The sequence below is a fragment of the Mixophyes fleayi genome, chromosome 1 (genome assembly GCF_038048845.1).
Source record: "Mixophyes fleayi isolate aMixFle1 chromosome 1, aMixFle1.hap1, whole genome shotgun sequence".
NCBI lineage: Eukaryota > Metazoa > Chordata > Amphibia > Anura > Limnodynastidae > Mixophyes > Mixophyes fleayi.
Genome location: NC_134402.1, coordinates 269316314 through 269388402, shown reverse-complemented (window position 1 = coordinate 269388402; position 72089 = coordinate 269316314). Strand labels below are relative to the sequence as shown.

The window sequence follows — 72089 nt, the reverse complement described above, 5'->3', positions numbered from 1 at the left end:
GTAACATTTTCCCTATAAAATGGCGAGATGTTTAAAAACAGATAAACAGAGAACGTAGTGATGAAAATGTTGTCCCCAGCCCTGTAGTTATAATTTACTTTCTACAGGGAGAATATCATTGTAGCCAATGGGAAATGACTGATGTTGCAGTTAACGGAGCAATTGTCAATGAAGGAATGCGAATAATTAAATTCACAGGATTCTTAATTCTTATTTTAATTCCCTATTTACAATGACTTTGTAGGTAATTCACAGCAGCAATTTTTCTATGTATCCAATTTTTTTTTTATTAAGGCCAATAGTCCCTCCTCATCTTTGCTTTCCAACTGACTTTGCTTAATGCATGCCTTTGAAAACTAACTTTAAACCTTAAAAGTTTGCTTACTCAAATCTTAATTTTAATCAATTACCCAGAAAATTATTTATATGATTTTTAAACAGTGGAAGGTTGTTCTAGTTGCTGTAAACATCAAATACAATCAAAGGCAGAAACTTTACCACATCAATAATTTTTTTAATGGTTTCATATGCTGTACATAGAATCTTTACACAAATGTTAAAGAATATTAAAAATATATTTTATATCGTGCAAGATTTTAGTAACCTCTCAGCTCACTAGGAAATACTTTATTTAACATTGGTAATAATTTACTTTTACATGTAACATTTATTTATATGAGTGGATGAGTCGAACTTTTTTTGTTCCACTTTACTACCTTAATTACAATAGAGTACGCCAACATGTAAAAATAGGAAAAATAAAAAAACCCTGAAAGAAATGATTAGCCTATATATTATCACTAACCCCTAATCACAATTTTAATTTATTTACAAGGATTTTGGAGGACCCCAAACACAGCTCATTCATATACTAACATCTTGTTGTAATTATTAAAATAATATTTTTCCTATGTATGCCACTTTCTAATTACAAATATGGCTACTAACAATATCTTTTTTACTTGGAACAGCACTAAATAAGTGTAGGATACACTGTGTACCATAATTTAAAATGGTGCTAAATTATGACAAAACTAGAGTGAAAAATACAAGTGTTAAGTGCGTATTGTCGCTAACCAATAACGATTGTCGAATCTCGATTTGTGTTTCCAACGCACAAAGATTTATTCTCAAAAGGTAGCAGAATATATTCAAGCAAAGTAATAATAAGTACAGCGTTACTTATCGCAGGTGCTCTGGATCCAGTGTACAGTCATTCAATCCTGAAGTCTGTGGACAAGATGTCTGAACACTAGATGAGGAGCTGCTGCTTATATGCACACAGAGATACAGTAAAACAATGCAGATGGTATAGCTTGCTTCTATTGGTCCAGGTTTCAGGAAGGTCCAAGGGGTTGTCAATCATTGGCTAGTTTAAGCTCAGGAATCCAAAGGAGGGGGTCATCTCTCCAGGGGATAAGCTCTGATCTTCCCGCCAAGATTACTCAGTCATAATAGTCCATAATTCCTTAACATTAATAACTTGCGTATGCACTCTGTGATTCCTTCGCAGAGTGAACTGGACAGTCGCAAATGTGAAGAGGATTAGTATGATACCACACATGACTAGATTCCTTCAACGTGTACCATATGTTTTGCTGATATGCATATAACTTATAATATTACATATAAATACTACTATATTTCGACATAAATGACTATGTGTTGCAACTACCTTTAATGTGTACTATTTTACAAAAGTGAGTGTTTGTGCGAATGTATGTAAAAGACTAAATACTGTTGTTGCCACGTGTTGCAGCTGCGTACGCCCTTCCACGCCGTAGCGTGCCCTTTCACGCCGTAGCATACCAAACGCATCTTTTCAGACAAAGACAACCAAGTTTGCTCGATTTTAATTGAAATGACTTTATCCAATATGCTGACTTCGACACAAGTTATATAGCACACTTATTCATTTAAAGTTAGTTCGTTTAGCTTAACAATGTACTTAAAGAATGTGCACAGAATTAAAAAAATTGACTATGTACTGCTCATGAGCGTTGTGAAACCACCCTGTGTGATTTTTGGACTGTTGGGACTAAAGTATAAAGACACGCGATCCATTGCTCCTCTGACCAGTTATCATCTTGCTGTTTTACAGTTTATTGTCATTTGTTGTCTCTATGCGTTTGTTAACATATGTTATTTTATGCCATATGTATTTATGCTACTTATTATAGAGGTTAGACAAGTTATTCTTAAATGTTGACAGGTGAAGTGTTTAATCATGGATAAGACCGAACAAGATGTCTAGGTTAAACAATTAGTGTATGAAACAATAATACTATCAAACTTGTCATCTGGCCAACATGCTATGTCACACTACTGGTATCACATGATGGAATCCAGCATTTATTTTTAATATATAAATCTAAGTATCCAAGTGACATCAATAGTCCCAAGGCAGATAAAGGTCCGGAGGAAGTATCAAACATTATCAATCCAAACCACAAGAAGGAGCAAGGTTCTGTGGAAATTTCTGGAGTCAGATACAAACACAATACACAAGCAAAGGCTTCAAACCAGGAAGTGTCTTTTATAGGCCTGAACAGGAAATTAGATCCAAGATGGAATCTTTATGAGACAGTTCCGGACATTTTGGATGAGGGCTATTCTAAGCGCACATTCATAAAAGGTCATTGTATATTATTACCCTGGATCGGTACCTTCTCCACAGGGAACCATCCACCATGGGGGAGGACACTCAGTGATAAGCATTATCAACCTCCCACCTATCACCGCCTTAATCCATCCACCATTAGGTATACGTGGGAATAATGAAGTTATATTACCTGTGTCTTTTGACTGGGGTTAGATGTTTGTGTATTAATGACTAGGCACTGGGCTTACGTCAGATGAGTATGCTGTACCTGCAAAAAATCACATCTGTCTGATGATTGTATATCCACCTGTCTGTATCAACATCTATGCAACAATCTGCCTAGGTAATTTCAAAGAACCCACTAGGACTTGCGGTCCTCACAGGCAGCACATATTAAAATAGTAGCATTATTATCAGCTGTCCCTGGCCCTCACTGCACAGAAGCTACTGTAGCACAGCATTTTAGCTACAATATGTTGTAGTTCAACCTGTCAAATTGTTAGTAAGTATCAGTTATATCCATGTACATTTTTTTAAAATTATAGGAATGCTCATGTTCCCCTCCTATGTGACTGAAAAATGCAATGCATATACATGGTCAGATGAAACACCCACAGTACCCAGAGAAATGACACCTATGTCCATATACATGAGGAATCATCATAGATATTTCTTTATGGAACTCAAGTTAATTTATTTGAGGAAGGAGAACACAACATAGCATATATGTTGTTATAGAGCAAATAACTCTGAATAGAAAGATTATGTACAGTCAGATTAAATTACAGAAAAATCTAGAGTAAATTATTTAAAAATAGGAGAAAGTTTGTTTGAGTCTAACAAAAAAATTCAAAAGACCTTTGACATGCATTTATTTAGACATTTATTATACTGATGACATTACATCTTGGTGCAGGTTTAAAATGTGTTTTTCTAAACCCCATGCACTGTTCTTTCACTTTAAAAAAGATTTTTAAACCAAAATGGAACAATATTTGGTCCGCCGTCCTAAGAGTACAGACCCTCTGGGGTTCTCCTCCTTTACTTTTCCCGCCATTTTAGACCCCTCCCCATCCACTTGTCGCCAACCACATTGAGTTAAGCCAAGGTGGAGCCTCTTCAAAGGTTTTTACCACTCACGCTTCCCCACTCTGCAATTAGATGACATTGAAAATTCTTTCCATTAATGTAAATGGGGTAAATTCACCAAATAAGCGAACAGTTGTATTGAATGCTTGCAGATGAGAAAAGGAAAACATTGGATACTCATCTTACAGTTAATCATACACAGCTGCAGAGTAAACAATTATCTCAACCTTTCTTCTTGGTTGCTGATATGCAGGTCCAGAAACAGCGCTAGACAAAGGAGTACACACACCTCATTGTACCCATTCTCGAATGGAAATGGTCTATTCTCCACCTCCCTGATGCAACTCTCTCAGATAGGAACTCTTACGGGCCAATTAAATATCCTACTGTGTAAAGAAGCAGCCTCTACTCTTAAAAAATTACCACAATGTTTGTACAATAAATATGATAAAGCTAATGCAATGTTGGGCAATAAACTACAACATAAAAGAGCCCGTAGTCTGACTGGGAGATCATACGGAATTCCGGTGACTCCTCCATTTATGATCCCTCAGAAATTGTCAAAAAATGTAGAAACTGCTATGAATCTTTATATAATTTGACCCCCTCCCCCTCTTCTCTAAATGCCCAGATGATGCTGATAGACGATTATCTAAAAACTAAAACTTTACCTTAATTATTTTCTGAGATCAGATTGTTTTGAAATAAAGACATTTCACTGGAAGAAATCCAGCAAGCAATAAAATAATTGAAAACATCCTCTGCTCCTGGCCCAGATGATGTAATTGCTCACTACTACAAAACATGCTCTGACGTTCTTGCCCACAAAATTATGGATCTGTTTAATTGTATCTTAGAGGGAGCAGACTTTGACCCAGCAACCACCCACGCTAACATTGTCGTTATACCTAAACCAGGAATAGATCAGATATATTGTACCAGACCTATTTCACTATTAAATGAGGATTCAAAAATATTCGCAAGGTCATGGCTAACCGTTTGAATATCCTTCTCCCTTCCTTAATTCAACTTGACCAAGTCAGACTTGCACTTCTTCTGCTACCCCAATTTAGCAAAGATCCAGTAATTGTATTTTGTTTATCAGTCTGAGATCATACTAATAAAATTTACACACTTACTGCAGATAGCTCTTCTCTGGTACCTAAATTTGTCAACCCCACATTTACCCCGGGCTTTGTTTCCACATGTTCCGCTCCGAGGCTGGTATCAAATTTCATGCTCATCCACATTTCCCCAATTCTCTGAATCCCTAAACCTGTCTGAATTTATCAAGTAAAGTTTCTATCAATTTTTAAACATTAGGGGGTATATTTCCAAAACTGCAGGTTTGAGATACTGGAGATGTTGCCTGTAGCAACCAATCAGATTTTAGCTATCATTTTGTAGAATGCATTAAATAAATAAAAGCTAGAATCTGATTGGCTGCATCTCCACGTTCACAAACCTGCAGTTTGGTAAATATACCCGCAGGATTTTTTTTTGCATCTCAAAGGCCCCACTTAACAACAAGACCTTTCACCATTTTTGTAAAACTCTGCATGAGACAGGCCTCTACCAAAGGTTTGGTCTCCACACTTTCTACTAAACCTTTTTTTCCCCAGCCCCCACATTGATGACCCCCCATGAACAAGCATGGGAATTTGACATTGGTGAAGCTCTAAACAGCAGGGGCGGATTGGCCATAGACCGTATTGGGAGATTTCTCGGTAGGCCAATGGCGCCCCATAACATTATGGGGTTGCTTGGGGCAAGCCAGGCTGGTCTGTTCCGGTCCAAAATGCAATCATTTGAGATGGAGCTTGGCAGTCTGGACCATGCGCTGTCTGGCCTATTGGTGTCTGTGTCCCCACCCCAGCCTCCTTACTTTCATTCCACCCACCTTCTCCATAGGCTTTGCCCCTCACTATTCTACTTTCTCCAGTTTCTTGACTTTTGTTTTGTCCACCACCATTCTACATTCTACTATCCTTACACTTCAGCTTTTACCTCACAATCAGTTCTCTCAGGACTAAATGGCTTGGCCGGTGGTGTGTCTCTGATTGCTTACCCAGCATTATGACACTGAAAATGAGACGTTATTCAATATTCTTTTCTTTGTGTGTACAAAGGAGCACACTTGTGTTTATATGCTGCATAATAATGCTACTTAAACCATACCAAATATACTGCTGTGGCTCACAGAAGACTTAGACAAAATTTATCTAAAAAAAGCAGATGGCTTATAGCCACATGTCATAAGAGAACATAGTTCAGTTATTGCCAAACCAAAAGACTCTGTACAAACTGATAAGATACCAATGGAATGGTGAAATGAAATTATAGCACCTATGTCCAAAAAGGGACTGAAATCTCTGCCTGATAACTTTAGATAACTTTTATCTATAAGGCTTCATTACGACAGCACAACACCACAAGAAGTTCACAAGATGCAGGATAAATGGTAGCATATATCCTCCAGCCGCCTCATGGAGTCAGCACTCCAAAATAATAATCTCAGTCTCTTTCAGAGTCTTATCCTCCTGCATTATTACCACTACCGATTAGCTAGACAGTTACCATGTCGCTCAGCTTGGGATACTGGCTCGCACATACCCTGTCCTTGTAGGGTTTCCTCCAGCTGCCGTATAATGCCAGCCCAGAGTCCTTTTCGCTGATGTCTTGTAGCCAGGATCCTTCAAGCTAGAATCACTCTCTTGGCATTCTGCTCTCCTTCTATTCTTGGCTGTATACACAGGGAGTTGGATCAAATGTCTCAATGTTCCCCCTTTCAGCAGGGATCTATCAGTGGACAATTTAACTGTTAGATATACCGTCTCTGTTACCTTGATTTAACAATTGACTTAATTAGCTATTTGACTAGATACACTAAACATAGGGTAACAATATAACATCAAGGAATGACACTTCACGCTTGCGTGAAACATCAAGACATTTGACATAATATGTCTGCGACATTACATAATCTGAGTCTATGATACCTTTTGATACAATAACATTTATATTGATACATGTTAATATATTCCCAATGCTATTTCAGCCAGTACATTACTGTTAAGGTACATTGCATATCATCTAGAAGTTCTAACGTAATTACCTCTCAGATTACTTGTTGACCTAGCTAATTAAAGTGGGCTGCCAGTTAGCTATGTCAAGTCACTCAGACATTGTTCTGATTACAAACCAGATCTAAGCCACACGTCATGACAATGGACATTTGAAACAAATGGTAATTACCTCAGCTAACACAAGCAAAATGACTTCTGCTGTCCTGTTATTTTCACAAAATATGGCAATATTCTTTCTATTTCTAATACATACAATATTGCAGGTAATAGCAAGGGCAAAATGTACCTAATAACATGAAATAATAATGCACATAATACACCGATGCTCTGGTGTATATACTTATACTGGGCCAAGGTTTAAAAAGCACATTAAACCGTGAGAAACGGGTGATGAATAAAAAGTTCTCAGTCCAGTAGCATCCATTTCTTGACAACTCTATTTTCATGGCATTATCTTTACGACTAAACATCTTTCACTCTACCTGCAACTCAAACATTTGTCCATATTGCCCCCTCATTACCTCACACACCCCTACTTAACACTCAAGTAGAACGTTTGTCCTATTTAAATTTTCTAACGGGAACAGCCTCATTCTGTCACCAGAAAAAAAAGGTCACATACTTTACAATCAACTTACCTATCTTTCCTTCTCTCTGCTTCTATTAGCTGGTGATATATCACCTAATCCAGGTCCCCCACACTCTTCCAATACACATGTATCAGAACACTACCAAAATCCAGCAAACCTCAAACACATCACCTGTCTCCTGTCTCTTCCAAAGGGCTTTAAATGTGTTCTTTGGAATACACACTTTGTCTGTAACAAACTTACCTCCATACATGATCTCTTCCTCTCAAACAACCTCAATATTCTGGCAATAACTGAAACCTGGCTTACCAAATCAGACACTGCCTCACCTGCAGCCCTTTCACACGGTGGCCTCCATTTCACCCACACCCTGAGACCTGGAGGCAGACAAGCAGGTGGGGTTGGACTTCTTCTTTCTCCACAGTGCACATTCACAGTTCTACCAAATGTCCCTTCACTTACGTTCACATCTTTTGAAGTACATGCTATTCAGATTTTTAATCTATTCTTTATGCGTGTTGCTGTGATCCATCGCCCCCTGGACTGCACCAAAAATTTCTTGAACATTTCTCTACATGACTCCCTCACTTCTTATCTTCCGACATTCCCACCATCACCATGGGTGATTTCAACATACTCATTGCTAATCCACATTCCAATGCTGCTTCCAAACTACTCTCTCTAACTTCCTCCCTTGGCCTCTCCCAATGGGTTCAATCCTCTACTCATCGGGATGGCCATTGACTTGATCAGTTTCTGATTACCTTAACACACTTTTCCCCTCTCGCATCATTATGTTTTCAGCTGCACACTCACCCCCACTACTTTAATCTCTCTGATGTCAAACTCTACGAAGCCTCCTCATACCTGCAGAAATTTTAACTCTATTAATCTTCAACATTTTTCAACAGTTTTCCGCCTCCCTCCAGCACCTTCACGCAAATCTGTACGTTCTCCTCCCCTGATATGGCAGTACCTTATTTTCACGAAACCCTAACAACAGCCCTTCATCTCTAGCGAATATTCACACTACACGTCGACTTCGATGTCAGCCGTGGCACACTAAAGTAACACAAAATCTTCAAAAACTTTTCCGTTAAGCTGTACGTCACTGGCATAAATCCTGTACCTCTAATAATTTCTTCACATATACTTTTATCTCTCTCTTCCTACTGGTAATTTCCCATTATTATTCAAGCACTCAGTGATTACTCCTATTCTGAAAAAACTAAATTCTGACCCAAACTCTTTCTCAAATTACCATCCCATCTCTCAGCTCCCATAACCCTCCAAGCTACTAGAGCAGGGGTGGTCAACCAGGCAAAAACCAAGAGTCAAATGTATCTATAAGTACTGCAAAGAGCTAACTTTAGCTTTATATGTGTGCATATATACCCTTTATAAACATGCACATACATACCATACACACAAACATTGAAAATCTAACATAATTTACAATATCCTGCTAATCAAAATAGTAAATTTCCAACATTGCCAAAATTTTCAGAATAATCATAAAATTAGCACAGGTCTTGCCTCACTGCTGTGTACAGCGGAGGAGGGTTCAAAGGGTTACCTATAGTCTCTCCACAGTATCTCACACTGCTACAGCATCCACAATCCCTCAGACCTCTTAACGTGCCACTCTGACCTCTTTACATGCCCATTGGATCTCCCCACATGCAATCAGATCTCCCCACATGCCCCTTACATGCGAATCAGCCTCTCCATATCATCACTCCTGCCTAAACTCCCAACGGTCGGCTACCTCTCTTTCTCATCCCTTCTTCCCTTCTCCCCCTTCCTCCCGTCTCTCCGTCTCATCCATGTGTCTGTCTGTCTTCCCCTTCCTTTAGATTGTTCGCTCCTTTGAGCAGGGCTCTCCTACCTTCTGTTTCCATCACTTTTAACTGAGCTCTCCAGCTACTCAGCTCACCTCCTCTCAGTCCCTCTGCCCTCTGTCTCCTCTCGCTTCTCTCCGCTCCCCTCAGTGACTCTAAACCTGTCATCCGTGCCCACCCTCTTGGGCCATAGTTACCTGCCTATACTCACTTTTCCCCTCCCTCCCTCTCTTTCATGCTGTGCCTGAGCCCCCAGAGTTATAGTGCTTACTGTTACTTGTACTGTGCTGTTTCACCTTGTACTGTGCCATTGTTTGTCCTTGTACGGCGCTACGGATACTTTGTGGCGCCCTATAAATAAAAATTAATAATAATAATAATAATCACACCTCTCCACATGACATCAAATCTACCGACATGCCCCTGAAATGCCCTTTAGATATTCAGACATGCCCATCAGGTCTCCCCAATTGCCATCAGGCCTCCCCACATGTCCCTTACATGCCCATTAGACCTCCCCAAATACCCTTTACATGCCGCATGCCATTATACCTCTCCACACACAAATCAGACCTCTCCATCTGTCACCAGATTTCACCACATGCCCCTTACATGCCATCAAACCTTCCCACATGCCCCTTATATGCCCACTAGTTTTTACACATGCCATCAGATCTACCCACATTCCTCATACATGCCATCAGACATGCACACATATCCCTAACATGCCATCAGACCTCACCACATGCCCCTTACATGCCATCAGATCTACCCAAATTCCCCATACATGCCAATCAAACCTCCCACATGCCTATAGACCTACACATATTCCATCACATCTCCTTATATGTCCATTAGCCCCTTCACAGGCTATCAGATCTCGCATGCTCCTTACTTGCCCGCACAGAGGAAGAAGGAAGAGCACACTACACTCTGTCTTCCTCCTTTCCTAATTGGATTATCTCTGACTTCCCTGCATTGTTCAGAGAAGGTCACAAGACGCGGCTGCTGTCAGTCAGTTGAGCAGCTGAATGTTTTCCAATCTGCCCCTGCCGGCACCTGGATAGCTATACTTCGTTGATGCTCCTGGCCAGGAGTCACATTTCAAAGCTCAAAGAGTCACATGTGGCTCTAGAGCCACAGGTTGACCACCCCTGTTCTATAGAGACTTGCCTACACTCACCTCAGACACTTTCTTTCCTCACACAACCAAATGAATTCTCTTCAGTCAGGCTTTCATTCACAACACTCCACAGAGCCTGCGTTGACTAAGGTTGTCAATGATTTGATAACTGCTAAAACTAACCATTTCTGTCTTCTACTTCTCCTGGATCTCTCTGCTGCATTTAACAGGATCTCTCTGCTGCATTTGACAAAATTGTCCACTCTCTTCAAGACACTGTCCTATCCTAGTCCTCATCCTTTCTTTCTAATCGATCTTTCAGTGTTAATTTCTCTGGATCCTCCTCTGCTCCACTTCCTTAAACAGTGGGAGTACCACAAGGCTCAGTACTAGGTCTTCTGCTGTTCTCTATCTGTAACACTTTTCTAGGAAAACTAATAAGCTCATTTGGATTACAGTATCATCTCTATGTGGATGATACCCAAATGTATCTATCTTCTCCTGCTCTCTCCCCACCGGTGTTGTCCCGTGTTACTGACTGTCTCTCTGCCATTTCATCTTGGATGTCCTCTCGCCAACTCAAACTCAATCTTTCAAAAACAAAGTTAAAAATATTCCCACCCGCCAAAAGAAGTTACCTACCTGACATTTCTATTTTTGTTGACAACATGACCATAAATCCCACCCCACAAGCTTGCTGCCTATGTGTGATCCCTGACTCACAACTATCCTTTGTACCCCACATCGACTCTATATTGAAATAATTTTGCATGCATTTAAAAAACATTTCCAAAATACGCACATTGACTATTGCAATTCTCTCCTTACTTGTCTTCCCTGTAACAGACTCTTATCCTTGCAATCTTTTTAGCACGCAGAGGCTAGATTGATTTTCCTTTCAAATTGTTCTTCCTCTGCTGAATCACTCTGTCAGACTCTACATTGGTTGCCTGTTTTTACCAAATCCAATATAAAATTCTTCTACTACCCTACAAGGCCATCAACAAAACTGCACCTACACACATCTCCTCATTTGTCTCAAAATATCTCCCAATTTGACAACTCCATTCTGCACAAGATCTGTGTCCACTCTCATTACATGCACATATTCCTGTTTACAGGACTTTTTCGGGCTGCACCCAATCTATGGAATTCCCTCCCTCGAACAATAAGGCTTTCCTTTTGTCTTCAAACCTTCAAGTGTTCTCTGAAAACCCACCTCTTTAGGCATGCATATAATATTCCTCTGCCACCCTTTACACAATTCACCCAAAGCAATAACCCTCTGACCCCCCCTGACCCCCACCCTGACCAACATTGCTGTGTGAATGGATCATATAGCATATAAATCACTTTTTACCTTTGCACTCTGGCTGGACCGAAATGCAATATGTAGGCTTAAATTCCTGTATCTAAATCCCATTGTCCCATAGATTGTAAGCTTGCAAGCAGAGCCCTCTTACCTCTTTGTCTGTTTAACCCATTATTGTTTATTACTGTGTTTGTACCCAATTGTAAAGTGCTACGTAATTTGCTGGCACTATATAAATACATGTTGATGATAATGATGATAATAATAATAATAATAATTATTATAATTATAATAATAATAAATGAAAACAAATGGCAAAAATACAAAGTAAAGAGAGTAGTTACCAATACTCTAACTAGACTAGGGTTATTAATGTTGTACCAATTTGTATAGTGTAATGTCAGATTGGAATTCTTAGTTCAACTGTGATCTTGAACACAAACATGCATGTACAGGGACAGTTGAGACTAAACTAGCAGATTTCTTTATAAAAAAAAAAAGAAAAAGCAATTAAAACCTTCATACTTTTTAAAGATAGTTAAAATGAAAATAAGACAGTAGTGGGATTTTAACAATCTTAGAAAGTATATGGAAAATAAATAAATTCCTAGAAATTTAAGACATTAAAAAAATATATATATATATTTCTAATGATCATATATTTCTAAAGAAATGGACTAACACATTAGGTATTTGTTCATTATAGTTAAATTTCTCTCTAGGAAAACTATAGGAAGAAATTTTACTAATACAAGAAACATTTAACATCTGGAAGATTATAAAAATCTTGAAAAATTTACTGAGAATAAACTGAAAAAAATAGAACAGGAAGTAATACAAATACAACAAAGAAAGTTTATGAGAGTTGTCAAAGATTATGAAGTGGACTATAGAAATTGGAAAGGGGAAAACAAACATGGCATTGGGACAAATACAACACTATTTCAAACACATTAAAATTTAAACAGTATTTAGAAAACAAAAATATGAATGTAAGAATACATTTTAACCTCAGAACCACAAATACATGATCAGAACAGATGAAAGACCAAAATCACCTCTAATTAAACAAATCCCTTAACAATCTCATTTTTAAAGTGTTTCCAAACTCTTGAATCCAAATAAAATTTATTTAAAACCCAGAGTGTATATCCAAAATTTAGAAAACAATATATTAATTTAAATTTATTCATGGGACATCACTTAAAAAGTCACACAAAAAACCTAAATACACAAAATATATAAAACCATATAATAAAACATTTAATTTCCAGAATGCATTGTTATCAAGTTACTTACAAGTGGATAATATCATGATTTTAACAGTGAATATTTTATAGAAATGTACAGTATATCCTCAATACAACACAAAATATCACTGCTGCACCTTGTATAAAAAGTAATGTCTGACATTTCTATCTCTGTTGATAACATGACCATAAATCCCACCCCACAAGTTCGCTGCCTAGTTGTAATCCTTGACTCACACCTATCCTTTGTTCCCCACATTGACTCTATATCTAAATCATGTTACATACATCTAAAAAACATTTCCAGAATTCGCACATATCTCACACAAGACACTGCCTTTTGTTAAGAAGTCAAGTTCCAATAGATTCAAGCAGTCACTTGTACTGAAAAAGGTAACAATATTAATGTGTTTGTTTGGTCCAGTGCCAGTTTCATCAGAGGATATTTCAAAGGATTTGATCCCCAGAACATTTAAACATCTTCTGACCAATCACAGACTAGTATATGAACATTGATTTCTATGTCTTTATATTTGCTTTCTTTTTATATAATAATAGTTACCCTTAAATGAGAATATAAAGACTTAAGAGCTGTGTTGAAGTAGCAAATAGAAGCTATATAAAAGGAGCAAACTTAATGGAAAACAATCTTACACACATTAAATTAATACTTTTACAGAGACTATAGAAGTATTAGAATTCGGATTCGGCACTGCACAATTTTTCAGTAGAATCAGACCCTGAACTATGTATGACACATTTTTTAAAACTAGCCCAATTTCAAATTCGACCCTCAGAAATAAGCCCACTTCAGCCTCTGATAAGCAGCCCTTTATGGTTAAAAAGAAAGAAAAGGCCTGAAGAAAATGCAGAAAACTAGGAAGAAAGAAGGTTATGGTCAAAAGCAGAAATAAAGAAATAAAATCGGGGGGCATTTTTATCTTAAGTAGTTTTACATTAACATCATCTCAAATTCGCCCCAAGTAACACCTTTAACAAGTTTAATATGTTTAGAGACCTGCATAAATTTATATGGAAAAAATCTTTAAAGAAAATTCTTATGCAGGAAAAAGTAGACTTTTCGGTAACACCTGTACCAAAATCTGAATATAATCACACAAATCTTAAATAAATCTATTTTTTATCAAAGCCATTTAAAAGTACCTTTCATTGAAACTTTGCCAAAGGATGGCAGAAGAGGATCTGGAAAAACTCCATCAGAAAGTGTTAACCTTACACCAGCAGAAATAGCAAAAATGAGACTGTAATTAAGTCAGCAGATGAAATGAGTCATCTATATAGAATAGACTATATAAAAGAAGTATATAGACTGGTAGGGAGTAAAACCTAAAAACCCCACATATATTTAAAATAGGGAACTTAAGACTATTTTTAAACAAAATGCTTTAAAAGATGGAATTTTAGAAAAATATTATTTGAATATTTACGCATTAAAAACGTAAAATGACTGCTTTTTCATTACTTAAGATATACATGTGGCTCAACAACCCTCCTGGAAGACCTACAGTGTTAGAAATTTACTAACAGACATCTCATCTGTCAGAATACATAGATTTATCCATAGTAAAAAATACGACACAAGTGCTAAAACTTGTCAAAAACATCACATGGCAAGAAAATTACACCATGATAACATGTGATATTACATCACTTTATATTCCAATCGTTTCTATAATAGGTTGTGAATATGTACAAATTATCTATAATATAAAAGCCTAGCGGCGTGTGTTAGTCTGTGTGTGGAAAAAACTACCGGGTGACAGAGTGCTCAAGCTGCAGCGCCATCTTCCATCATCCCCCCTTCCCCCCGTGGGAGGGGTAGTAAAGGCTAAATGTACGAGTTGAGGGGTCAAACTCATTTTCGTGAGGTAATTTTACCTCATGAACACACATTAAAAAGGGCGCTTGCGTCGGGAAGTAACGCTCTTCCCCTGAGGAGGCCTGGGCTAGGCCCAAATGCATGACAAGAACCTTTTTAAGACCTTAAGTAGCTTGATTTGACTAGAATGCATGAGTATCATGCACGGGTTAACTTGTTTTTAAATCAAAATCAATCATTCCACCCTTACAGCCTTTTTAATGGAAGCCATTTATTTTATATTGAATCATAATTCTGGTTGTTAGGTGGGTTCTACAGACAGGTCCATGGAACGACATAGAATTTGCACAAACCTGTTTGTGACACAATGGGAAAATACTAACATCTAGAATAACAATTCCTCTTTAGGGGACATTTTCTTTTGGTATATATATATATTGTTGATGTGATCTGCAACTGAACAGGAAGTCAAAACAATCTAGCCCATTTTATTGATTATTTAAATATTAATAGCCTCACCCTACAATTTACTGCCAATATGAGAAAAGAAATGCATAAGAATTTGCTAAATAGTATTACAGGAGGCCAACTCAAAAGGATCAGGATAAACTGTACCTGTATCTTCAAGTATATTAACCAGGCCTCCACTTTTAAAAACAAAATACAAAATTGTATAAAGAATTATGATGCTTTCTATAGAGAAAGAGAAGATGAAGGTGATTTATTCATTACATAGTTTAATTATCACCCCACAGCCTTCTAAAAAAATCATAATTATCACTTACTTCTAAATAAAAATCAGATTACATATAGCCTAAAAAGAATCTTGTGATAAACTCAATTCTCATTAAAGAAATTTGGCTGGGTGAACGAACGAATGGGTTCTACTATTTTGTCAAGCTTATAAAACAGTAAAACAACAAAATAAAAAGCAAATCACAAACTTTAAATCAAATATTAATGATAAGCCATATGAGATAAAATTACATATGATATGATCTACTTGGATGCCCTTCTGGCTTCAATATATTGACAGCACTATTAGAAATTGAAAGGTGAGGGTTTCTGAACATGTGAGAAATAAAAAAATCAAGTTGACGCCCATAGCGTAACGAAACATTTTATCAAGTTTCATAAATGTGATTCCACTTGCCTCACATTTATAAGAGTAAAAAAGTTTTAAAACCCTGGAGAGGTGGCAATTTAATAGCATTCATTTCAATGTAGGAGGGCAGGTGGATAACTAATCTAAACACATTATCTCCCAATGGCCTGACTCTGGACTTTGATTTAGACACTTATTTTAGACATTTAACATTCATATTATATAAATAATTTTTAAACCAAACAAATTACTAAAGAACAAACCTTAAATCAAAAGTAAATAATTTTAAACTTCGATATTTATACATGGGAGATATACAAACTGTCTCATGTATCAGTTTCCCAAACCACATGGCCTGTAAGCCAGGCTATTAAATAGGCAGGCATACCGGAGATTAATTTATTTCATTTCATGTTTGGTGCTTCTTGCGAGTGGTCCCTTGTATCAATAGGGCTTTTATTGCCCATATGGATTGTATTGGAACAAGAAAGATAATGATGTTATGTATGTATTTATTAGGGACACAGCATTGGATTCCAAATTATCGGGGCACTAATAATAGTATTGATAATGCAACCATATTAATTCTGAATGGGGGCACAGTGAATTCATTATTTCTATACAGGGGCACAATTAATTAATTGCTTCAATAAAGTTGTCACTATTCATTAATAATTGATATAAAGAAGGTATTATTCATTCATTATTTATATAACTAGGACATTTTTCAATATTTATTCTGACAAAGGGGCAACATTAATTTGCTTTGATAAAAAGTAGATTTATTTAAGATTTGTGTGATTATATTCAGATTTTGGTAGAGGTGTTACCAAAAAGTCTACTTTTTCCTGCACAAGAATTATCTTTAAAAAAAATTTCCATATAAATTTATGCATGTTTTATTAAACTTGTATAAGGCGTTACTTGAGATTAGGTAAATGTATAACTACTTAAGTTAAAAATGCCTTCTGATTTTATTTCTTTATGTTTGTTTTTCGCCCTAACCTTTTTTCCTCCTAGTTTTCCACATTTACTTCAGGCCTTTTCTTTCTTTTTAACCATAAAGGGCTGCTTATCAGAGGTTGAAGTGGGCTGAATTCTGGGGTTTGTGTCACTACAAGTGCCAGTATGCACTGACAGTCCATCACTGTTCTTGCTAGAGCTTGTAGACTTTAAAGTGCCAATATGCACATATACCCAACATCTAAATAATAAATTAATCTTGCACAATCAGCTTCTTGTTTGGAAAAACAGTGCTTCTATTGTTCATGTTACAAATAGCACAGCAGAATTTTGCCAGGATGACACCAGACGACCCAAACCCTAGCTAGACACACTTCACCTGCCTAGTCCTCTTGCCAACTGGCATTGGTCACCCCGCCTCTCTAGAACAGACAGTCTGTTAACCTTCACCCACTCAAAACAAACCAATTAAAGAAAACAATAAACCAATTACTCCCATGTGGTGCATCTGTGTGTTTGTTTGCTACAAAGAAAATCAAGAGGGAATTTAACCCTGTCTGCATCCTGTTCTTGGAGACTCCTTTGATTCTATACAAGATAGGCATGGCAAATAAGCATTTTAATCACAATATATATATATATAGGGGTGGGAAATATTAGGCAGAAAGCAAACAGTCAGTTCATGTGCTGGAAGCAAGAATAATGGACAAGCATAAGGATCTGAGCAACTATGACAAGGGCCAAATTGTGATGGCTAGACAACTGGGTCAGAGCATCTCCAAAAAGACAGGTCTTGTGGGGTGTTTCTGGAGTGCAGTGGTTAGTACCTACCAAAAGTGGTCGAAGGAAGGACAATCATGGGCACACAAGGCTCATTGATGCGTGTGGGGAACGAAGGCTAGTCCGTCTAGTCCAATCCCACAGAAGAGCTACCGTAGCACAAATTTCTGAAAAAGTTAATGCTGGCTATGATAGAAAGGTGTCAGACAATACAGTACATCCCAGCTTGCTGTGTATGGGGCTGCATAACCACAGACCGGTCAGAGTGCCCATGCTGACCCCTGTGCACTGCCTAAAATGCCTACAATGAAAACGTGAGTGCCAAAACTGGACCATGGAGAAATGGAAGAAGATGGCCTGGTCTGAAGAGTCATGTTTTCTTTTACATCACGTGGATTGCTGGGAGTGTGTGCATCTTTTACCTGGGGAAGAGATTGCACCAGGATGAACCATGGAAGAACACAAGCCGACGAAGGCCTGTGATGCTCTGGGCAATGTTCTGCTGGAAAACCTTGGGTCCTGGCATTTATGTGGATGTTACTTTGACACGTACCACCAACCTAAATATTCTTGCAGACCATGTAAGCCCCTTCATGGCAACGGTATTCCTTGATGAAGTGGCCTATTTCAACAGGGTAATGCACCCTGCCACAATGTAAAAGTGTGATCCATTGTTTTGTGGACTAGTCGTGTTTTTCATTGATGTTGCTGGTAACCTTTTGATTCCTGTTTAAACTATCATTGTACATAGCACTCAAAGTGTTTGCTTATGTGTCCTCCGGGTAGTGTGATATTTTAAAAAAAGCAAGCGTTGGGGACTGGAAATCTTGCTAGTATATCTGTGAATGATAAAAAGGAATGGAGGGGCATAAGATCTTGACAAATGTTGCATAAGCTGTGGTCTGGAAGCTTAATAAGGGATTTTTGTTTGGCATAACAATCATAATTTTTGTCACAATTTAACCTCTGTATTTGGTGGGTGAGTGTGCATGATTGTAACTATATTTCAGTGATGTTTAACATAGATGTGAGTGTAGATGCTCATGAGCAATGAGAATACTTGCCGTTGGGTTGCATGCTTAAATATTTTGATCAATGTATGACATCATGATTTTTATTGGGGCAGCACAGTGGCTTAGCTGTTAGCACTTCTGCCTCACCGCACCGGGGTCATGAGTTCAATTACCAACCATGGCCTTATCTGTGTGGAGTTTGCATGTTTTCCCCGTGTTTGCGTGGGTTTCCTCTAGGTGCTCCGTTTTCCTCCCGCACTCCAAAAACATACTAGTAGGTTTATTGTGGGTGCTCTGGTTTCCTCCCACACTCCAAAAATATACTAGTAGGTTAATTAAGTGTGCACTGCGGCTCCCAGGGTTGCCATGGAGCTGTCACAGGGGTGCAGCGGCCAGGGCAAAAAAAAAAATACTTACCAATCCAGCAGAGCCCGGGACCCAGCATCTTCCTCCCTGTTCTCTTCTCACTGAATGTCGGGCGTGACGTTATTACGTCCTACATATTCAGTGAGTAGCGGCAGGAGAGAGGAGCCGGAAGACAGAAGACAGAAGAAAAATAAGAAAGAAGGCCAAGTAAGGTAAGTAAAGGAATGGAGGTGTCCCTTCATTGTCCCTTCATGTGAGGACATGAAGGGACAATGCAAGAACATGAAGGGTAATGCGAATAAATGAAGGAACAATGTGAGGATATGAAGGGGCAATGTGAGGACATGAAGAGACAATGTGAGGAAATAAAGGGGCACAGTGTGAGCATGAAGGGGCACAGTTTAATGGTTAAGGGGCACAGTCTAATGATTTTTGAACATACTGTTGTTTTTATGTTGTTTGATCTTATTCCTCTTAATGATAGTTGTAATTTGTTCTTTGACTGAAATATAATTTTAAAAAATATATAAAAATATTAATTTCCCTTGGATTTACGTGTATTATTTATGCAAACAACTTAATGAGTATTTCTGTCCAGACCTAAATACTTATTACATTATTTTGACCCAATGACTTATAAAAAGGGACTGCTCGGTAATTATTTTGGATTAGGGGTGCCTTGAAAAAATTCTGGTGACCCTAGGGATGCTGTGAAATTAAGAAGTTTGGGAACTACTGCCATAGGGGCATATTTAAGAAATCACTGTAGTGCACTATCATGCACTTACCGTGTAAATCAGGTTCCGATGTGTCCTCCGCAAATTTAATAAAGGTGCATCACAGCAGATATCATGGATATCTGCTGCTTTGCACTTCTCATCGTTTTTGCGAGCAGTCACCATTCAACAGTATGGTGACTGCTCTGGCCGCAATCTAACAAGTCCCGAAAAAATGTTTTTTTCGGGAACTTGTTATGTTAATGTACGCCAGCTTATGCCAGCTGAAGCTGGCGTACATTATCGGGAATGCAGGTGAAACTTTTTTTCTTGGTTATGTCCAGCTCTGCTCCGGAGAGCAGAGCTGGACAGCGCATGTGTAGGGAGTGATCTTGTGATCCCTCCCTGTCACATGATATCACTGGTAGGAGATGTCTTTGCACAGCCTCAAGGTCTCCGGACGGCACATGCGCAGTTGCATGAAGAACAGAAAGTAAGCTGAAGAGGAGGAGATACGGAGACAGCGCGTCCGAAGAGGCAGTGGTGAGTATGTTTTTTTTATCACAGAAACAGCAGTTTTTCGGAACTGCTGTTTCTGTGTTCCATTTTTCATAAATTTGAGAAATACATCAATCCTTATCCATGCGATAAGGATTGATAAGTATTTTTCATTTTTCCCGATAAATGATAAATGTGCCCCTTAGTCTCTCTTGTGGTGTGTGTATGTGTGGTACCCCAAAGCCCTGTTGAACAGCACAGAGGAGTGCATAAATGCTTTTAAAACGCAGGGCTTCAAGGGGTTAATTGTGCTCCTGAAAACTTGTGCCCAGGAGTGATTGACAGGAGGAGGATGAAGGCCCTGATTGGCTGGGGGAGTAACAGGAAGAGGATGTGCAGGAAGGAGGAGAGAGAGAGAGCAGCATAGTAGAAGGAACAAGGGGAGAACGTGCAGCCGAGCAGAGACAAGAGTGAGCTGCTGCCAGAACTGTGACATTGCCAGCAAAGCGGACGGAGAACAGCTGGGGACACGCAGTGGGCGTCAAAGACAGTCTCCACTAACTGCAGAACCGTCTCAAGGTAAAACCCTAGCCTGAAATGTACTGCACACACCCCAGTGTCAGAGGGAAGAGTGATGAGAGAATCTATCCAAAACTGACATTGCATTCTTGTACAAGGAAGGATTGTGAGAGCTTTTCCCCCAGATCATACCTTTACACAGGCTGCAGGGAACAATTAAGACGGTCGTTTCAGCTATATCCTGTGTGTGTGCTGATATCTGGACACCATACCCTGTTGCAGAGCACATGTGCTGATAGAGATTCATTGACTGTTGAGAGAACAGCGCCATCTTGTGGCTGAAATGAGCAACAGCCCTGCTTTCTACTATAATACTTAACCCTTGATGGAAACCTCTGCAGGACATTGGAAGACTACCAAATTCCTGTGCACAGGTCAGCCCAGGACTGAGTGGAAAATATGGTAACGTTACCAGGGATAATATTGGTGCACCAAATGTTTTAGATGGATGTTAATGTTATGTGATTTACCTAAGAATTGATTTATTAATATTGAAGGTGTGACATTCAGCGTTAGTGGTACCGCTGCAATTCAAGTTAACTCAGCAGTAGATGCTAAAAGTGGGGCGCCTGACCCATAGGGAATAGCACGGTACCCCAAACACCTGAATAAGAAGTAGCCCTCTAGTGGGCGCGGTAGTGACCGTAAGAGTCTTGATGGGTTATTATTGATGGTTTTTGCATCATCACCAGTCAGATATTGTTAACGTGAAAGTAGTAACTGTGATTACCAGTGTGCCTTATTAGACAATGTGCATTGAAGATTTTATCGTTATTCTGCCTTATACTCACCAGGTGTATGTCATATGTTAAATGCTATTGTGCTTTATGCTGATCAGACGCATTATTTTGTCATTACTATTGAGCTGAAGGGGTCAGTGGCGCGGTGTCTTACCGAAACTATCCTTACCGCATTCTCAATAAACCCGAGTTGTTTGACCAATCCTTGTCCCTTTCATTGAAGTATTTATCTCCTGACCACCGGATATCCGAACAGAAAAGGTCCTGACTCGTGTCTGGAGGACAATGTAAGGGAAGGATTCCCATCAGTACTCGACCACCACATATGTATGTCAGGGCCATCTTTTCCATTGGGCACGATGGGCAGGTGCCCGGGGGCCCCACAGACAAGGGGGCCCCATAGGCAGGGCTCTTAATTAGAATAAATAATCCTGAAAAAAAAAAAACCTGAAAAAAAACCTTCAAGGGTCACTGAGCAAGTACATCTATCTCTCTCTATCTATATCTATATCTGTATCTTTTAACAGGAGGTAGCAAGCGATTTCATTGAGCTTGTGATTTCACTGCTTTTTTTATTTCAAGTGCTGTTTTTGTTTAAAGTGTGGATTTGGTTCCAGTAAGGATTGCTATGCTGTGCTGAGAGAGTGATATAGTTTGGGGAATTATTCTGTGTGTTTATTGAACGGGATTCGTTTTTCTGTGTGTTTATTAAGTGTTTTTTGTTTTTTTTTCCTTCTCTCTGTTAGAGCTAGTGGGTGTGGTTTAATTGCATAGTTGATACAGCTGGTTAGTGCAAGCTCTATTTAACAGGAGGTAGCAAGCGATTTCATTGAGCTTGTGATTTCACTGCTTTTTTTGATTTCAAGTGTTGTTTTTGTTTAAAGTGTGGATTTGGTTCCAGTAAGGAGTTGAATCCAGGAAGGGGTTTAATCTGGTAAGTGGCTAGGAAAGGCTAGTACTAAAGTTCACTGTAGGCTATAAGAAGTTAGGTTAGCCATAATAAGATGAGTAGTAGCAGGCTTGATGATCTCACTCAATGCATATCTTGTCATATGTATGCACACTTGGAGCAAGTGTTCCAAGGTTTATACCTCTGTGAGAAATGTGAGCAATTGGTCTCTTTGGAAGCCCAGGTAACTGATCTAAAGCAGACCATTGCAACATTGAGAGACATTGCCAACCTGGAGCAGAGTTTACAGCTCACCGTTGATGCGTTATCTGAGCAGGGTGGAGCAGAGACAGAGGAGGATGCACAGGTAGGCAGCTGGGTAACAGTTACTAGGGGTAGCAGAGGGAGGAAGAGGCAGGCCAGTTCTGAGCTAGGCAATCCCAGCAGATTTGCCAGATTGGATGAAGATACTGTGGAAGGCAGTTCAGAATTGGTAGAGTTGGATGACACTGCTTCCTCTAGCAACCAGGGGAATGGTCTCTCCAGCACAGAGGGGACCAAAGTTACTCAGGGACCCAGGCAGATTGTGGTGGTAGGGGATTCAATTATTAGGAAGGTAGATAGGGCAATCTGTTACCGGGACCGTGCATGCCGAACAGTGTGTTGTCTCCCGGGTGCTCGGGCTCGGCATATTGCGGATCGGGTGGACAGATTGTTGGGAGGGGCTGGGAATGACCCAGCGGTTTTGGTGCATGTTGGCACCAATGACCGAGTTAGAGGAAGAAGGGGTGTCCTAAAGAATGATTTCAGGGACATAGGTCGCAAACTTCAGGCAAGGACATCCAAGGTAGTATTTTCGGAAATACTACCTGTGCCACGCGCTAGTCCAGGGAGGCAGCGGGAGATTAGGGAGGTTAATGCGTGGCTAAAAGATTGGTGTAGGAAGGAGGGTTTTGGATTCTTAGAGCACTGGGCTGATTTCTCGGTCAGTTGCCATCTTTATTGTCGTGATGGATTGCACCTGAATGAGGAGGGGGCTGCAGTGCTAGTGGAGAGGATGGTTAGAAGGTTGGAGGAGATTTTAAACTAGGCTTCGGGGGGGAGGGGCAAGCAAGTATTTATGGGATAGACATTGAGAGTAGTAAGGAGGAATTTAACAAGAGTATAGGGGGTGGAGAGGGGGGAAAGGGAAGCATAGCCGATAAGAAGCGGCCCTTTTTAAAGCAAAAAGAAATACCTAAGGGAGCCAATAGACTTAAGTGTATGCTTGCAAATGCAAGAAGCCTGACAGGTAAAATGGGGGAGTTAGAACTAGTAGCAATGAATGAGCAGTATGATATTATAGGTATTACTGAGACCTGGTGGGATGATACACATGACTGGGCAGTCAACTTGGAAGGCTATTCTCTCTTCAGGAGGGATAGGGTAAATAAAAGGGGAGGAGGAGTATGTCTTTATATTAAGCCAGAATTAAAACCAAGTATTCAGGAAGTTATATACGAGAATATTGGTGATAATATAGAGGCATTGTGGGTGGAAATATCCAGCGGAGGAAAAAGTTCAGAGAAGTTTCTGATAGGGATATGCTATAAACCGCCAGATATTAGTACGATTGAGGAAGCCCAACTTCTACAGCAAATTGAAAAGGCTACACAACTAGGTCAAATTTTAATTATGGGGGATTTTAATTATCCGGACATTGATTGGAGTACTGAGACCTGCGGTACAGCTAGTGGAAATAGGTTTCTGAGCACGCTAAAAGACCATTACATGTCCCAATTAGTTGAGGAACCAACTAGGAACCGGACTATACTGGACCTAGTAATAACAAACAATGTAGACGTAATATCAAATATTCAAGTAAAGGAGCACTTGGGAAACAGTGATCATAATATGGTCTCATTTGAAATTAGTTTCCAGAAACAACAGTATAAGGGATCAACTAGGACTTTAAACTTTAAAAAGGCAAATTTTAATATGCTAAAGGAGTCTATAAAGAGCATAGACTGGGACAAAGCCTTTGAAGGAAAAAATACGGAAGAAATGTGGGCTGTCTTTAAAATATTGTTGGAAACATACACGTATAAGTTCATTCCTATGGGAAATAAATGTAAAAGAATTAAGTCTAAACCAATGTGGCTAAATAAAAAGGTAAGGGAAGAAATGCAAAGGAAGAAGCGTGCATTTAAATTGTTTAAGTCTGAAGGGTCAGAGGAGTCCTTCCATAGGTACAAGGAATGTAATAAAACATGCAAAAAGGAAATTAGATTGGCTAAATTAGAAAATGAAAGGCACGTTGCAAAAGAAAGTAAGACAAACCCCAAAAAGTTTTTTAAGTATATAAATGGCAAAAGGATTAAAAAAGATAATATAGGACCCCTAAGAAGTGAGATGGGTGAATTGATAAATGATACTAAGGAAAAAGCAGAGATATTAAACACGTTCTTTTCTTCAGTATTTACCAGAGAGGAACAAATGGCAGGAGTAATACATAAAAATGGAAATGAAACCATGCCATTAATTAATACTTGGTTGTCAGAGGAAGAAGTCCAAAGGCGACTGAAGAATATTAAGATAAATAAAGCTCCAGGTCCAGATGGCATACACCCAAGGGTCCTTATGGAATTAAACTCGGAAATAGCTAGACCGCTATTCTTAATTTTCAGAGATTCAATCTCATCAGGCTCAGTACCAAGGGATTGGCGAATAGCAGATGTGGTGCCGTTGTTTAAAAAGGGGACGAGATCACAACCAGAGAATTATAGACCTGTAAGCCTGACATCAATAGTGGGGAAACTACTGGAAGGTATTTTAAGGGACAGTATTCATGATTACTTGGTACGCAATAAAATTATTAGTGGGAATCAACATGGATTTGTGAGGGATAGGTCATGTCAAACTAATCTAATTAGTTTCTACGAGGAAGTTAGTGGGAACTTAGACCAGGGCAGGACAGTAGATGTGGTCTACTTAGATTTTGCAAAGGCCTTTGATACAGTGCCACACAAGAGGTTGGTTTACAAAATAAGGGAACTGGGTCTAGAAATCAAAATTTGTACTTGGATCGAAAACTGGTTAGAGAATAGGGAACAGAGAGTTGTGATAAATGGAACATTTTCTAATTGGTCAAAGGTCTTAAGTGGAGTTCCTCAAGGTTCCGTGCTGGGACCACTCCTTTTTAATATATTTATTAATGACCTTGGTGATGGTTTAGAGAGTAAAGTTTCTATTTTTGCAGATGACACTAAACTCTGTAAGGTAATAAAATCAGAGCAAGATGTAGCTTCTCTACAGAGGGACTTAAATAAACTGGAGGATTGGGCGGCTAAATGGAATATGAGGTTTAACACAGATAAATGTAAGGTTATGCATTCAGGGATCAAAAACAAGAACGCAATCTATAAATTAAATGGAATTAATTTGGGAGAATCTATAATGGAAAAGGATTTGGGAGTGCTCGTAGACAGTAGACTTAGCAATAGTGCTCAATGTCAAGCAGCAGCTGCAAGGGCAAACAAAGTATTGGCATGCATAAAAAGGGGCATAGATGCAAGGGAAGACAGTGTAATTTTGCCACTGTATAAATCATTGGTAAGACCTCATCTTGAATATGCAGTACAGTTCTGGGCACCACTCTATAAAAAAGATAATTTGGAACTAGAAAGGGTTCAGAGAAGGGCGACAAAATTGATAAAGGGCATGGAGTCATTAAGTTATGAGGAAAGGTTAGCCAGTTTAGGCATGTTTACTTTAGAAAAGAGGCGTCTAAGGGGAGATATGATTACTATGTACAAATACATTAGGGGTCAATACAGAGAGCTTTCATGGGAACTTTTTACCCCAAGGACCATACACAGGACACGTGGTCATCCCCATCCCCATCCACAACCAGCAAAGGAAGGGGTTCTTTACAGTAAGGGCAGTCAAGATATGGAATTCATTGCCAGGGAAGGTTGTGATGGCAGATTCAATAGATATGTTTAAGAAAGGGTTAGACAAATTTTTAGCGGAAAGGTGTATCCAGGGATACGACCGTTAATTTAAAATAAAGGATAGTAGTGGATATAGGGTAAAAATTGGATTGCAATATTGAGTCTGGGGGGATTTTCAAAATTGAAACAGATGGGCGGTTGCCTACTCTGGATTAAATTCAAATATAAGTGCAGGATCGCAGGAGATCCAAAATAAGTTGAACTTGATGGACTGGTGTCTTTTTTCAACCTCATCAACTATGTATCTCTATATATCTATATCTATATCTAAATATATATTTTTAGGGTCCCCGGTGCACTGCTTTGCCCGGGGGCCCATAATGTTGTTAAGATGGCCCTGATGTATGTTAGGGACTTTAGAATGTAAGCTGCAATGGGGCAGGGACAGATTTGAGTTCTCTGCACAGCGCTGCAGAATTAGTGGCGCTATATAAATAGCTGCTGATTATTATGATGATTGTGCTCGATATATACTAATTTAAAGTCAAGCATACCCGGTTTTAGAAAAGGAAAACAATGTTTAACTCTGCATGTCCTAAACATTGTGAGGTTATATATACTTGTTAAAACATAAATCTGGGTTTAACCAATTAATGTCAAAATTGAAAAATGTGGTGTCGTCACAACAATATAAAGAATTATAATCAGATTGTATAACATTTTCCTTTCCTAAATCGTGAGTGCAAGAACCTATGATCATTTTAATTCTAAATTTCACTCGTAAAGACAAACGATATATTGTTAAAAAAGAACTATTTTTAATCGTAAGCAATAGATAAAAACACATCCTCTTATAATTGCACCAGAGTTCAGTCAATGCATGCACAGAATGTCCCTCCATGAGCTTAGAGGGTTTGACTCTGCAGCCTCTATGGATTCTAGTATATTTAAGTATTGTATTTATCCCCTGGCAATGAATCTAGCAGTGAGACCGATCTGCAATTGTCTTTGTCTTGCAAACGACCCTTTAAGCCTAATGTAGTGATTCTCTGTCTATTCACATTGCTGTAAGTGAAAAGAGGTTAAGGTGAAATGTTGCAATATGACAAGCTGTTAGTATAACAGGACAAGAAGCTGCATGCATGAGCTGAATAACCAATAAATGGCAGGGCTACTGAGCAAAAGAGGCAAGCTGCTAAAAGGTACAAATGGATACTGTACAATTGTACTGTACTGGACAATAAAAAAAGATTGGGATGGGAAAGTACTGAACGTGTATACCAGACACTAGAAAATACCTTGGAAACAGCAGGAACCTTTTTTTTCTCCTTATGATATTATTTGACAAATCTGTTCTGGGATCTGATAAATTTTGCAAATGAGTTCACCGTATCTAGGCATAGCTAGTCCTTATTGAAATGTCTTTTATTACAATTCACCCGGTCTTTCTCTAATTTTTGTCTTCAGGTGATAGTTTACTCTTTGTCCCTTTAGACTCATAACACTGTTTTGTCTCCTTAATACCTTGTACACATTGTGTTATTTTAAAGCATTTGACAATCTTATTAATAAATGTACTTTGATGCTGAGTTCAAAATATAACATGAGCTAATTGACTAAAGGACCAGTGCACACTTTCTGACAAGCATTTGCTTTACGTCAATGTTAATGTCACTTGCAGGGTTCTGAAGCGTTAAAACTAGATAAAAATATTTCTATGCAAATGCTCATTAGATATGTAACACCTACACCGCTTGTACACACACACACACACACACACACACACACACACACACACACACACACACACACACACAAACACACACACACACACACACACACACACACACACACACACTCCAAATGTCAGCAGGCGAGGTCACTGGGTGGGTACCTCATGAGAGATGAGCAGCCCCCTGCAGTGGTAGGGAGATAATGATATGGTATTCAGAAGCAGTGTCGGACTGGGGCATGAAGAGCTTACCGGGGGATTGCAAAGGTAAAGGCCCACCAGAGGGGGTGTGTCCAGCCACCATAAAGGTGAGACCAGACACCAGAGGGGGAGTGGTCAGCCTATGAAGGACATTGCTAGCGGCATAGTATAGTATATAAAGAATGCAATGTATATAAATAATGCAGTCTGGGCCCCACCCCTTAGATCGGGACAAAGTCTTGCCCCACTAGAATCAGAACAGTTGGCAGACTGTCCTGCTCGCTCCTACATGTTTTTGCAGAATTCACTACCTGCTGCTGATGATGATGTTTTAAGCTCCTATGCTGTCTGGACCCTGGAATTGCACACGTGGGACAGCTCACATGTCCTGTGGTACATGCCTCATGTGTGATGAGGTCAGCAGGGGAGGAACAGATCATTATGATCTCTGACCACAAGCAATAAGATGGCTGTATATATATCAGGGTGGATTTCCTAATGTTTATGGTGTGAACAATAGATTACTTAAATTTTAACTTGCGTAAGGATGGGCTTTATAGATGCTTTGTAGCTCTTTAATGGTCATCTTTTCTCCATTATTTGTTCTCCAAAACAACCTCCCTCGACTTTTCATAATACCACCCCCTATACCTGGTCCGGCTCAAGACGCGGCTGAAAGCTGCGTTGGACTGATGTCAGCGTGACGTAGTGAAACAGCTGTGGAGCACCGGGCCAGGGTGGACTCTGCCTACAAAGAGAAGGGGGGGTGGTTTTAAGGCATTAGGGCCCACCGGGGATTCTCCCGATATCCCGGTGGGTCAGTACTGTTTGGAGGCCCATTGTTATCGGCTACCACCAGTGGCGGATCCAGGGGGGGGCGATCGCCCCCCCCTAGCAGACACTTGCTGCTGACGGCTGCACAGTATGTTCAGGTCCATCCAGCCGTGACAGGCAGGGACAGTGTTCTGCCCGGCTGCTCTGATTGTGTTTAAAACACAATCAGAGCAGCCAGGCAGCACACTGTCCCTGCCTGTCACGGCTGGACAGACCTGCACATACTGTGCAGCCGTCGGCAGCCTAAACTGTTAGAAAGGGGCGGGGCCTAAATCACCCCCCCCTAAATCGCCCCGGGTACAGTCATTTTCTAGATCCGCCCCTGGCTGCCACACCCACTCTGTAGCCGCTACAGAGGAGAGTGAGAGTGAGGGTGTGTGCCACACTTCATTATGACACACCAGGTAAGTTTACATGCTCCATGCGCTAGTCAAGTTCTCAAGTACTTAGTACACTATACTGCAGGGAGTATTGAGACACGTTTGTTAACTAGCTTTGAATACTCCATTAAAAGCAAGTGTTTATACAAAGTTTATTCATTCATGCATTTATACACACTTTAACTAGTTACATTTTTCATCGACATGTGTACAAACCCTTAAAAACTAGTGGTCCAACAAGGAACATGTTTTTTTTTTAATATGTTATAAGTATTTATGTTTGTAAATATATTCAGAACAAGTGGTCCATTGCTGTGCATTGACACCACATGCACGTGTCATAAATGTGATATTACATGTGTGCCTGATCCATCATAACAGTTACACATCCACCCTGAGTGTCTATGCAAATTACACATACATAAAGACAATGAGTCGAGGAGGGCAGCATTGGATGGGTGGGGAGCTCCAAGAGCCTGAACATGTGCTTTTCGGCTCAACTTTAACTTGGGAAAAAGGATTCTAACTGTGTTCCCCATTGCTACCACAGAAATTTGGACTAGATATGCAGCAGCTTATAAGGAAGAAACAGTCCTCCAGTTGCCACAATACTATGCACTACATCTAACATTTTCTGAAACCGCGAAGTGCAAAAATAAATTAGTCAGACATACATATATTCTATGCACTTGTGACAACTCTATGTAGAATATGGCATGTGTATCCTAACGAGTGTCCTGCGATGTTCCGTTTCATCACTTCCAAAGATATGGTACCCCTGTTTTGTCACATTACTAACTTTTTATAACTTTAGATCTCAGACTTCTTTTTTTTTTTTTTTAAACATTTTTATTGAAGATGTCCAGACATAAATCATACATTAAAGTTTGTTTCATAAAGAAAGAGAAGCGTTCAATTGTAGATACAATCAATATACATGTACATAGATATTGTTACATTTTTTATGGATTCAACTTGAGGAGGTTTGACAACACCTCGCTATATATATTCCAGGATATATATATCTGATATTAATACATTATAGGACTGTAACATGGAGCAGAACAATACTACAATATAATAACACTTGTGATGAGAACAAATATATCACCCTCCCTCAATGAGAGAAGTGTTCACAACATTACAATTACCCCTCCCCCAACCTATCATATCTCAGACTTCTTTATCTTTTCCATCTCCCCCAGTACATCTCAGGCTTTGATGAAGTAATTTATGTATGCAAATTATAATGTGACCCATACATGAGGTGATTAGCCTTACTGGCTTCACCACCTTCTTCCTCATCTCTCTATCACTCTGTCTTGTTTATTCAGTTCTCCCTCCTCAACCTTGATCCATGATATGTTTAAAATTTGGCCAGTTTCTGTTTTTATTGTTATGAACTGCTACACTTCTGAGCCTGCTTCATCCTAGTTGGTAGCTACACTAGAAGACCTCTTTTACTATGATGAGCCGCTGCACTGTTTGCGACAGCTCACACTGGGTACCTCATCACAGCTAGTTTCTAGGCTAAACGCTTCTTCTTGCCACTTGTGTGGACACATGACTTATGGTTGTAAATGGTTGCATGGGAACTCGCTCCTTATGGAGCATTATGATTGGGCACCAGTCAGGGGCGGATCCAGACTTTTGCTATACCCCGGGCGATTTTAGGTGGGGCGATTTAGGCCCCGCACCCTTTCTAATTTCTAAGGCTGTTGGCGGCTGCACAGTATGTGCAGGTCCGCTCGCCAGTGACAGTGTGCTGCCCCGCTGCTCTGATTGTGTTTAAAACACAATCAGAGCAGCCGGGCAGCACACTGTCACTGCTGAACGGACCTGCACAGTGTGTAGCCGCCATCAGCAAGCCCCTGCTAGGGGGGGGGGCGTTCACCCCGATCGCCCCCCTCCCCCTGGATCCGCCACTGGCACCAGTACTATAAATGGCCGGGAGTGCTCAGTCTCTTTGCTGGTGATAGAGGTCCAGTTTTGTATTGTTTGTAGTCTGCTGTGGTAGTGTACTGTTGGTTCAAGTCCTTATTGCTAACCTGTTGCCTGATCTTTCTGCCTGTTATTGGATTTCCCAATCTGCTGCCTGTTCCGACTTTTGTCTTGTCTTCTGGATCTTCTTGTAGGCTTCCTGTCCTGACCTTTGGCTTGTCTTACTGTATATCTTGCTCGCTGCCTGCAGGGCTGTCTTTGCGACTGGGCACGATGGACAGGGGGAAAGGGGGCCCAAGGCAATGGAGAAAAAAAACCTGTAGAAAAAAAAACTAAAAAAAACCCAAACTTACCTTTTGCGGTCACCTGACCGGTCAGGTCAGGTGGCGGCATTCACTGCGAGCACAGAACGGAGGACTAAAGAAATAAGAAGAGAAGGGGATCGTTGATTAAAAGGTAAGTTACATTTTTAATTTAAGACATTATTGAGACTAAACCAAGCTTTATGGTATGTGGGACACATATACGTTTAAATAAAGGGAAGGCCATAATGCATACTTTCTGGATTATCTTCAGACAAGCAAATATATATATATATATAGATTGATAAATAGATAGATAGATAGATAGATAGATAGATAGATAGATAGATAGATAGATAGATATAGTGATAGATAGATTGATAGATAGACAGATAGATAGATAGATAGATAGATAGATAGATAGATAGATAGATAGATAGATAGATAGATAGATAGATAGATAGATTGATAGATATAGGTATATATATATATATATAGATAGATAGATAGATAGATAGATAGATAGATAGATAGATAGATAGATATAAACAAAAACTGACATATATCCTCTGCACTCACCATGTACAAACTGGGGTGCAAGAGGGGCTTGCCCACATTTTATAGACAAGAAAACAGGGATACTCTGCACTCTCCAAACACACAATTAATGCTAAACCAAGTACTGTTCTATATTAAAAACAGGGAATGTTAGTTCCACATATTGCAATATATGTTAAGCTGACCAACTGACGCCAAAGTCTTCCCATTCTGGCCAGTTCTAACATTATCAAATGCTATGCTATTTTATCTGGGCTTAAGGCTTACCTGCGCACAGCTTTTAAAGGCAAGGCTTTCCCAAGCACTAGCAGCCATGAGACACCTGGGACTAACCTGACTCAAGTTGGAATTAATAAATGTAAAGAATGTAGAAAATGGGGTGCAAGAGTTATGGGACTTACATTATATAAACAAAACCAAATATTGTTTGTGCTTGGTACATATTCGTTTTTATATGATTTATTTTGTATTTGGTGTTCTATGTGTATTTATATAGTGAATATTGAATTATCTTTATGGCTAATAGTTTCTTTATAGCTTGTATTTTATATGGATGTATTCTGAATCTTTTGAGATCATGCTAATTGGGTCCATATGTGAACAATATAAAAGGTGGACATCTACCATGAAGACTGAACACCCCCTTAGAAAGTCTTCTGATGAAATGCGTAGGTGTCGTCAAGGAGGCTACTGTTTGGACACCTCTTCCCGGCACTGTTGTTCCTCTACCAAGTGTCCCTGAAAGGCAAATGATCACTGAACTTCAATTTTATACAGCAAGCCTGGGACTTGTTTACGTTTCCAGATAAGTTTATATTTGTTTTTAATGTATGTACATTTTTATTCACTACTGAAGGTTTTGCAAACATACTACAGCAAATGTTCAATTATCTGACACAAACCTTGGTAGCAGTAACAATGTCTTGGGCTGAGAAGTCCAGAATTATATATGTCATAAAGAAAACTCCATGTAAGATACTTGGAAGATGTTATAATTAATTTACTTATGGCAGTTTAGCAGTACAACTGGGAAAGGGGAAACATAGGTTAAATTGGGCACTTTGTGTATAACAGAACATGGAGGTGATCCATTGATTAGCGGTGACGTCACACAGGTGCTGGGCGCATACCTGCAGCTATAAGATTCAGACAATGCAAAGGAGCTTTGACAGATTATTGATTCTTATCCTGTACCTGTTACTATGTATCCATATTCCTGACTTGGTTTGTGTTCTGACCACTGCTTGTCTGCCACCTACCATACTGAACCAGCTTCCAACTTGACCATTGCTAATGTTTACTGCCTGTACTACTAATCTACATACTTCTCTTGATCTTCGCAGGTAATCCTGCTAGTACAATATGGTATGTGTGAATGACTGTCATTTGACTATGGCAGGGGCGCACGCAGAATTGACCCCCCCACCCCAAAAAAAAAACACGCAGCAGCTCCGTATCGGCAGCACTGTCCTATACAGCAGCCGCGGCACTGTCAAAGAAGCGTCCGCGGCGGTGCTGTATACAATACAGCACCGCCGCGGACGCTTCTTCGACAACGCCGCGGCTGCTGTATAGGATAGTGCCGCTATGGCAGCCACTTAGTTAGCGCAGGGGCTGTTTCTGGAGACTCAGAAACCCCCCCCTGCGTGCGCCACTGTACGGATTCTGGTTTCAAGCTGTATTAGTTACCATCATGCCCAGCTTTTGCTGTCACTGTTCTCGTGCTGTACACCGGCTAGAGACTCTGGTACAGATTAAACTGTCCACAATATTCCTAAGAACATCGCGGACATCGATTTTTGCTTGGACCTCTATGGTGTCTTGCAGCCGTTCCAGAGGCATCTCGCACAGATTATTTAATAATTGAATCTGCTCCTCTTTGTTTGTTTACATTCATACCTGGAACAATTTCTGCTGCTTGAGAGCAAGTAAATGGTTTAATTTATTTTTTTCTAAGAACTTTGTTATGTTTAAGGGACATTGCTATTACTAGTTCAATTGGAAATTGTGACTTCTACGCTAACCTGCATACTGTGCCTCAATTTGGAGTTTCTCCCAGAGTTCTCTGGGAACTATGCTTGAAAGTTGCTGTGTTGCTTATTATCTGAATGCTTCAACCTTTTTATCATTCTAGAAATATATGTTGCAGATTGTCTGGATGTAAAGTAATACCAATTAACTTTAATATTTAGACAGGGGGGTAAATGTATCAGGCTGAGAGTTTTCCAGCGGGTTTGAAAAGTGGAGATGTTGCCAATAGCAACCAATAAGATTCTAGCTATCATTCTGTAGAATGTACTAAATAAATGATAGCTAGAATCTGATTGGTGCATGTCTTTTACACTTTTGACGTATATAATTAAGCGTACAATTGTCTTACTATAATAAGAATGGTTAAGGCACATCATGGGTTACCATCAGGTGAACAAATAATTTACAATATCTTTACTTTATCTTTTTCTGAAATGTAAAGGTATTGTAATTGAACTAATCACATACTTGCCCACTCACCTTGAATGTCCAGGAGTCTTCCAAACTTCAGGCAGTCCTCCAATACTGTCAGAACAGCACGACTTTAAGTGAAGTGGACAGAGACGGGCTGCGGCCCCCATGGCATGTTGACGCGGATTGCAGCATTGTGAAGTGGTGGTGGGCCACAGTGATGCAAATTGCGGTGCCATACCCATAGCACTTGTGACTTGACCTCCCCTCTGTTAGGTAAGTATGTCTCATTATCCACATGCTATGAAGGCATATTCACATTCCACAAGATACATCTAGGTACGTCAAGATACACCTATTAAGCTTATTATATTCCTTTTTTATGAATCCACCAAAATATTTTCACAGTGTATTTTCTTTTGAAGTACACCCCCTTTCTTCTTTATATGCTTTGCAGGATAGAATTGTTATTGGATTTGGAACAAGAGGACAATTAAGTAACACAGCTTTATTAACAGGTCTAAGATCTTGTACAAACCTATAAGGATTGCCAGCTGTTTTTTTTAGAACATCCATATGGATATTTTGATGATACTGTATGAATATTGACACCCTGTCACAAAAGGTCTTCTTTTACATTCTGTATACCTTTTTCAGCTTGGGGAAGCAATGGATGCTGAGGGTACTTAGTTAAAAGCTTGTGGGGATTTAACCAAATTTTAATAAATTTTGCAGTGAGTATGTGACATGCATACTTTGCATTTTGTGACCACACACAAGCTGGTACAAGGTAGGCCACTCACACTGGGGTATTAGAGAGAGTACCTGGGCCATAGCTTACTGAACTATGGGAACCCCTTTTGAATGTTGGGTATGAAGGGGAGATTAAACCAAATGGAAGATACCATTATTTAGATGGTCTCTTTGTGTTGTTAAGTAAGAAGTATTAACAACAGAATACAACTGTGAAGGTGGCAGGGGGCATTTTACTTGGAACATTAGTTTATCTAATTCCTTCTTCAATGTATATTTTGCATCTTATAAGATAACTCTAGACCTAATAAGCATTCCATCGAGAAGCAGAGATTTCTAACTTTTTTTCTCTATGAAAATGTTGACAATGTTTAATCTGGACCTTTCTGGTTGAATCTATAATATCAATTTCATTTTTGTTAATTTGCTCCAGTCTTTTAATACGTTGAAAGTCTCTAAACTATACTATGTGAGAGACTAATATGTATGATGGCAGAAATGTATTATTACTTGTACTTGTCTCCATTTACAATTTCTCAATTCACTCCTTCAATGGTGGTGAGTAACATTCATTAAATGAGGTTGAAAATGGAAAAGGACTCATTATCTTGGTTTGTGTCACCATGTGTACTATACTGCAATGAGCATGTTGAAAAAAAAGAACACCAGATAATGGTCTGAGGAGGTCAGAGAGAAGATTATAGCCAAACATGGACAATCTCAATCTCCAGAGACCTTGATGTTCCAATTTCCACTGTATGTAATGTTATTTGGATGCTTAAGGTCCATGGCACTGTAGCTAACCTCCCTGGATGTGGCCACAAGAGAAAACTAGATTGAAGATTGCAGTGCAGGATTGTTCTAATGAAAAGGGATTATATGGTAGAAGGCCCTGTTGAGCAGAATGCACCAATGTCTGCACACCTGTGCATTTCAAGTTAGGGAAATTAGCAAACTATCCTTGACCTAATCAATTTAATATTGTGTAAGACTTTTAGTGATAGAGCTAGGGAAGCAAAGACATAAGAGAGTGTACATCGTCCAAGTTGAAAGCATGGTGTCTGTGGTTTGGCAAATAAATCTACATCCATAACACTGTATGTTAATCTAATTTTTTTTTAAATAAGAAAAGCTTTAGGGATGCAGAGGGTACATAAATCTTGTAATGGGACAAGGAATCTGTTAAATCATTTACCTTAATACATTGGGAGGTGAATATGTTTTCATAATGTATCTCTCTCATTGTCAGCGGCGCACGGAGGATTGTCGGGGGGAGGGAGTTTCCCCCCGCCGACCCAAAAAAAACCCAAAAAACCCTGCAGCAGCTCTGTTTCGCTCCGTTTCGCCAGCGCTGACCTATACAGCAGCCGCAGCGCTGTCTAAGAAGCATCTGCGGTGGTGCTGTATACAATACAGCACCGCCGCGGACGCTTCTTTGACAGCGCCGCGGCTGCTGTATAGGACAGTGCAGCTATAGTGGCCACTTAGTTAGCGCAGAGGGGGGGGTTTCTAGAGACTCAGAAACGTGCGCCACTGATTGTCCCCACCATATCTCTCACATTGCACACTATATCTCTCATATGGGCCCTTCATGTCTCTCATTGTTTCCCCCTCCATGCCTCTCTCATTTCAGCCTCTCCATGTTGCTCTCATTGCTGCATGTTTCTTGTCTCTCTCATTGCTGTCTTCTCCATGCCTCTCATTGCAGCATCCTCAGTGTCTCTTTCTTTCATTGCAGTCCACCATGTGTTTCTCTAATTCCAGGCCTTTCCTTGTCTCTGTCATTGCAGCCCGCTCCTTTCCTCTGTAATTGCTTTCTAAGACCTCTCCCACTCTGCATTACTTGATTTACAGGCTCCTCTACGCTTCTATTTTTCTTCTTCCCTGTACTTCTTTTCTAATTCTCTCTCTTCTCATCTTATTGTTGTTGGTGCTGGCAGTTCTTGTCTGCTCCTTTCTGTTGCAACCACATGATGTCACAAAAGCAGTGTTTCCTATTACTAGGCAAATCTCTCTATGCATCCCATAAACGGGATGCAAGTTTCAAAATTGAAGATGACAATGTATTTTTGCACAAGATGTATCTGTACTCTAGCTTTAAAGTTGCATGTATCTTAAGATGTGCAACTTAAAATACAGACTTACAAACTAAATTTACAGACTCATTATTATGACTCATTAAAGTCACAATAGTCTTTTTATCTTGATAAATAGGGCTATCTTATTAACATTTTAGAATTAATTTTTCGGGAAGGTGGAGAAAATTAATTTGACTTAGGCCATAGTATGAATAGTATTAAGTTCTCGTATAATGTAACAATCTCTATTTGCTACACAAGGGGGATAAAATATAAAGAGGGGCTGTCCAGAAGTGGATAACAACTTTAAAAACAAGGTTAAAAACATTGCCTTTAGACTGGTGCAAACATGTTGAGCCTTCTACAACAGGAGAAGTTCCTTCAGGTTTGCTCAATCTTTATCCATTGTAATTCATTTTAATACAGGATGTACAAGCACAGACAAAAGCTTGTTTGTTTTGGATTTAGTACTTAGTATCTCTTGCTCAGCTTTCGAGAAGACCTTATTGTGCACATATAATTACATATCATCAAGAGCAATCCTTTGCACCTTATCAAAAGCTTTCATTTTGGGTTGGAAAGGCTACATGCCGTATGTCGAACACAATAGTACTGTGCAGCTCTGTGGGACTTGTGTATCCATTTTACTTCATGTATTTATCTCCTGCATTGGTTATTGCAATTCTCTCCTTACTGGTCTTCCCAGAATCAGCAGCTAGATTGATTTTCCTTGCAAACCGTTCTACCTCTGCTGAGCCACTCTGGCAGTCACTACATTGGCTGCCTGTTTTTAACCAAATCTAATATAAAAAACTTCTACTAACCTACAAGGCCATCAACAAAACTGCACCTACATACATCTCCTCACTTGTCTCAAAACATCTCCCAACTCGACACCTCCGTTCTGCACAAGACATGCGCCTCTCATCTATTCTCATTACATCCTCCCATGCCCGGTTACAGGACTTTGTTTTGGGCTGCACCCACTCACTTTGTGCACTTCCCTCTCTCACACAATAAAAAATTCCTCTTGTCTTAAAGTGTTCTCTGAAAAACTCAGGCAAGCTTTTAATATTCCTCAACCACTCTCTTAACCTCACTATGTTACCTTATTACCACACTTTACACAGTTCACACAAGGCAATAATCCTCTGACCAACTTTGCTGTGTGATTGGATCATATAACCCACTAAGCCCTTTTATCTTTGCATTCTGGTTGGACCAATATGCAATATGTAGCACTTATCCTCTTGTATCAAACTCCCATTGTCATTTCCTCTCTGTCTGTCTGCATTATCCAGTATTGTTTTATTACTGTGTTTGTTCCCAATTGTAAAGTGCTACGGAATTTGCTGGTGCTATATAAATAAATGATGATGATGATGATATTATACCATCTGCTTCAATTGGACAACAGTAAGAAAATGTTGGTATTACTCAAATAAGAAATAATAAGGTTTATCAAATTAACTACTAAGCCTTTTCTTACAAATTATTTATACTTCTATGTCTTCAAATCCTTTGCAGAATACGCTTTTTATGTCAATTAAGATTTCTGTAAGTGTAAATTCAAATGTACACATTATTTGGATCCATTGTTTATACTGTATTGTGAACGAAAGAGAGGATTGTGCTAATATAGTATAGTATAGGTTTTTTTTGTATAGCTACATAGTTATTTTTTGTAATGTGTCTCCATATTAAAGAAATAGAAAACAAGGGGGTGAATAAAAAATAAAGTTGCCATTACTGTATTTCAGTACCTTTACTTGTATCATCATTACATAGAGTATGTGAAGAAGCACAAAGCATTGAAGAACACAATCAATATAAATCTAGAGGTCCAGCAGAGGGAGCCACAGATCACATTGTCTGATATAATACAGTGTACGGTTACCTTCACTTCAATTAAGAAAAACTCATCCAGCAAACCAAACCTTTGATTAACTCCATGGCACTGCCTCTCACATGTTCATTCATAGCCTCAGATGGGCAAACTCGGCAGTGCACCCTAGAATCTAGTTTCAGTGTTGTACTTATGCCTGAGTGCAGTGTCATGAAACTACATTGTGGTATAGGCAAAAAATGGTTCTGTTGTAAAGAAACGAATGGTGTATTTATCAGGAACAATATAAAGGTTGCTGGTTTTTTACTAGTTTGCGTCCCTTAGGTATTGGACTGCAAGATATTTCTGTGTCTGGCTTTAGGTTCCACATTTCGTATATATAATCAGATCAATACAGTAGTGATTCACCCTCTGGCATCAACCTGTGCTTGAAAAGTTCTTGCTGCTATCTTAGATGAATTGCACATAAAGCACATAGTAAGCCAATAATTATATTAAAAACAGAAGGGCAAAGAAAACTTTTTACACATCTCAAATATACAAATATATTTATGTGTACTGCTGAGAGCACTCTTTTGTATAGGTGGCTGCTTTGTAAGTATATCGGAGTGATTACCAAAACACATCCAAAATAAATATCAATTTGTAAACATATACACAACCATAGGAGCTACCTTAACCATAGGAAAGAGTATTATTAGCTCTTGCAATTTTACCATAAAAATGTAAAATAAACATTAATCACTCCATGAAGTCCAATTCTCTTCCAATATTAAACCAATATCCTTTGGCTTCCAAGATGATGACAGTCCATCCAATCAGATCATAAATACATAAAAGAATAAAATGAATATAGTGTAAAAAGTTAAAAATATATTTTTTGTATATTTAATGAATATACCAATCACCAGAAAAAAAATAGGTTTTTTCTTTATTTTTCTACTGTTTATCACCATATTTGTATATATATATATATATATATATATATATATATATATATATATATATATATATATGTTCTGGGGAGATCAAGTCGCCTTTGTTGATATGCTCACTTGAAGCTTTAATCTTTATCACATATCACACCCACAAGGGTTCTCTGTCGCTGTTCCCTTTACAAGGCAGCGCCGCTTTAAATTTAAGCTGCGAAGACACCGATCTCCCGCGAGTTGAGAAAACCGGGGTATGATACATTTACCCCCCGGTGTTAAACAGTAGAAAAATAAAGAAAACACCTTTTTCTTCCTGGTAATTGGTATATTCATTTAATGTACAGAAAATATATTTTGAGTTTATTACACTATATTCATTTTATTCCTTTTTATATTTATGAACTGATTGGATGGACTGTCATCATCTTGGAAGCCAAATGATATTGGTTTAATATTAGAGGAGAACTGGACTTCATGAACTAATTAATATTTGTTTTACATTTTATGGTAAAATTGCAAAAGGTAATAATACTCTTTCCTATGGTTAAGGTACAGCCAATGGTTATGTATATGTTTACAAATTGACATCTCACATATATACTTATGTTAATAGAGTGTTATTATGTTATACTGTTATGTTATGTGTTAGGTTATGTAGTGTTCTGTTTTAGATGTATTAATAAAACTGGATTATATAGGGATTGTGTAGTCGGTAGAAGGATTGACTTCTAATATCCCTGTAATCTAAATGGTACAGTAGACCTCAAAACATATAATTGTAAAAACCTGTAAATTAATAATTCAAGGAAATATATTGGGTAAAGTTATGTTAAATAAATAAGATAAAACATTGAGAGAGAGGAGAATGAATGCACTGTACAATATTAATTGAAATGGACAAAGGCAGTTTGGTTTCTGTCTGTATAGGCCGCCCTCCACTTTTAGAAAATAGTAAAAAATTCAGCCGCTATAGACTGTATAATATAAAAAGAAATGGACAAAGGCAGTTTGGTGTCTGTCTGCATCAGACCCTCTCTCCCCTAGGAGTAAAATAGAAAACTATTCAGCTGTTATAGACTCTAGAATATACATAGAAATTGAGAAAGGCAATTTGGTATCTGTCTGCATCATCCTCATCAACATCATCATTAGCGCCCTCGTCGCCTACACAAATCTCCCCCTCATCCTCTTCTAATTCCAAAGTGGCATCCTCAATTTGTGTCTACACTCGGGCTGTTCAGGCAAACACAGCAGAACTGCTGAAAGGGCCCTTCTTTATGGGTACACCAACAGAATGCTCACAATTAGACATACCACTGGTGGATGTGCTCTCCACAGGGATTGGTGTCATTTCTGATTCAGAGCATACATTATCCTCTAATGCCTTATTGTTTTCTTGCAGCTCGGCTTTCCCGTGTAACAGTAGTTGTGCACCACTTTTAGACTCCAAATTACTTGGTCTTGCTTGGTCACGAGTGACCGTACAAGAAAAAGGCTCAGTAACATTTTTTGATCTGGCAGTAATAGAGAAAGGTGAAGGCCTCATTCTTTCTTTGCCACTGCGTGTGTAGAATGGCATGTTGGCAATTTTTTTTTTTATCGCAAGCTAACTTTTCCTCAGGTACACTTCTTTTTCGCTTCAACACAGTATATTTTTTTGGTGTGTGTTTTTTTCCCTGATTTAAAAAGACTATGTACTTTTACATAGGCTTTACCAGATGACGTACTGGGAACACTACCATCAGGACTGGAGCCAGCACCTGTGTCACGGGCACTAGGAGTTCTACCCAGGATTCACCAGTTGACTATGCTTACCAGAGGGGCGGAGTTTGCACAGCGGTCCTCTGGCAGCAGGGTGAATAGTGGAACGTATATAACAGCAGATGGAGAGAGGATGCCAATGGAATTGATGATAGTCAGTGACTTGCAGCTATACTGGTAGATGAGTCAGCGACTTGCAGCTATACTGGTAGATGAGTCAGTGACTTGCTGCTATGGTGGAAGGAAGGTTTCAACCACGGAGAGCAGGGTGGACGTGAGCAGGTGAAGGAAGGTAATGGGAGAGTCAGTGGTCTGTGGATAGCAAGTTGTACCACCGCTGTGTAGGGAAGACTTGTCCAGGTGCAGGTAGGTAGCGGGGAAGTCAGTGGTCTGTGTTCAGCAAGTTGTACCACCGCTGTGTAGGGAAGACTTGTCCAGGTGCAGGTAGGTAGCGGGAAGTCAGTGGCCTGCGTATAGCAAGTTGTACCACTGCGAGGAGGTGAGGACTTGTCCAGGTGAGGATAAGTGGAGGAATAAATAGAGTCAATCATTGTATGAATACAATGAGAGCACAGAGGAACTTGCTCCAAACAGATATGCAGCGTTATAGCTAATAGTCTATGGCGGTAATGGATACCGCTGCTGAGTAGAGAAGCTTGTCCTAAGCGGATATGCAAGGTAACAGTTGATAGTCAATAACAAGTAAGCATACCGCTGATGACTAGAGAAGCTTGTCCACGAGGATATGCAGGCACAGCAGGAGCGCTGAACAGCTGAAGCGGGTATGGGAACCACGGGTGAGCAGACCAGGTAATCCAACAGACAGCTGAGGACACGAGCAGGATACAAGAGTCAGTAGCGGGTATGAGAACCGCTGATGAGCGGGGCAGGTAATCCAACAGACAGCTGAGGACACGAGCAGGATACAGAAGTCAGTAGTGGGTATGGGATCCACCGATGAGTAGAGCAGATAATCAGCAGGAAGCTGAAGACACGAGCAGGACACAAGAGTCAGTAGCGGGTATGGGAACCACCGATGAGTAGAGCAGGTAATCAGCAGGAAACTGAAGACACGAGCAGGACACAGGAGAAACCTTCAGAGACTCACAGGGAATGAAACTCAAGATCAGGCAACGATGTAATGAGCACAGGTGCCTTAAATAGGGAGAGGTGCCTGATCCACCAATTAGATTAAAAGCAAAGGTCATAAGAGTTCTTGGATGCCGTGCATGCGCAGTCCATCAAGATGGCGGACGGCTGCGGCTCAGGACAGGCGCCGGCAGGAAGGCTAGAGAACCACGCACCAGCGCAGAGGTACTCACGGTCCGGTGAGTGACAACCTGCTTGCTGATTCTGCTCATATGTGGACTGCTTTGATTCCATTTTAATGAGCCCAAAGCACTTGTAGTGCAAAATATTGTATAGATAGATACTGCTGCTAAATATGACTTTTGGCAGCCAGAAAAAATATTGTTTCACATTGGGGAATATGGGACACCCCAAAGCACTTGTAGTGCAAAAAATTGTATAGATACTGCTAATAAATATCACTTTTAACTAGAGATGGTCACTGACCCCCGTGTTTTGGTTTTGTATTCGGTTTTGGATCTGGATTACCGTCGTGTTTTGGTTTTGGTTTTGCAAAACCGCCATTGCGTGTTTTGGTTTTGATTTTGGTTTTGTTTGGTTTTGTTTTGCTATTTTGTTGGAAAATCAATGTTTTTGGGCCTAAAGTAACCAAATTTAGTGCTCCACCTGTTTCTTGGATAAGTAATGTAATTGTAAAGCTAATAAATTATCAAAAAAACAGTTTAATTCCTGGTAGGTAGGCCTTCATTAATTCTACACACAAACCAGATTGTCTTCCTCTCCATCTATGCATATTGGCATTGCAGTCATCGTCTTTGGGTGTATATTACACCCTACATTTATAATTAAATATGTAAAGAAATGGACAAAGGCAGTTTGGTTGCTGTCTCTATAGGCCCCCCTCCAGTTGTAGAAAACACAAAAAAAATCAGCCGTTATAGACTGTACAATATTATTTGAAATGGACAAAGGCAGTTTGGGGTCAGTCTGTGTATGACACCCTACCCATAATGAGAATTTGCCAAAACAGCAACCTTTCAAGATGGTACGTGATATGGGAATGCCCCAAGTCCCTTTCCTCTTTGGGGGTAGATTGGACCCCAGACTTAAATAGAAAGTTTTAAAAAGATGTTATCGTCATCATCTGGATCTTCATCCTCACCCTCATCACTGTGTACGTCATCATCACAGACTATCAATTCATCGCCGCTTGAATCCGCCATTAGAGAACAGTCAGCGCTTGGATGTCTTTGCAGGTGAAGGCCTTCCTCGTGGAAGATGTAGTTCATTTTTATAAACATCATTTTCTCCACATTTTTTTGGAAGTAACCTTCTACGGCGATCACTGACTAAGTTCCCGGCTGTACTGAATACTCGTTCAGAGTACACACTGGGGGGTGGGCAGCTTATGTATTGCAAAGCAAGTTTGTACATGGGTTTCCAAATGGCCTGCTTTTCCTCCCAGTAAGGAAAGGGACTGTCTGACATTTCCATATCAATTACCTCTTGAAAATAATCCTCCACCATCCTTTGCATGTTTATACTCGTATTGGAAGGAGTTATGGACAAGGTGACACATTTTTTAGAAAAATACTTCAAACCAGCCCAGATGTTAAATTGTTCTGTTCTGCCCCCTGTGTCTTCCCTGCTTCTTTTTTGGAAATTTAATTTTTTACAAGCAGCAGCAGCTTGAGAAAGTGAAGGAGGACACGTAGTCAAGCCGAGGCCCAGTTCAGCGGCCAACTAGCTGAGCAATAGCTCCGTGCAAAAGTTCACATCTCGCTCATTTACAAGTAAAGACTCAATGTAGGTCTTAAACCTTGGATCAAGCACAGTGGCCAAAACGTACTAATCCGAGTTCAAGATCTTAATAACTCGAGGATAATTGTAAAGCGAATGAAGTACTTGATCAACAAGGCCAACATACTTTGCTGAATTGCTTGCTTTCAGCTCCTCCTTCAGTTACTCAAGCTGCTTTTCCAATAGTCTAATTAAAGGAATGACTTGGCTCAAACTAGCAGAGTCTGCACTCACTTCACATGTCACAACTTCAAATGGTTTCAGCACCTTGCACAGCACTAAAAGGATTCCCCATTGTGCAAGACTGAAATTCATCCCCCCTCCTTTCCCAATGTCATGGCTTGTGCAATATGCTTGGATGGCTTTGCGCTGTTCCTCCATCCTCTGAAGCATGTACAGGGTGGAATTCCACCGAGTTACCACCTCTTGCTTAAGTTGGTGGCAGGGCAAGTTAAACTGCTCTTGGAGCTGTTGTAATCTCCTACATGCTGTGGCAGAATGCCTGAAATGGCCTGAAATTTTACGGGCCACCGAAAGCATCTCCTGCACCTCACGGTTATTTCGTAGGAAGCTCTGCAACACCATGTTGATGGTGTCAGCAAAACAGGGAATGTGCTAGAAATCACCCAGCTGTAATGCTCGCACTATATTGTTGGCGTTATCAGAAATGACATATCCTGGGGAGAGTCCAAGTGGTATAAGCCATGTATCAATCACATCTCTTAGTTTGCGTAACAAATTGTCAGCTGTATGCCTGTTAGTGAAGCCGGTGACACAAAGAGTGGCCTGCCTGTGACAAATGTTACGTAGTGATGTACATGCTGCTGCTGTTCCTGCTGGTGAAGGTACATGACCAACCCAGTGGGCTGTCACAGTCATATAGTCTTTGGTTTGGCCAATTCCACTTGTCCACATATCTGTGGTTAAGTGGATAGTGGGCAAAATGGCATTTTTCAGCGCAATCTATACATTTTTACACACTTTTTGGTATAGTTGTGGAATAGCTTTACGGGAAAAATGGTGTCGCAATGGAATCCTGTAACGCGGACACAAAACCTCAATTAACTGTGAAAAACCAGCTGCGTTTATTGTGGAGATTGGACGCAGGTCTAACACTAACATTGCAGCCATGGCGTCTGTGATTCACTTGGCGATTGGGTGACTGCTGTCATATTTGCTTCCCCTAGCAAATTATTGTCTCACAGTTAATTGCTGAAATGTAGGACTGCTCATTTTCTTGACCTGCCTCTGAGCTGACGATTCACCCCCAGCAGCAGCAACAGCAGCAGCAGTGGGATTAACGCTTTCTTCAGAGGAATCAACTAGAGTGCAGGAGTCATCCAGCCTTAATAAGTGGGATGTAGGGCTAACTCCAAGCTCTACTGAGGATATTGATGAGGATGGTGCGGTGGGTATTTTGTAGCCGTCGGGATGTCGGTGACCGGAGGGTCTTAGCTGATGATGGAGTGCTGTTTTTTTTTTTTGGAAGAACTTTCAGCTTTTCCCAACACTTTGCCATGAACTCTAGTTAAATGGCATAACATAGACGAGGTTCCAAGATGGTTAAGGTCCCTCCCTCGACTGACTGCGGCTTGACATACACTACAAAAGGCTAGACAATTGTTGTCTGGATTTGGGTAGAAATAATTCCACACATAAGAAATGGATTTTTTGTTTTATGCCCAGGCATGACAATGGCCTTTTTCTTGTCAAGTGCCAGAACTGCTGCCACTGGTGCAGGACTTACAGAAATAACTTCATCCTCATCAACATCCTCATTAGGGCCCTCGTTGCCTACACAAATCTCCCCCTCATCCTCCTCTAATTCCAAAGTGGCATCCTCAATTGGTGTATCACCGGCTACACTCGGGCTGTTCAGGCACACATCAGCAGAACTGCTGAAAGGGCCCTTCTTTATGGGTACACTAACAAAATGCTCATGATTAGACATCCCACTGTTGGATGGACTCTCCACAGGGATTGGTGTCATTTCTGATCCAGAGCAAACATTATCCTCTAATGCCTTACTGTTATCTTGCAGCTCGGCTTTGACACGTAACAGTAGTTGTGCACCACTTGTAGGCTCGGTAACATTTTTGGATCTGCCACTAATAGAGAAAGGCGAAGGCCTCATTCTCTCTTTGCCACTGCGTGTGTAGAATGGCATGTTGGCAATTTTTTTTTATCGGCAGTTAACTTTTCCTCAGTTACACTTCGTTTTCGCTTCAACACGGTAAAAAAAAATTTTGGTGTGTGTTTATTGGGCTGATTTTAAAAGACGGTGTAGTTTGACATCGCCTTTCCCAGATGACGTACTGGGAACACTACCATCAGGACTAGTGACAGAACCTGGTTGCTCATTTTGCTCATATGTGGACTGCTTTGAATCCATTCTGAGCCCAAAGCACTTGTGCTACAAATTGTTTTTGACACTGCTGCAATATAGTACTTTTTTCACAGCCAGATAAATTTCAGCAAAAGAATGGGGGACACCCCAAAAGCAAATGGAAGTGCTAAATATATTGTTTTTACAGTGCTGCACAATAGTACTTTTTTCACAGCCGGATAAATTTCAGCAAAAGAATGGGGGACACCCCAAAAGCAAATGGAAGTGCTAAATATATTTATTATTAAAGTGCTGCAATATAGAACTTTTTCACAGCCAGATAAATTTCTGCAAAAGAATGGGGGACACCCCAAAAGAACTTGGAGTGCCAGAAACTGAACAAAAATCCTTCCTCTCTTCTCCTCTTACTGCTGTAACAATCTGGTATTAAGCTTTCAATCCTGTTGAATGATGTTTTGCCTCTATTTCGATTCCGAATGGGCGGGAGAGTACCGAGCCGAGTTATGTATATATATATATTCCTCTACTTTTTTAATCCTATAATACAATATTTATATATAATCACACAGCTCTGCATGCCCTGCAGGCTCACCAGAAATGGAGTCTTTGGTCTATTAATAAAAACACTACATACGATTGCTTGTGGCCAGTATCTGGTTTCACCCTGTAACCCAATAACAAATATATATAAATTTACATATAATCAATATATAATCAATATATATATATATACATATAAAAAAAATATATATTTCTTGAACTGTCACGTGACCCGAGGAAAGCTACACTTTTTTCCGATTTTTGACACACCAAGCTGAAAAGGTTAGCCATTACTGTACTGGAGGGTGGGCAGCTTAGGTATTGCTAAGCAAGTTCATACATGGGTTTCCAAATTGCTTGTTTTTCCTCCCAGTATGGAAAGGGACTGTCTGACATTTCGATTTCAATGAACTCTTGAAAATAATCCTCCACCATCCTTTGCATGTTAATAGTAGGATTGGATGGAGTTATGTCAGAGGTCCCACTTTTTTTTGCTAAAATCTTTCAAGCCAGACCAGATGTCAAACTGTTGTGGTCTGCCACCTGTGTCATCCCTGCGTATATCCCTATATATATATAAATCTTATATTATAAATACTAAAAGAATTCCTGCTATACTTTTATCTTTTGATGCTAAAAAACGTGTTCAATAAAATATTGTGGAAATTTATGTCCCTCACTAAGTGGTTGGCATCTCTGGAGATTTCTTTACAGCCATATTTATTTGCTCTACATTCAGACCCATCAGCAATGATAGTGATCAATGGCACACCATTCGACAGGGTTAATATCCGAAACGGTACTAGACAAAGATGTCCGCTGTCGTCCATGGTCTACACTCTGGTTATTGAACCCTTACTAGCAGTCATTAGATATTCACAAGTATACCAGGGAAATTTTCTTCCCCTCTCTTTCACATTAACAAACTGATCTGGCTTTGTGGTGCCCCTTTATAATTTTGTGGCCGGCCAGTATAATTATGTATTTTAAGTATTCCTTACCTATCTTTAGACTCTAGTCTTCTTGTCATAAGACTTTTAAAGGTGTATTTATTCTGCACCATTTGTGCAGGGTGCATGTAATATGTACATTAACCCCCTTAATACTTAAAAGATCACAGGAGACCAAATTCTGCTTATTTTTTTATTCCATGCTTTTTAACTGCACCTAGATTGACGTAAATGCTATTGAACTTAATGGTAATGGTCCCATGCAGAAGAAAGCTGACACTCCGTTTGACTAAGCCTTGCACGCTGAGTAACTTCTTTTTTTCTTCCTTTTCTTCTTATTTTTCTTTTTTTTTACATTTTCTGAATGCTTCTTAGGGCCAGATGAGGTGTCTGTTTAAGATCAGGTGAGCTGCCTCTGGCAGGTGGAGCAGGTCACCAGCATCATCATGTCTTTCGTCTCTAAAACGTCAGACGTTTACGTCTGTTACCTGCAACAATGAAAAATAACAGCTTATTAGGGTAGAGATTCACTTTTAGACAGAATTTGTTGAGGAAATCTTGAACAACACTAGCTAGACTGTAATTTATATAGTAGCTGGAACATATATATATTTACCTCTCCTTCTCCCTTTAGTAGTGGCCACATGCTTCTTTTGTCTTGTGCTGTGCCGTCTCCATTTTCGGAAGGTCACTGGCCGTTTTTTGGCCATGCGGCCCTTCTTTTGCTTTCTTTGATAGGCCATGGTAGTGGCCAATTTGCCTTCAGCCAGGAGCAAATGACTTGTGGGCTACCAGCCCTCTCTTTTATACCCTGAGACTACTCTGTCTTTAATGATGTCATATGGGTGGGGTTTGGGTGTGGTCTGGCCAATTGTTTGTGGCATTGTCAGCTTGTCATGTGGGTGTGGCCAATTGACCAGTCATAAGGGTCATACTAAACATTATCATCTGAGTTTACAGCAACAATAATTAAAGCAGGTCACAGGAATAAATATATATATATATATATATATATATATATATATATATATATATATACATATATACATATATGCATATACATATATACGTATATACACACACACATATATATATATATATATATATATATATATATATACAGATAGATATATATATATATATATATATATATATATATATATATATATATATATATATATATATATATATATTAGAATATAAATGGTAAAGGGCGGCGCCTTCAGGTGTATACAATGTATATAAACATATAAGCACAAATGTACACAGAAATAGTCCAGAGTAGTTAGAACAAGACGGTGTCTGTATCTGCACCGCAGGTGACTAAAAATCACTGTAGTACAGGATAAATATATTCAAAAGTTGATCGTGCAGAATAAATAGAAGTGGTGTGCGTACCAGATATATAAAATTAAACCGCTTATCTGTATAGTAGCTCCTTAGAAATCCCGGAGTATGATCTGCAACCAATTCTCCTTAACGATTGATAAAATGTATGTTCTAAAACAACCGCGACGCCAAACTCTTTGCAGTCTTCCATATAAATAGACAAGTAGTGCAGAAATAGGCTGTGGCAGATGCAGCTTATTGCTGGATGTAAAATCAAGTCAAATGTAGTACAATGTTTGTCCAACTGTGCATTTTCGTCCACTTTGTGAGAAAATCCCACTTAGTGTAGAAATCACACATGTCTAACCCCACATCACTGGCAATGGCAATGGTCCCATGCAGAAGAAAGCTGACACTCCGTTTGACTAAGCCTTGCACGCTGAGTAACTTCTTTTTTTCTTCCTTTTCTTCTTATTTTTCTTTTTTTTTACATTTTCTGAATGCTTCTTAGGGCCAGATGAGGTGTCTGTTTAAGATCAGGTGAGCTGCCTCTGGCAGGTGGAGCAGGTCACCAGCATCATCATGTCTTTCATCTCTAAAACGTCAGACGTTTACGTCTGTTACCTGCAACAATGAAAAATAACAGCTTATTAGGGTACAGATTCACTTTTAGACAGAATTTGCTGAGGAAATCTTGAACAACACTAGCTAGACTGTAATTTATATAGTAGCTGGAACATATATATATTTACCTCTCCTTCTCCCTTTAGTAGTGGCCACATGCTTCTTTTGTCTTGTGCTGTGCCGTCTCCTTTTTCGGAAGGTCACTGGCCGTTTTTTGGCCATGCGGCCCTTCTTTTGTTTTCTTTGATAGGCCATGGTAGTGGCCAATTTGCCTTCAGCCAGGAGCAAATGACTTGTGGGCTACCAGCCCTCTCTTTTATACCCTGAGACTACTCTGTCTTTAATGATGTCATATGGGTGGGGTTTGGGTGTGGTCTGGCCAATTGTTTGTGGCATTGTCAGCTTGTCATGTGGGTGTGGCCAATTGACCAGTCATAAGGGTCATACTAAACATTATCATCTGAGTTCACAGCAACAATAAAGCAGGTCACAGGAATATATATATATATATATATATATATATATATATATATATATGTAATCTCCTACATGCTGTGGCAGAATGCCTGAAATGGCCTGAAATTTTACGGGCCACCGAAAGCATCTCCTGCACCTCACGGTTATTTCGTAGGAAGCTCTGCAACACCATGTTGATGGTGTCAGCAAAACAGGGAATGTGCTGGAAATCACCCAGCTGTAATGCTCGCACTATATTGTTGGCGTTATCAGAAATGACATATCCTGGGGAGAGTCCAAGTGGTATAAGCCATGTATCAATCACATCTCTTAGTTTGCGTAACAAATTGTCAGCTGTATGCCTGTTAGTGAAGCCGGTGACACAAAGAGTGGCCTGCCTGTGACAAATGTTACGTAGTGATGTACATGCTGCTGCTGTTCCTGCTGGTGAAGGTGAATGACCAACCCAGTGGGCTGTCACAGTCATATAGTCTTTGGTTTGGCCAATTCCACTTGTCCACATATCTGTTTATTGTGGAGATTGGACGCAGGTCTAACACTAAAGAAAAGAATTCCTGCTATACTTTTATCTTTTGATGCTAAAAAACGTGTTCAATAAAATATTGTGGAAATTTATGTCCCTCACTAAGTGGTTGGCATCTCTGGAGATTTCTTTACAGGCATATTTGCTCTATATTCAGACCCATCAGCAATGATAGTGATCAGCACACCATCCGACAGGGTTAATATCCGAAACGGTACTAGACAAAGATGTCCGCTGTGTCCATGGTCTACACTCTGGTTATTGAACCCTTACTAGCAGTCATTAGATATTCACATGTATACCAGGGAAATTTTCTTTCCCTCTCTTTCAGATTACAAACTGATTTGGCTTTGTGGCTCCCCTTTATAATTTTGTGGCCGCCAAGTATAATTATGTATTTTAAGTATTCCTTACTTATCTTTAGACTCTTGTCATAAGACTTTTAAACGTTTGTTTATAGTAGAGATGCTCACTGACCCCCATGTTTTGGTTTTGGTTTTGGATCTGGATTACCGTCGTGTTTTGGTTTTGGTTTTGCCAAACCGCTCTTGCGTGTTTTGGTTTTGGTTTTGGTTTTGTTTGGTTTTGTTTTGCAATTTTGTTTAAAAATCAATGTTTTTGGGCATAAAATAACAGAATTTAGTGCTCCACCAGTTTCTTGGATAAGTAATAATTGTAAAGCTATATAATTATTAGAGATGCTCACTGACCCCCGTGTTTTGTTTTTGGTTTTTGATCTGGATTACCGTCGTGTTTTGTTTTTGCCAAACCGCCCTTGCGTGTTTTGGTTTTGTTTGGTTTTGTTTTGCAATTTTGCTTAAAAAATCAATGTTTTTGGGCATAAAATAACCGAATTTAGTGCTCCACCTGTTACTTGGATAAGTAATGTAATTGTAAAGCTATATAATTATGAAAAAAACTGTTTAATTCCTGGTAGGCCATCATTAATTCTACACACAAACCAGATTGTCTTCCTCTACATCTATGCATATTGGTAATGCAGCCATCGTCTTTGGGTGTATATTACACCCTACACTTACAGTTAAATAACTAAAAAAAAGGACAAAGGCAGTTTGGTTTCTGTCACTCTAGGCCCCCCTCCACTTGTAGAAAATACAAAAAAATTCAGCCGTTATAGACTGTACAATATAAATTGAAATGGACAAAGGCAGTTTGGTTTCAGTCTCTATAGCCCCCCCCCTCCACTTGTAGTTAAATAGAAAAAAAGCAGCCCGCATAGACTGATCAATCTAAAATATAAATGGACCAAGTTAGTTTGGTGGCTGTCTATGACCCCTCGTCCTCCACTTGTAGTTAAATAGAAAAAAAACAGCCTGCATAGACTGAACAATATAAAAAATAAATGGACAGAGGTAGTTTGGTGGCTGTCGATGCCCCCCCCTGCCCTCCACTTGTAGTTGAATAGAAAAAAAGCAGCCTGCATAGACTGAACAATCTAAAAAATAAATGGACCAAGGTAGTTTGGTGGCGTCTATGCCCCCCCCCCCGCCCTCCACTTGTAGTTGAATAGAAAAAAAGCAGCCTGCATAGACTGAACAATATAATAAATAACTGGACCAAGGTAGTTTGGTGTCTGTCTATGCCCCCCCCCCGCCCTCCACTTGTAGTTGAATACAAAAAAGCAGCCTGCATAGACTACAGAATTAGAATATAAAAAGAAATGGACAAAGGCAATTTGGTATCTGTCTGCATGAGACCCCATCTCCACTAGGAGTAAAATAGAAAACTATTCAGCCGTTATAGAGTCTAGAATATAAATATAAATTGAGAAAGGCAATTTGGTATCTGTCTGCATCATCCTAATCAACATTATCATTAGTGCCCTCATCACCTACACAAATCTCCCCCTCATCCTCTTCTAATTCCAAAGTGGCATCCTCAATTAGTGTATCACCGGCTACACTCGGGCTGTTAAGGCACACATCAGCAGAACTGCTGAAAGGACCCTTCTTTATGGTACACTGTCACTAACAGAATGCTCACGATTAGACATACCACTGGTGAATGGACTCTCCACAGGGTTTGGTGTAACAGTAGTTGTGCACCACTTTTAGACTCCAAATTACTTGGTCTTGCTTGCTCACGAGTGATCTTACAAGAGGAAGGCTCAGTAACATTTTTAGATCTGGCAGTAATAGAGAAAGGCTAAGGCCTCATTCTTTCTTTGCCACTGCATGTGTAGAATGGCATGTTGGCAATTTTTTTTTTATCGGCAGTTAACATTTCCTCAGTTACATTTTTTTTGGTGTGTTTTTTTTTCCCTGATTTAAAAATACTATGTGCTTTTACATCGGCTTTACCAGATGACATACTGGGAACATTACCATCAGGACTGGTGCCAGCACCTGCTTGCTTATTCTGCTCATATGTTGACTGCTTTGAATCCATTTTAATGAGCCCAAAACACTTGTAGTGCAAAAAATTGTAGAAATACTGCTGAGAAATATGACTTTTGACAGCCAGAAAAATTAGTGTAAAACATTGGGGAATATGGGATACCCCAAAGCACTTGTAGTGCAAAATATTGTATTAGATAGATACTGCTGACAAATATGCCTATTTTTGACAGCCAGAAAAATTAGTGTTTGACACTGGGGAATATGGGACACCCCAAAGCACTTGTAGTGCAAAAAGTAAGCCTCCTCTATCCTCCTCTTCTCCTGCTCTAACAATTGCTTATAGAATTTGAATTAATTATAGAACTGAATAGATTAGAAATGAAATAACAATACAAAGAATAAGGTGTACAATTATTGCTCAGTCTCAGCCTGTGACCTAACCCTGCTCTCTCCCTCTGTCAAATGGCGATGGATTGCTGTGGAGGCTGGTATTTATGCTTTTCAAATCTCGTGAGAACGAGCTCAGAAATACGAATACGTCACAATGACGTTTTGCCTCGATTTCGATACCGAACGGGCGGCAGAGTACCGAGCCTGCTTGGCTCAGTACTTGGATAGGCAAGGTTTGGGTGGGTTAAAACTTCCACCAGCAACTTGTGGCAGTGGCAGCACCTATTAAGTATCCGAGATTATCTTTGGGGAAAAAAATCAATGCAAATAGTTATGTTAAAGATGCAGATTGAGCAGTGAGCACATTGACGCCCTTTAAGAGTAGTTAAGCAATGTGTGGGTACAAAAATAATAATAATTTTTCCATATCACTATATTAGTGTATATAAATTAGTAGAATCAAACAATGAATCTCATACTTAAATTTACTATTAACCAAACCAGGTTTGCTCATTGATATACTAGTACATGGGTATGAGGTGTGTTATGATATAGGAGCATGCCCTATGACAAGCATCACATATCATCGTCTGTCTACTATAAGTGTATATACACATGTCTGTGAACATAAATAGAATACCTGCAATAATTTGGCATCATTTGGAGGCGCCCCTAAACGTCAATCACCTTTTTTGACCAATTGTCACTTTACTACTTCGGTCTTTAGGAAATGGGAGGTTAGCCTGCCGGGAGAACTCCTAGAAATTCGGGAGTTTCCCAGACATTCCGGGAGAGTAGGCAACTATGGATTGCCACTAGAGATGTTCACTGATCCCTGTGTTTTGGTTTTGGTTTTGGATCTGGATTAACTTCGTGTTTTGGTTTTGATTTTGGAAAAAACCGCCCTTTTGTGTTTTGGTTTTGGTTTTGGATTCCTATTTTATTTTTAAAATCCCTGTTTTTTCTCTAAAATCACATAATTTGGCTCTTTTTTGTTCCTATGTGGAGATGGTGCCCGCCGAGATGCCTCCAGATCCTGTGCCTGAGAAGCGGGCGAAGATGCCCGCCATCGCTATGCCCCTGGAGGGACTGAAGATGTGCCTGGTGCCCGTGAAAAGGGCGAAGATGTCAGGCTGTGGTGCGCCCCTGAAGGGGCTGAAGAGTCCCTTGGTAGCTGAGCCCTGCAAGCGGGTGAAGAAAGAAGGTTACTCACCCATCCATCGATCCAGCGGTGAGTATCATGGCTTTCTTCCTGCAGGTCTTGTGCGCGGAGGAAGGCTGAGCCAATCAGGGCTCATCTTTCCCCACTGGCCAATCAGCGGCCGGATGCGCGAGCCAATCGCGGCTCGCGCCCGGCCATTCAAAAGATTGGCGCCGACGCGACCCAATCAGCGCTCACGCCGGCTGATGACGTCGCGCCGGCGACTATATAAGTCGCCGGGCGGCGCCATTTCCTCAGAAGTCCGTCGGCGGAGAAGAGGGAGGACGTCTCTTCAAGACATCCAGCAACAAGATCAGCGGCAGCAGCGGCAGGGGGCCCTTGTGAGGGCCGTGAGCTACCCTGCAGCCCGAAAACTACAATCAAGCCGCCGGAGCAGTGATCGCCAGTGGGGAGCCCTTGTAAGGGCTGAGAGCTCCCCGCCAACCAGCCCTCAACAGCGCCGAACAGGAGAAGAGGCGCCGCCGGCTGGAGGGTCTGGAAGACCCGGAAAAGGAAGAAGACGGCGTGGCAAGTTGAGTATCCTGCGCAGAGCAGGTAAGTATACTCAACGTTAAATTCGGGCACTAGGCCCGGGGCCACGGTCGGGCAAAAGGCCCGTGGGGATGAGGTAAATTAGGGGCACAAGGCCCAGGGACTTGGTCACTAGGCCCCTACAAGTTAGTGGGCCAGTAGGCCATATTGTCTATAAAGGGCACAAGGCCCTGTTAGTTAGACAGGGGGCGTGAGAGCCCCAGGTATAAAATGGCACAAGGCCCTTAGGTAGTTAGTGGCCTAGAGGCCATAGGAAGGCCAGAGGGCCTTAGTAGGGGCTGGTAGCCCATAGGCTATAAAGGGCACAAGGCCCTCAGTTAGTCAGGTAGGCCACAGGCCTCAGTAGGCAGGGGCTAGGACCCCTAGGTAGTAGGGCACAAGGCCCTAGTTAGTGGGCTCAGAGCCCTGAGGTAGAGAGGGGGCTGAGGCCCATTAATTTAGAGCACAAGGCTCTGTGTGCAACTGGGCAAGAGGCCCATGGTGTGAAGGGCAGAAGGCCCTGGAGGCGGTGTGATAGAGGCGTGAGAGCCTCATGAGTGTAGGCGCGGTCCTGTGTGAGGTGAGCACACGTAGTTAGGAGGTACAGTAGAGCGGAGGCTCCTGTGGTGCTGTAGCAACCAGCTGGTTTGCTAGCAGCGGTGTGCTCTGGTAAGTAGCTTACAAAGTACTGTATATTGTATTCTGTCTGTGCGTCGGGTATTGTTGAATTACAGTATTTTGGGTGTGCTACGTAATTGTGTCCAGGGGCAAGACGTCAGGCCCCCATTAAAGGTAGGCTCTTGTTCCTGTGTTGTTCTGTGCTAACCCGTGCTTTGGGGACAAGTGTAGTTACCAGCACACACGTAGTTTTCCTGTCCCTTAGGTCCCCGGGGTCACACTGGTTCCCAGAGGGGGTGGCTGAGTGAGCTGGTGGCAGTGCAGCACACCTTGAGGCAGTTCCAGGGGCGGCCGTGGTTCTGATTGAAGGTCCCCAAGGCCGGTTCCGTGCAGGTGGACCTGTGGTTCCGGACGTAGGGACACGTGTGAGATACCCGAGTACAGGCAGTCGGGCGGTTCAGTTCGATCGGCTGTTCCGTGCGGCAGTCGGCCCGGAGGTTAGTGTGCTGTTCCACTGAGCCTCAGCCGGGCTTGAAGCAGCCGGTCCTTAGGGTCCGTGGGTGACCCCATCGTAAGGAGACAGTCTCCTTGGTTAGACCTGGGTGAGGGGGTTAGGAACCGCCCTCCGGTTTAGTCCGTGAACACCGGCTGGTGTTCCCCGTAGTGTGTAAGTGAGCAGTTCCGTTAGTGCACCACACCTAGTTAGTCATAGTGGTTTGACTTAGTTGCACTGCCGACCATTAGAACGTTGTTAGGATTGGGTCGCTGTTGTAGTCAGTCCAGTTTTGTGGGTGCCATCTTAGTCTCACTGAGAGCGTAGAGGGAGGCTGTGTGTTCTTGTCATCCGCAGGAGTCGGGAAGGTGCAGGAGAACCGGATTGGAAGTGGGAGTGTCCCGGTGAGTATCACGCTCGATTCCCCCTTTTGGTTAGGCCCTCACCGGCAGGTGTGTGAGGTACTTGAGGCGGGATTAGTCCTCGGACTAGTTTTGGTCTTAAGTGCCTGTAGTCCCCCGCGTCTTGGCAAGAGCAAAAGCGAGGAGGCGGCAAGTGGGCTTGGACTGAGAGTGTCCTTGTTCGTTGCCGTATTCTCGGAGAGCCCTTACCTGGTAGGCACGGCCGTAATCTTTGTCTCTTTCCTAGAGGGACGTGGTTGGAGGTGACAAGGGTTGCGACTGCGGATCTGCTGGGATCGGATCGCAGCTGGGATATCGGAGGCGAACTGGAGGTGACCATCGTTCATAAGGTAAGTTCTTTTGTGTTGCGTCTGTCCCTGTTTTCCCCGCAGGGGGTGTTGCACCTACATTATTATTAACCTCAGTAACATTAATTTCCAGAAATTTCCAGTCAATTTTTGTCAAGTGACAAGAATACTGCTACCCCTCCTGTTTCTGTATGAGCAAAGGCACTGAGCAATGTCACTGGAGAATGCACCATGATAAGAACACTGCTACCCCTGTTTCTGTGTGAGCAATGGTGCTTGATCTCCTGGGGAGGGAGGTACTTATGGAATTGAAAACCCGCGACAACGCAACAATGACGTTTTGCCTCTATTCAGATCCGAGAAAACGCGAAAGTACCGACCCGGCTCACGAGCCTACTCGGATCCCCTAAGTTCGGGTGGGCTCGGTTTTCAGAAAACCGAGCCCGAGCATCTCTAATTGTCACCCAGAAAATATATGTACAATTTTGACAGAAACTACCTAAATAAAGACTTAACTATTTAAACAATAACATATACATTACAGACTAGATCAAATTGAAGAGTTTTGCTTTGTATCATTTAAAATAATAATAGCTTTAATTATATTTGATATAGTATCCTATAAATTAAATGGATCTATTTGCCATCACACATAGAGCATATTTTTGTAGAAGTTTGTAATATATCGCATTTTATTTTTGTAGAAAAAAATGAGCAGAATATAGATGTCTAGTTTTTTAAATGCTGCTTAGTAAGTTATCTCTTGCACATAAAAATGTCAACTTGCATCATAGCATGTATATTATACACACAAACATGCAAATGCACGCTGTCTAGATGAAATAAAGCATGACTTTGTTTTAATTTGTATGTCTGGGGAAATAAGACACGCTTCTATTATATATATCCTTTATTTATAGCACTCTAGCATATGCAACAACAATATACACTAAGGAAATACAGCAATCATATATTGATAACAGACAGTACAAGAACATAATTTGAGACAAATAGTGTGAGGCTCCTCTATGCATGAGCTTACAATCTACAATGAAACAAGGAAATGAATACACAAGATGGTGGCTTAGTGGTTAGCATTTCTACCTCACAACATTGGCATCATGAGTTCAATTCACGTGTTTGCGTGGGTTTCCTCCAGGTGCTTCGGTTTCCTCCCACACTTCAAAAACATACTAGTAGGTTAATTGGCTGCTATCAAATTGACTATAGTCTATCTGTGTGTGTTAGGGAATTTAGACTGTAAGCTCAAATGAGGCAGGGACTGATGTGAGTGAGTTCTGTGTACAGCGCTGCGGAATCAGTGGGGCTATATAAATAGATGATGATGATGACATGAGCATGTCTTGAAGAATGGACCGGCCATGTATAAACAAATGAGAATAATTATAGTCACAATTCATCTCTGATGAAGCACTGTAATGTTGAAGTTTGGAAGTGAAATGTATAATGAATAAGATGACACGGTTACTAAGGAACATGACAATTTCCTTTAAGAGTGTTTTTAAGGCTAGCTTAAAGCATTAAGGTTAACATACAGTTTGATAGAATGAGGGACAGAATTAAGGTGCTACACAGGAGACGTCTTGGATCCAGGAATGTAATGTGGTAATATAAGATGAGGAGAAGGAGTAGGATGGAGGATGATAGGCATAACTCCAGCTAACTTATCTCTCACATATATATGCACACCACAAAGACTTATTCCAAAGGCCTTTAATCAAAGAGAATAAATCAAGCAACGCCACTAGATATCAGCAGCTTGGTACAGAGTATTGCCCAATGTAATGTTAAAGTTTTCACAGGACCTTTATCAAGCTGCGGACATTTGCCTGCTGATATCCAGTGTTGATGTCACTTTTCTCTGCTATCAAAGGTATAAAATCTAATTATATCTGAAAGATATGCAGAAAGAGAAAAATTATAGATAGTTGCAGCTTTATCAAAGATCTTGAAGGTGAGTGTTACCTTTTTTAATTGAATCCTGGCAGAAACAGGCAGCCAAAGCAAAATATACATTAACAACATTAATAAAATAATAAGTAAGAACAATTATTTAGCAGAACACATTTTATTTACTACTTTGCTAGTGTCTCAGTAAGATAAGGACAGACTTTTTTGGGGGCTGGAAGCAATAGAATTTTGAAAATCCTGAACAGGAGTGAGGGGTGAAGGACTAAGTGTAATCAAATGTGTTCCTAACCAACTGGTTGTGGTGAAGAGGTAATAATATCATAGTTTGGGTAACGTAAGTTTTTTGGATTTTTTTTAAAATATATTTTTATTCAGATTTTTGTCAAAAATAAATGGTACAGCATATGCTATGATCATACAACTCATAACAGTACTAACTGCGATAGTTTATAATACAGGTGAAATAAGGAACTCAGAACCACCACAAACGAAGTGGTCCTCGAGATTAATAAAATACGGGTAAAGCGAGATTCAAAAGAACTGTGGTTATGAGATAACCGGAGTACCATGAAGGGAAGATGGAGAAAGGGGGGGGGGAGAGGAAAAAAAAAAGAGAAGTGGAAAACAGAGAGGGAGCAGATTGTAGGGGGGGGGGGAGGGAGTGTTAGTAGGGGGAAGAACAAAGAAGAAGGAAGCAGAAATAGAGCCTAGCGAGACTCAGCTCAAACAATTACTGAAGTATCGTTATTTACATTTTTCAAGCAGAGGAATGTGTAGCAGTGAAGTACTCTTGCCACCTATGCCATGTGGAGAGAAATTTGTAAGGTCGATCATTAACTACACTAGTCATGTGCTCTAGGTTATGAATATGCCAAACACTTTGAATTAGTTCCGCAACAGAAGGGCTCTCTGAATGATTCCATTTCCTGGCTATTAAGCATCTGGCTGCAGTCAGGATATGGCCCGGGAGTAACCACATTATTTTGTGGGTGTCAGGAGGTAGCCGAGGGAGGAGAAAGTAAGATAGATGGAATAGAGATCTTTGATTCGTTATTTTATGAATAAGATCAGCTACCTCCTTTCAGAAGGGGATGATTTTTGGGCAGCTCCACCAGATATGGGACAGGGAGCCGCGCTGGCCACAGTTGTGCCAGCAAAGGTCAGAGGTTGCCGGATAAAAAAAATTCAGTCTGGATGGGACTAAATACCACCGGAATAAGAGTTTATAGGAGTTTTCCTTTATCTGTGTACAGATAGAGGATTTAGCGACTGCCTCGCGAATCTCCGTCCACTCCTCCGGATCCAAAGATTCAGCCATCTTCTCCTCCCAGCGGAGCTCATGAGCCTCCTTGTCAGGCAGATTGTGGCTCATCAGTAGGGAATAGAAAGTGGATATTAAACCTTTAGAAGATGTTTTGTTTTTACAGAAGGATTCTAGGGGGGAGCGATTGTGAGGAGCATGAGGGTCTATTAAGGTGGAGAAAATGTGTCGAATTTGTAGATATTTATAAAACACGGAGGACGAGAGATGGAAACGCTCACGGAGATCAGCAAAAGTCGGGAAAAAACCCATCGGGACTATATCAGACAGGAACAAGATATTCTGTCTTGTCCATTGGGAGAAAGATTTAGGATTGACCCCTGGAGGGAAAGAAGGGTTATGCCACAAAGGGAACATCCGCTTGGGATTAGACAAGAGTTTAAAAGTGCGGGTGCAATATTTCCAAATTTCTATAGAAAAATGAACTGTTGGGGGGAGGGCGTGCAAAGGGGGAAGGTCTTTAGGATCTAGCCAGAACAAAATACTGGGGGAGAGCATCTGGAGGAGATCCGCCTCTGTGTCGACCCAGAGCCTAGTTTGGGGAAGAGAATGTGATAGAACTGCTTGGGTGAGGTGAGACGCTAGGTAGTATTTATGGAGGCACGAGAATCCCAATCCACTGTTACGGGCGTAACGAAAAAGAACTTTGAGGCGAACTCTAGGACGTCGGCCGGACGATATAAATTGTGAGATGCTTGCCTGAAGGTCTTTAAGAAAAAGCGATGGGACTCGTACAGGAAGTGTCTGGAAAAGGTAAAGAATCCTTGGTAGAATATTCATCTTAACTGAGGCCACTCTACCAATCCAGAAAATATACTTTGGGGACCAGGATTTGAGATCACATTTCAGGGCGACTACTCGTGGGGGAAAGTTGGCAGAAAACAGGCGATCGTATGTTTTGGTGAGATTGACACCTAAGTATTTATTATGATATGGCTGCCAGTGGAATTTGAAGGTGTCTTGCAAGTGAGTTTGGGTGATCGAAGGGAGATTAAGGGCAAGAGCCTCGGTCTTATCAGAGTTGATTTTGAAGTTCGAAAGGAGACCATACTGATTAATTTCAGCAAAAACAGAGGGGACAGAGACATGAGGGTTTGTAAGGGTGAGAAGGACGTCGTCTGCGTACAAGGCTAGTTTAGCCGATCTTAAAGAGAGAGGGGGCATCCCTGTCTGGTGCTATTCCGAATTGAGAACACTGCTGAAGTGCATCCATTAGCCAGAACCGTTGCTGAGGGGTTGAAATAGAGAGAGGCGATTCCATTGCGAAAGGGACCCTGTATGTTTGATGCTTTGAGAACCTCACGCATGAAGGGCCATGAAACCCTGTCAAAGGCTTTTTCAGCGTCAAGGGCGAGCACTAGAGCCAGAGTTTTAAGCTTATTTGAAGCATGGATCAAATTGATGATTTTCCTTGTATTGTCGGCAGACTGTCGATTGGGAATGAACCCCACCTGGTCAGGGTGAACCAAGGAGGGGATCACACCGGCCAAGCGATTTGCTAGAATCTTAGCGAAGAGTTTTAGGTCTGTGTTTAGTAATGATATTGGGCGATAACTAGCACAAGGATCCTTTCCCTCCTTCGGAATCACCACTATGTTAGCTCTCGTGGTGGCGCTGTCAAACTTTCGACCCTTGAGGACAGAGTTGAAAAGATCTAGAAGCATGGGTGAGGGTAACTTAAGTTTAAGCTAGAGAGTGACCATGAGCAAACAGGAAGTAAACAGTTGATGATGTTAATTAAAAGGGAAGGAAAAACTTCATGAGATGAAATGTTACATGACACTTCAGTACTGTGTGCGTAAGACCAAAGGTGCTCAGTTTGCATGAGAAGCTGGTACTTACTTGCATCAAATGCAGCATATACAATCAGAAGAGTAAGTAAGATTTAGGTTAGCAGAAAAAATATATTACTGGAAACTCATGGAAGTGCAATGACAGGAAACTTAGTTGAAAGGGGATTAGCAAAGAATGAGCAAAGATTCTAAAATACTTGGTTGTAAGCCAGCTGTTCAAACAATAATAATACTATTTGTATATCGAATAGGAGGTTAGACACTGGGCTGTAGTTCTATGTTAAACAATGGTTTCCTTAGAATGGATGTAAACTGATTGACCTATCAATTATACAATTTTATATTGCCCAAATGACAACACTTTTACACTCATATAAGATAATGCAAATAATGAATAAAGAACCTGCATAGAAGTAGCAAGTACTAAATCAAAACACAACATCAAATACCTTAACCAGAAGACCATTGAAAATAGGACCATTCAGTTGCATAATGGTCTGCACTATATTCTAAAAGTAAGTAGCTACAGAGACATTTGGTTTAAAACAGGCCTATATAGTTTATTAAATAACATGTACGTGCTATAACATTACATTTTAAATGCAATTTACAACAAATTATATTGAAAGAGGATGTTTACTTAGCACTCGCTAATATGAAACAGTTCATATCTCAAAGATCAGCCTATCTTACATGTTTTCTATACTATTCTAACAAATTTCAATAATTGAGTGTAGTATTATTATTATTATTATTATTATTATTATTATTATTATTGTTATCGGTAGTAGTAGTAGTAGAAGTAGTAATGGTAGCAGTAGAAGTAGTAGTAGTAGTAATTTATCATTAACATGTATTTTAGGATACATTAAACATGTATTTAAACCCATAGTGAAATAAGCCTAATTTATTTTATTTGTTTTACAAAGCAAAAAGAAAACACTCTTTTTTTTTATAATTCCCGATCACATCATTTCAGCACAGTGCTGGCCTTTTCCAAATTAATTTAAAATATGTTTGTTTTGAATGTGCTCATAAATGGTTATATAGCCACATACACACATTTTGGGAAACTCCCAAACACAAATTACTATCCAAAGTCACAAACATTACAAGGCGCTACAGATCATAATAAACCATTATTGACAATAAACTAAGTTATGAAAGTTCCATGGTTAATATAGAGAGTAATTTTCCCTCCATACACAGAATTTTTGGGGGGATGTATTATTTTGTTTACTGAAAAGCCAAAAAATCAAGTGGTTTGTTACTTGGCAAAAGCAGAATACATGATATAAAATTTTGTCTCAAAGATGAATTTAGCTCAGAAATTTCCATTAACAATGTGTAAATACTTTTAAAATCTATTTTATTATGGTTGTCTTATTGTGCAGATGTCCAGATCATAAGTTTTAAGAAAAGGCCTTTTTCTCTCATTTCTGCTGATTGGTGTACAGATGAAATTGCATCTAGATGCTCCTATTCATTAGTCTATTGTTTAAGTACTGTTATGCACATCTAGTTGCTATCCAATAACGATTGTCGATTGCCGAAATGTGTTCCAAAGCACAATGTGATTTAATAGCCAAAAGTAGCAGAATAACAATCAGAATAAAATAAGTACAGCCGTTACTTATCGCAGGCGTCCTGGATCCAGTGTACAGTCATTCAGGTCTGAAGGCTGTGGTCATGTAGACTGGCCACTAGGTCCAGAGCTCCTGCTTATATGCAGTCAGTGAATACAGTAAAACAATGCAGATGATGAGGCTTGCTTCTATTGGTCCAGGCTTCAGGAAGTCCAGTGTACTGAAGGTCATAGGCCAGTTCAAACCAAAATATCCAAAGGTGGGGGTCAGCTCTCCAGGGGATGCACTCCGGTTTTACCACCAAGAATCCAGTTTAAAGTAGTCTATTTACATTATACAGGCAGTATCCTTTTAAACATTTATTCCCTAACATCGCTAACTAGAGTATGCAATGTGCGATCCCTTTGGCGAATGAACCGGACAACTGCGGATGGATAGGGGATTAAAATGATACTAAACATGACATATTTCCTGCAATCTGAACCTTTGATTTCACTAACATGTATATAACTTATAATATTAAACATAAATATTGCTACATTTCGACATAAATAACTATGTGTTGCAACTACAATTAATGTGTACTAATTACAAATATGTATGTTTGTGTGAATGTGTGTAAATGTGTACGCTTCCTCACGTCGTAGTGTACTCTACGCATAATTTTCAGACAAAGACAACCAAGTTTGCTAGATATTAATTGAAATAACTTTATCCAATTTGCTGACTTCGACAGTACTATAACATACTATATTGCAGATGATTGTAATACATTGGGCTATAATTAGGGGTGTGCACCGGCCACTTTTGGTGTTTTGGGTTTTGGGTTCTAATTAGCTTGAGGTTTTGGGTTCTGATTTGTTTTGCCAAAACACCCCACGAAAGGTTTTGGTTCTGATTTTGGGGTTTGGGTTCTGATTTTTTTTTAAAAAGGCATAAAAGTGCTAAAATCCATATTTTTGGGTTTTTTTTCAGTCCTACACTATTATTAACCTCAATAACATTAATTTCAACTAATTTCCAGTCTATTCTGAACACCTCACACCTCACAATATTGTTTTTAGTCCAAAAGGTTGCACAGAGGTAGCTGGATGTCTAAGCTAAGTGACACAAATGGGCGGAACAAACACGTGGCCCATCTAGGAGTGGCACTGCAGTGGCAGACAGGATGGCAGTTTGCAAGAGTTTGCTAGAGGTGCAAGATGGAATTGTCCTTGGGCCCTCCCACCCACCCTGATGTTGTTGAAATAGGACATTCGCACTTTAACAAACCAATCAGGAACAGTGAACGTAGTTTAATATCTGGTACTAATATTTCTGGACTGCAGGAACAATGAACGTATTTTAATTTAGCAGTACTAATATTTATGGACTGCAAGAACAGTGAACGTAGGTAAATATTGCAGTACTAATATTTCTGGACTGCAAGAACAGTGAACGTATTTTAATTTAGCAGTACTAATATTTCTGGACTGCAAGAACAGTGAACGTATTTTAATTTAGCAGTACTAATATTTCTGGACTGCAAGAACAGTGAATGTAGGTAAATATTGCAGTACTAATAATTCTGGACTGCAAGAACAGTGAACGTAGGTAAATATTGCAGTACTAATATTTCTGGACTGCAAGAACAGTGAACATATTTTAATTTAGCAGTACTAATATTTCTGGACTGCAAGAACAGTGAACGTAGGTAAATATTGCAGTACTAATATTTTTGTACTGCAAGAACAGTGAACGTATTTTAATTTAGCAGTACTAATATTTCTGGACTGCAAGAACAGTGAACGTATTTTAATTTAGCAGTACTAATATTTCTGGTTTGCAGGAACAGTGAACGTAGGTAAATATTGCAGTACTAATATTTCTGGACTGCAAGAACAGTGAACGTAGGTATTGCAGTACTAATATTTCTGGAATGCAAGAATATATTGCACTAGAATTTTTTTTATACCTTTTTAAATAATTTTTTTATATATTTTTTTTTATATTTTTGTATAATTTTTTTTAAAAAATTTTTTAATTGGTTTTCTATAATTTTTTTTTTCTTTTTTTAAAATATGTTTATGATTTTTTAATAATTTTAAAATAACTATGGACTTAGCAGGACAGAGCACTGGCCAAAGCACCACTGGACTCAGCAGCACAGAGCACAGGACAAAAGCACCACTGGACTGATCAACAGGACAGAGCACAGGAGAAGCTAACTAACCACTGGAATAAGCAGGACACAGGACACAGGAGCACCACTACACTACAACCTCCCTGTTCCCTGATCTCAGCCAGAATGAAGATGGCGGCCGCAAGCGGGGCATTTATGACATCCACGTCTCGCGAGATCCGACGCGAGACTTGGATGTCATAGCCTCGTTTTGGATTAATTTCGCCGCCGGAAATACCCGAACAGTGCTCGGATCCCGTCGGATCCGCACTGTTCGGGTGGGCTCGGATTAGCGAAATCCGAGCCCGCTCATCTATAGCTATAATATTAATGTCACTAATAAGAAACCACACTTAGAGCCTCATTTAGATTTGCAATTACATACATTTAGGTATATTTAGGTGTAAATATACTAATTTCCATACTGTGCACCAAAATATGTCCTTATCTACATTATATGTATCTTTAACTTACTGCACCTTATACCTGGAGAGGCAGAACTAGCTCTGGCAAGAATAAGTCAAGTATACTAAGGGAATGTACACGTAAATGTAGCACACACCCTGGAATTAGAACTACCTAATAGGACTTGGTTGCATCTTAGAAGGCATATCTTTTGCATGTATTGGTGGCCTGGTGTAAAGATACCTGGTGATGATATCTCCAGCAGCAATATCTAACCACTGCTGATGTTTATGTGTTGATACCTACAGCCAATACCATATTTATTAGTACTGCATCAATATTTAATCAAGATGTGACCATCTAGTCTCTTTACTGATTTGTCTTTCCCATTTAGGCTATTGCAGGAAAGAAGATTACCATTGGGTTTATTAAACAGAAAACAAAGGATGTGAGGATCGTTTGCGCTTCATTTAATTTTATATGGAAAATGCGACTCTCGCTTTAATTAATAATACTATCTAGACACTATTCTTTGTTACACATATGACACTTCATTACATTATATTGTGTATGAATAGGGTAATGTGACTTTAGCATTAACTACTGACACTGTCAATCCGAATCTCACATCATTTTCGGCATATGCATGTGCATTTGTACACCAAGGGGTATATTTACTAAACTGCGGGTTTGTAAAAGTGGAGATGTTGTCTATAGCAACCAATCAGATTCTAGCTGTCATTTTGTAGAATGCATTAAATACATGATAACTAAAATCTGATTGGCTGCTATAGGTAACAACTCCACATTTACAAACCAGCAGTTTAGTAAATGCACCCCTGATGTTCGCCTGACACAAAAATAGCCCTATATTTTGAGTTGGAGTATAGCTTTTTTGCAACAGAAGTTTTATGCATACATTTAGATTACAAAATGCATCCACCTCTGTTCACATCTCCATTTGTTTATTTTCCTAAATATTGAGGAATTTTCCATTTCTGTGAAGTATTTGGCACCCCTTGACCAAGATTTGCATAAAGATTGCAGTGCAACATGTTAACGCCATCTTAGAAATCTTAGCCCAATAGACCATATACCTTTGTAATGTGTATTTTGCTTACTCCATCCTTATACCATCTTCTAATACTCGTCTCCCAATTGCAAGCAGATGATCACACTTAAAAAGTATAAAATATTTTCGTGCAGTTATGTTAAAAAAGTTATGAGTTTAATGACTTGGTGAGCATGACCTCCTGCAACAAAAATAGCACTGGGCTGTAATATATGATTATCTTTTTGAAGTTTATGGACATTGTTATCAGAAAGAAAACTGAACCAGACTGCAATCATAAGCTTTCCAAACAGGAAAGAACAAAAATATTTATATATATTTTGGTGTCTTTAAAGTTTAAATATGAGCAGCTCTGGAAATCTGCTGGTGTGGAGCTAGATTTTCTCTCCAATAACATTCATGTAGTGCCTGGAAACATGAGATTTAGTACCTGAGGGATTGGAGTCTCAAATACCTTGCACTTTTTATACAGTGCCAAGAATTTAAATTGGGAAAAGCTGGGGACTGACAAAAGTGTTATCCCCAGGAGCCTTTTTGGCCTTGCTTTATCTGACTATTTTACTTTTTATTTAAAAAATATATATTAGCAGACATCAAGAGAAGAGTCAAGTATAACTCTTTTAGTGCAACAGAATAGTGATTTCTATGAATGCTGTACCAGCTGTCAGAAAATGAAAAGTCTTCCAAAATGTGGAAGAAATGAAGATGTGTTTTAGTTTAGACTTTCTGCTTCAGGCCTGTTGATCAGTGACAAGGCTGACCCAAGACATTCTGCTGCCTAATGTAAAAAGTAAAGTGATGTTCTGTTTCAATAACTACACAAGTCAGTAATATTTATTTTAATCATACTGTGTTTCCCTATATACAGAAAAAATATTGTTAGTCGAAAAGTAAGCTATTCACAAATCATGCTGTGTGATTAGCCTCACTGTATCTATAGTGCTTGACATGCTGACTGGAAGTGTCTTGCACTCAGGAGACCAAATAAGAACGAAGCAGTGTTAGTGCAATTCATTTATTATTGGAAAAATTGGGGCTTTGCAAAATGCAAAAATTGATCCGGTCACTCAGGCCATGAAAGTTGTGAAAAAAAACTCAGATCATGAAGAAGTTAAAGAAGTGTTCAACTCATTGCTGAAGTTTAAATATGGAAGCTTTGAATTCCAAAATTCCAGTGACAACGATTACATCATTGAGTAGCTCCCCAACTAGAATTATTACATTTATCCCCTTCCATATCTATCTGATAGCAGCAGACATGTCTCTTATGAGTCTCTGTTGGTCCAAATAATAATAGTAAAAAACAAAATACACCTACTATTGGCACTGACCACAATCCATCAAGATTATTAAGGTGGTGACCTTGATAAAGACTGAACACTCTTCGAAATGCATTGGTTGGTTTGAGGACAGGACTTTCCACCCTATGGGGATGTGGGTGGGTGAATAAAGAATTACTATGCATGCCATCTTAGTGATCCATAGAGGACTCTTTCATCCAGATGGAGGATTCTGCTTTGTTGATATATAAATGCCTATTTATTCATCAGTTCATAAGAGTGCAACTTTATTATTATTGTTTGTGTCAATTTCATTGAGGAACTTTACTATATACTGTATGTTTTTGCATTTTTCTTCTTTCTTTCATTTTTTTCGGTGACCTGGAGATGATTACTTGCCACATGGCAGTTGACACATATGGGGTAAATTTATCAAGCTGCGAGTTTCCTGCAGTTTTGAAAAGTAGAGATGTTGCCTATAGCAACCAATCAGATTCTAGCTATCATTTTGTAGAATGTACTAAATAAATGATTACTAGAATCTGATTGGTTGCTCTAGGAGACATCTCCATTTTCAAACTCGTTTCTGTGTGCTGGAGCACACATATGATCATTTACACAGGCTTTTAGCTTCTGGATGTGTCTGACAGAAATCGATGTGAGTATCTTCCATACGGAACACAGTAAAAGGTGCCTGGTCCAAGTTAGCTCACCCACCTCCATTCCATCTCTGCCTCGTGTGTCTGCCATCCTGTTCATGTGTGCTTTTAGCAACCTGCCCATGTGTCTCTGTGTCTGTCTGTCCCTCCTTTGTGTGTATGCTATACTGTCTTCTTTTTCTGTGTTGGTCTTTCTATCTCCCCATGTTTTTCTCTGCTTACCCACTTACTGTTTGTCTGTCTCCACATTATGGGAGACATTACCTACCCCCCTTTGTACGCATATCTCCTTTTGTCCCCCACCCCATCTGTTCCCCTACATTTTCTCCCACCTGTCCCCTCAACCCACTGTTCTCTTGTGCCATGCCTTCTCCAATGTCTTCCAATTCACCTCTCACACCTTTCCTTTCTCCTCTTCTAGGTGTGGTAGGTAGTGCCGATGGCTGCTGATCATAAATGACATGGATGAACAGGGGCATAGCCATATCCAGCACCATATTATTGAAAGCAGGTAAACACAATTTTACTGTAAGAAATTGTATGGGCTTTTTCTCACTTCAGAGGGACAGGGAGGTCTATTTAACACTAAATACATATTCTGCTATCTCCATCTCAGGATGATGATAACAGATGAAAATCATTTTTAAAAAATGCTTTATCCTTTGACTAATCTTTAATCTTTTAATATTTTTTGTAGCCCCCGTGTCTTAAGTACCCCGGTATCCCCAAACCCTTTGTCCAGTTAAAAATTATGCAAATGTTCATAACTTTCATTGTGCACAGTGGTTGAAATGCACCTAAAAATATGCTTTCATGAATAAAATATACCTTGAAGGGTTTCTACCATATCTCAAGACCTGAATTAAACAAGTCCTTTTCCTGGGATAAAACTCCTTTGTGGCTTTCCTAAACTGGGAATTGCTTCTAAATGCACCATATTATTTAGGGTGTGGTCTAGTCTGTCCATAAAAGCCTCATAAAATGTTATTGTCACAGTGCTGGTAACTCCCAGGAAAGAACCATTTGGCTGGGGTGGCTATCAGACACACCATGTCTGGTAGTGGTACAAGCTGAAGTCAAAGGCTCGACATGGATAAAGACATTGTTAAGAGATTGGAGAATGTAGAATATTGGGAGAAGAAGCCGGGGCCGAAGGATTGGGAAAGTTAGAATTGGGTCAAAGAAAAGAAGTCTTCTTCAAAACACAAGCAGAGAAATCCAAAACAAAACTTTGCTCCATACTGCTGTGGTTGAACTGAGGGACTACTGTGTATGAAGGCTGCAAAGAGGTGATATAAATTGTTCTGATTTACATGACCTTTGCAGTAGTCCAGGTGAGGTGACTATCTAGATTGCTATCCTTAGCAGAGTGTTGATTACAAGAATTGAGAGAAGGTGTTTGTATAGCTGTCATTGTGAACTGTTTCTGACAGCTGTATTCTGAAACTAGTGTTGATTCCTTACAGTTATGAGGCTTCTGGCTGACTGTGAATTTAATAGCACTATGGTTGTACTCTGTTTTTCTTCATACAAATTATGATTGGTTTTAAACTATGAAACCTCCCAAGTTTCTCTGGTACTGGTTACAGTTCTCTTAAAATGTACATTAAACATTCATTTAGCCTGTGAAAGAGAATGGCTATATAAGTTATACCCTACACATTGAGTTTGTCCTTGGGCAAAATAAATAATGAAAAAATAGAATTTTATAGAAAAGATAAATGCAATGTATTATACATTCTATGTTTTAAATAAGCGACCCTTCTGTTGGAAAATTATGAGCAAGCCCTAAAACATCTGATGGAAGCCTGATATGCACAACAGT

At 39.9% G+C, this 72089-nt stretch overlaps 1 long non-coding RNA gene across 1 annotated transcript; it reads right to left on the bottom strand.

Moving 5' to 3' along the window:
• Positions 1 to 49193: 49193 nt before the first annotated feature.
• Positions 49194 to 49561, bottom strand: LOC142107926 (uncharacterized). The gene is made up of 2 exons (XR_012680045.1): positions 49417 to 49561; positions 49194 to 49288 (listed from the first exon to the last, which is right to left on the bottom strand). It is a non-coding gene; the product is annotated as an uncharacterized LOC142107926 (long non-coding RNA).
• Between the last annotated feature and the right edge of the window lie 22528 nt (positions 49562 to 72089).